Source organism: Symphalangus syndactylus, chromosome 2 (assembly GCF_028878055.3).
Source record: "Symphalangus syndactylus isolate Jambi chromosome 2, NHGRI_mSymSyn1-v2.1_pri, whole genome shotgun sequence".
In the NCBI taxonomy this organism is placed as follows: Eukaryota; Metazoa; Chordata; class Mammalia; order Primates; family Hylobatidae; genus Symphalangus; species Symphalangus syndactylus.
This window is the reverse complement of record NC_072424.2, coordinates 88,212,937-88,267,690: the sequence shown is the minus strand read 5'-3', so window position 1 is coordinate 88,267,690 and position 54,754 is coordinate 88,212,937. Positions and strand designations below refer to the sequence as shown.

Genomic DNA, 54,754 nt, shown 5'->3' with positions numbered 1-54,754 from the left:
CCAGCTACTCGAGAAGCTGAGGCAGGAGAATGGCGTGAAACCAGGAAGCAGAGCTTGCAGTTAGCTGAGATCGAGCCTCCAGCCTGGGCGACAGAGCCAGACTCCGTCTCAAAAATAAAATAAAATAAAATAAAAAGAGCCTGAGCCTTGACGTCAGATATCCAGACTGGATTTTACCATTTAAAAGACCCTGGGCCCTTCCTTACTGTCTTAGAGCCCCAATTTACTCATATACAGAATGGGGATAGTGATAATAGTACCTACTTCATAGGGTGGTTGTGATACATGATCTCATACATGTGTCTAGCACATGGTTAATGCTAAATATACATTATCGAAAATATTATTGTCACTAATTTGACACATCACACTGCCTCTCTGGAAACAAACTTGTTAACTGTGCCTCATGCCTAGAGCTCAGTAGACACTCATCAAATATTGAATCCCTTCTTTGAATATGTGGGCTAAAGCAGGGATCCCAAATCCTCAGGCCACAAACCACTACTAGTCCGTGGCCTGTTAGGAACTGGCCTCACAGCAGGAAGTGAGCCATGAGTAAGCAAGCGAAGCTTTGTCTTCATTTACAGCTACTCCCTATCATTTGCATTAATGCCTGAGCTCTGCCTCTTGTCAGATCAGCTGAGGCACTAGATTCTTATAGGAGCGCAAACCCTACTGTAAACTGCGCACACGAGGGATCTAGTTTGCGTGCTCTTTATGAGAATCTAATGCCTGATTATCTGTCACTGCCTCCCATTACTTTGGGAGAAAACCATCTAGTTGCAGGAAAACAAGCTCAGGGCTCCCACTAATTCTACATTATGTTGAGTTGTATAATTTTCATTATATATTACAACATAATAATAATAAAAATAAAGTGCACAATAAATGTAACGCACTTGAATCATCCTGAAACCATCTCCCCATCCACAGTCTGTGGGAAAATTGTCTTCCACGAAACCAGCCCCTGGTGCCTAAAAGGCTGGGGACTGCTGGGCTAAAGAATCATGTGGTTCTATCCTAGATTATCTTCTGAATAGTGTTTCCAGCTCCAATCAATCAACAACATTACTCAGCCCTCACCCCCTCCTTCCTGCTTCCCCCACCAGCTGACCCAGCAGAGCCAGGCACCCGACTAACTGTGGGCAGCCAAACGAGCTTGGAAATTGGACAGGCTCACCCATTATTCACCATACCTACAAATCAGCTGGAGAAAGCCCAGGCTGGCAGCCAGATGGAGGGCTCACGGGCCAGAAAGGGAAGGGCTTGGCAGAGACAGCACCATGGAGATGACAGGTTGAGGTCACTTGCTCCTTTCTCCAGGGCAATGGGTGACAGAGACAGCCATGCAGGCCAATGGAAAGGAAGACCAGGCGGAATGTCCTGAATCAACTCACCAATGGGAAGCAGTTTCGCTTTCCCTCTGTCTCTCAGGGCACAAGACCAGCCAGGCACTGGGAAACAAGTTTTGGTGCCGGAGACTTTGGTGGCTTCCAAGACTGCTTTTTCAGAGACAGGTACTTGAATTCTTGCTTTCAGCTGAGGGGTCGTTCCGTCCGTGCTCTGGGAGTTTGGGGGTGTATCTGAATAGGGTCGGGGGACAGTGATGGACAGGCCACACCACATTGCTCGCTCACTCCTCCTCCCTGGCAGCTGGTTATTCTTAGCCACAGATTACTTGCCCTTTCAACTTAGTTTATTAGAGCTGTTTTGAGAGAGTTGCTGGACATGGGAGGCTGATGTGAAACAGTGAAGTCAATAAGGTAATCGGTGGCTGCAGGGCAGCACTCCTCAAGCCAGCCACCACCAGGCTGCTCAGGCCTGGGCCGCTTGCCTTCTCTTCTCTCAGCCCTGGCAGGCCCGCTCTCTCTCAGCTGACCAGCCCGCTGTACAGCAATCAAATTAATGTACCAAATTAACACAGAAATGCATAGACTGCTCAAGGAATAGGAATAACACACTAAACTTCATTGGAGGGCTTTAAAGTCTCGTAGTGTGAGAATCTTCAGAACTGGAAGAGAAAGCAGAGGCCACTAACAACCAAGCCCACGTTTTTCCTGCCAACAGCCCTTGCTGAGGAAGCTGCCCACCCTTCCAGAGGAAAGGTGAACCTCTGTGTGTGGGTGGCCATGGTTTGTACCATGTGGCCCAGTGCCCTGATTACTGTGCTTTGGACAGAGAAGGGCAACTATGCCAAGGGCCGATTCAGAGGCTGGTTTAGCCCAGCAAGCTGGCCTGGTGCTAGAATTTTGTCCAACAGGGGATGCAATGACCAACTGGTACAACTGTACTTTCTCTCTCTGGACTTTAAACCTGAGCCATACAGAGAGAGTCAGAGCAAGAACAGATGGGGAAAGCCAAAAACAGGGAAACAAAAGCAGGCGGGGATGCTGACAGTGGAGCAAGTCTCTGTGGGTGAGGGGTGGGAGACCGGCTGCCAGCCCCAGGACACCCGGCCCGGGCTCCGGGATGTCTGTCCCCTGCATTTCCATTCGGCCGGGGCTCCGGGATGTCTGTCCCCTGCATTTCCATTCGGACTCTCCCAAGCAGCCCCCTTTATGAGACCACCTCACTGGGTCTCTCCTATTTACCACCCAAAGGAGCAAGTAATCCATCTGTTCTGTGTTACAGATGAGGGAGTGGAGGCTAGGAGACCACAGGCTGCTCCTCAGGTTACAGAACCAGTCCAGGACAGAGAGGGGGCTGGTGACAGTGGCAGATGACAGAGGAGACTGGGTTCAGCTGCTGAAACTTTCTGTAATGTCCTTATTATTAGAAACAAGTTTGTAGACAGAGTTGAGTTTTGAGTTGCTCATGGGTCATGCCCCTCACCACTGCTCCTCGGGTAGTTCTGGGAGCAGAGACTACAGCTCTGAGGTTTTCTGTCAACCTTCCCTAGGTTGTGCCCATAGGGAAAATGGTTTAGGAAAGGGGGATGAGGCCGGGCACGGTGGCTCATGCCCGTAATCCCAGCACTTTGGGAGGCTGGGGCCGGCAGATCACAAGTTCAGGAGTTTGAGACCACCCTAGCCAACATGCTGAAACCCTGTCTCTACTAAAAATACAAAAATTAACCTGGCGTGGTGGTGGGCACCTGTAATCACAGCTACTCGGGAGGCTGAGGCAAGAGAATTGCTTGAACCTGGGAGGTGGAGGTTGCAGTGAGCCGAGATCTCGTCACTGTACTCCAGGCTGGGCAACAGAGCAAGACCCCATTTCAGGGGGCAAAAAAAAGGAAAGGGTGAAGAATGAGTAGAAAACTCCTCCAGATGCAGACCTACTTACCGGCTGGGTGTCCTAAAGGCAAATCCAAGCCAGTTTTGTGCTACTCTTTAAAAGCCCATGGAGACCTTGTTGCTTATGCCCCAATATTTAATGGAAAGTGAGCTTATGGGGATATCCTCTTTATCCCACAAGAAACACCAATAGACTAAGTCTTATTCCGAGTGGCTGAAGACCTAAGGAAAAAACTGTCAAGACCAAACTTTGTCTGGAAGGGAAAATCCTTAAAACAAGGTGTATAGCCCCCATTTCCCTCCTCACAGGCCCATGGACACAGCACGGATAGCAGTTGTCGGGGCAGGTGTGGTGGGGCTCTCCACGGCTGTGTGCATCTCCAAACTGGTGCCCCGATGCTCCGTTACCGTCATTTCAGACAAGTTTACTCCAGATACCACCAGCGATGTGGCAGCCGGAATGCTTATTCCTCACACTTATTCAGGTGAGAGATTTCAGTTCCTCTATCAGATACAATAGATGTCAGATAGAATGATGTTAGTGGAATTCTATTGACAAAGACGGCTGGCTATAGGTGTAAGCATAATATGCAGTTTTTTTTCTTTTTCCTTTCTTTTTTTTTTTTTTTTTTTGAGACAGGGTCTCACTCTGTCACCCAGGCTAAAGTGGAGTGGTGCAATCTTGGCTCACTGCAGCCTCGACCTCCCAGGCTCAAGTGATCCTCCCATCTCAGCCTCTCGTGTACCTGGGACTACAGGTGCACACCATCATGCCTGGCTAGTTTTTGTATTTTTGTAGAGACAAGGTCTTGCCATGTTGCCCGGGCTGGTCCCCAACTCCTGACCTCAAGCGATTCATCCCCCTTGGCCTCCCAAAGTGCTAGGATTACAGCCGCCATGCTTGGCCATAATGTGCGGTTTTAATGTCCTCTTGGTTCATCTCTTAGGACAGCCTCAGTTATGCCGCAGGACAGAAACAACATCCAAATCTTAGCAGCTTAAAAGGCAAAAGTTTGTTCTTGCTCACACTACATGTGGATTGAGCATCGGCAAGGGGCCAGCTTGTCATCAAGGACCTAAGCCGGTGGAGCAGCTGTCATCCTGATTGTCATCAGAGCATGTGCCCAGGGGCGGGGGGGAGGGGACCTCTGAGGTTCTCGCCTCTGTGATTAAACACTCTGGACAGGAAGCAACTTTCAACGCTTCTGATGATGGCTCATTGGCAGAGCAGGCCACATGTCTCCACCCTCAGCAGGAGGCCAGCAAGTGTGATTCTACAGTTCCCAGAAGATGGATAGCAGAAGCATGCAATGAACAGCACTGACAACTACATGATTGGTGGCTCTGTCTTCCCACTGATAACAGTAATGACTATCAAGTCAGAAATTACTTGTAAGGGAGCTAAAATTATCCTAACTTCTAAGCCTGTATAAGAACAGTTATCAATATGTTTGTAATCAGTCAATCATAATTAGTTAATATGTATTAAGACCTGAAGATGCACGGATTTTTTTTTTTAAGACAAGAGTCTTGCCCTGTCACCCAGGCTGGAGTGCAGTGGCACGATCCTGGCTCACTGACTCACTGCAACCTCCACCTCTGGGGTTCAAGACATTCTCATGCCTCAGCCTCCAGAGTAGCTGGGACTACAGGCATGAGCCACCATGCCCAGCTAATTTTTGTATTTTTAGTAGAGACAAGGTTTTGCCATGTTGACCAGGCTGGTCTCGAACTCCCGGCCTCCCAGTCCTCTCTGTTACAGGCGTGAGCCACCATGCCCCACCAGTGCATTGATTTTTGAACATTTCCATGCATCCTTTCCTTTCTGTATTTTCCACTTGAAATGGGGGAGGAAGAAAACAGCATTAAATAGAAACCAAAATCATGCTGCAATAATGAAGTTTATACACACTGTCCCCATTTTCTCATTTCCACTCTATTTTTCCTCCTTAATTTTATTTTTTATTTTTTTTGTCAAAGTTATATATGCCCATAGTTTAAACCATCAAATAGGTTACAACGTTGATTACAAACCCCAACAATCTGGAATGTAAAAATTGCCCTGTCCTTTTGATCTGGAAACTCATGTTCTTCAATGTAAGAAGCAGTCTTGGAGTTATTCAGTTGTTAACTTCCTCCCTTCTGAAGTCCTTTTCCCTCTTTCTGGAAAAGTTAATATGCTGGACCTCCCAGACTGGTCCTCCAATTCTTTTAGCTTTGTCCCCCTCCTATTTATCTCTTTCTATTTTACTTTCTGGGAGACTTACTCAATTTTATCTTTTACCTTGCTATTGAATTTTTTATTTCTACTATAACATTTCTAATATTCCAAAGCTCTTTTTGGTTCTCTGAATTTTCCTTTGTTATAACACCTTATTTGTGTTAGAGGATTGCAATGTCCTCTCTTATCTTTATGAAGATACTAATAACAGTTTTTAAAAACTTTCTCCCTGAATAGTATCCGAGTATCTGTCATCTCCAAATTGTGGGAGGTTTTTGTTTTTGTTTTTCAATTTTCTCATTTTTCATGATAGAGGTTTTTCTTGGCCGTGTGGTATTCTTTCCCTGTCTGCTGATGTTTATGAGTGGACCCTGAACAGCAGATGGCAATTTCTGAGTGTTTGCATAGGGCTTGTTGCCATGAGCTCGCTGGAGTAAAAGGGCAGGGCCATTTATTTGGGGACATCTGTGATGTCATTCAGTTTAAGTTTTTCTTCTTGGGCGGGTCATGTTTCCCAGGGAAGAGGGTACCATGTCCTGCTTGGGGAAAGTGAAGGCCCAGATGCCAGCTGGCATTTAAGAAGGTGACAGGGGAAGAGGCTGGGGTCCTAGCATCCAGTTTGCATGTGTTTCCTTAACGCTCCTGTTTTCAGCACAGCATCCCTGCCTTTGCTGGTGCTTTGTGTTTTCCAGTCCAAAGGCCCCGAAGAAAGAATAGACATATCTTTTATTAGGGTGGTAATAGCAGTGGCCTTGGCATTGCAGGTCCAGGAGCTTGGCTGGTCAGCTCCTGGGAACTCCCTCCCAGGAAACAAACACAGGCACCTGGTGTATCCACCAGATGCCAGCTGATATAGTTTGGCTGTGTCCCCACCCAAATCACATCTTGAATTGTAGTTCCCATAATCCCTACAAGTCGTGGGAGGAACCCGGTGGGAGGTAGTTGAATCATGGAGACAGTTACCCCATGCTGCTGTTCTCGTGATAGTGAGTGATTTCTCAGGAGATCTGATGGTTTTATAAGGGGCTTTCCCCACTTTGCTCAGCTCAGCTCTCATTCTTCTCTTCCTGCCGCCATGTGAAGAAGGACTTGTTTGCTTCCCTTTCCACCATGATCGTAAGTTTCCTGAGGTCTCCCCAGCCATGCTGAACCATGAGTCAATTAAACTTCTTTCCTTTATAAATTACCCTGTCTCGGGTATGTCTTTATTAGCAGTGTGAGAACAGACTAATACACCAGCTTACACTAAGTGCTTTTCTTGTGACGAGAGTTCTTGGGACCATTTTCCAGGCTCTCCCTTGCCTGTACCAGGCCTGAGTGAGTGTTCAGAAGGCTGCCAGCTAGTCATGGAATCATCCCTCAAAGGCAGTCTCTCATCTGAGGGCTCATAGGGCCATCAAGGCCTGAAATCTCTCTTTGACCAGGTGGCTGGGCCTCCTGGATCAGGGTTTTTCTCTCTGTGGTGCTGCTAGATAAAGACTTTGGTCTTCTCTTTGGGTTTCTTTCCTAGACACTATTCAGATGAGCCACAGTTATAACTATCTCCTGTGCTCATAAATGTCGATACCATATGGAGACCATGCCTGTCCCATAGGGTTGTTGTGGGGATTAAATGAGTTGATATATGTAGAGCATTTAGAACAGTACCTGGCACATAGTAAGTGCCACATCAGCATTTGCTATTGTTTCCACCATTCCAGCTATAGTTCTGTTTTACCAGGACTTGAACATGAATTAGGTCACCAGGCTTCCTAGACCCACTGTTGGATGGGAATTGTCTGTTCTTTGGGATGACTTCTGCAGCATGTGAATCTCAGCCACGATTTTGTTTTTAAGGTTTGGGGTGAGAACAGGGAGTTGCATTTTAATACAACCTCACACAGTGGCATAGATTGTTGGGTAAAATCTATTTGAGGCCTAACTTAGTTCTCTCTGCAGCTTATTATTTATTTATTCCTTATTTCTAAAGCAGCATCCCCAGTGTGAAATTTTGGAATATAGTGTTAATTTCACATGGGTACATGTTTAAAGATGGCAGTACAGATTCGCTAGTAAAGAAATATTTATTGGCCCTATAACAAGCGAATTGTCTGAAAATCCCGCTACTGACATGCCTTCAGTGACCTGGGGGCTTTGCCTGGGAAGCAGGATGTCTCCAAAGGTCTTTCTATCTGTTCCTTGAATTTCAGGGACACCTCTCTAAGTGGAACCAACTTAGCATCCTCTCTGCCTCAGTTCCCTCGTCTCCTCTGTGGCTTCCCTCATAGCAGCCCCTGAGGCTTATTGTTCCCTGGTCCCTGGCCTAACCCTAGCCACTCTCTCATGATCCTTCCACAGGAATCAGACGGCCACATACTTCAGCCACAGCTGGATTTGTCTGTGATTTTGGGTCATTCCTGCTCTCTCTGTGCCTACACTGGACACTATTATTTTGAGGCTTAAATGCTACCTCTTGTTTCCTCCCCAACAGGTCTGGCACTCTTCCAAAAGTTGTGTTTGGGTCCAACCCCATGTGCTCTGGCAGAGGTGCCTGGGGGATGGTATAGTCCCTGCACGCCCCTGCTGGCCTCAGGACTGCTACTCAGGCTGGCACCTGATTCCATGGTGTGGAGGGTAATGGCAGCCCCTGCCGGGAAGTCTGGCCTGCAGGGGGCTCACCTCCAGCATGCAAGCCTTGTTTCCTTGTACCAGGAGGCAAGCCCTTGAGACCCCCATCGAGGTGCAGTCTGTTCTCTGTCCCAGTTGGCCTGGGCCCCACAGACCTGCCCATGTCATCCACTATGTTTTCAGCCCCCAAGAATGAGGCCCTCCGTCCTTGGTCCTATTGTCTCAACTGTGTGGCCAGCTAGATCCCGCAGCCATGAACTAAGCTCTGCTCAGGTTGGCTATAGACCCGCCAAGGACCTCTGGAATATACCTAGTACCAAAAACCACCTTCCAGCTGGCTCGCATGCCAGGTTTTGCCCTTATTGTCCTGTTTTCCCTCCATAGATTAATCATATGAGCAGATTTGGACAGCATGTGTCAACATGCAAATCTCTTGTTGCTGACAGATCCTCTGCCACAATGTGGCTCTTTATATTAATGTTCCTCCCTGCCTCCTTATTTTATTTTTGCCTCCTTATTTTTTTTTTTCCAAGTTTCTAGGAAGGAGCTTATTTGAAGCACTGTCATTATCATCATTTCCTTTCTGTTCCACTTCGCTTTTCTCCATGATTACAGATACACCCATTCACACGCAGAAGCAGTGGTTCAGAGAGACCTTTAATCACCTCTTTGCAATTGCCAATTCTGCAGAAGCTGGTGATGCTGGTGTTCATTTGGTATCAGGGTAAGTAAAGAAATTTGAAGTTATTTTAGAGTGTAGTATGATCTTAACAGGTATTAGAGTTCAACATAAAATATTTACTGAGTAGCTGCTGTGAGCGGAGTGCTGACTTAGATGTAGGAGGATTCAGAAAGAGCGTTATAGGCTTTACTCCAAAGAACTGAAGAAAGACAAGTTATGGTATTAGACTTTTTAACGATAAACAACAATCACAGTTTCTCATCACAAATACAATTGATTTTGGGTTTCCTCAGAGACCATGCAGTGATTTGCAAATTTGGTTAAAAAAACATGCAGGAGGTAAATGCTGGGTTTGGGTGATGTGGGGATGGTGAAGCTGATGGAAAGCAAACAGGTATGACGTTGGGATGGCTGCAGAGACCTAAGGGAGAGGGACTTCTTATTTATTCGGTGTCCTTGGAGAATGAGATATTCCAAAGAAGGAAATTTTGTAGGTCACTAAACTTGCCTTTTGAAGTGCCATTTGGAAAAAAATATTTCTGAAACTGTTAGCACACTTCTATTTCATTTTTAATGTATAATTTCAGTAGGCATGCATAATTAAATGAAAATTTGAGAATAAATGCTATTAAACATTTCCGTTAGTAAGACTAGCACTTAAAACATAACATCTTTTAATATCTTCTTAAACTGAGATCACTTAATATTCTGTCACTTTCAATTTACATCTCAGTGTCATCATATGATGTAACATACATGTCATTGGTGCATATTACACATGTAACATACATGTGTTATCCTGTGTGATAACACAGTTTTTCTGCGGCCTTCTGAAAAAATGTGTCTTACCTCCTCTTTTGATGTCAGGCTGCCCACTGATGTTTTCTGCTAGTCTAGTGTATGCATTTGCATTGAGTGAATTGCTACCCTTTTTCTCTTCTTGTTTTTCCTCAGCATCACAAACACCAAGACGATGCTGACGTCAGTAATTTCCCAAAAGCCCCTCCCCAAAGTAGCAGCTTTGCTTTTCTATCAATCTATGGATTGATTCTTCTGTGTAACTAAATCTAGAGCCAGTTGATGAGCCAAGTAGAAAAAAGTTCTCTTTGATTTATGGTCACACTGTCTTTGTCCAAAACCAACATGAGTCAGTCTAATTCACAAATTTTGGCTCTAAACAATTTTTGGAAACAGCCATGTCCAGAATTCAAATCCCCTGTGCATCTTTGGCATAAGTATATAGCCTTATTCTTCTATTTATTCCTTCAAAACAACATATTCAGCATTCTTCAGTAACAAGTTCTTTCTTAGGTATTAGGGATATAGCAGTGAGCAATTTAGTAATACCACTAAGCATATAGTACATGCTTAACAAATATGTGTTGAGTTAATTTTTAAGGAAGACACAGTCCTGCCCTTATGTCGCTTATGGTCTGTAGGGAATGCAGTAAATCAAATGAGTTACCAAACTCACTGGGACATGAGTTACCGAAAGGAAGAGGCTAGGGTGCTATGGAAGCATATGTCTGGAGAAGAAACTTGCTCTGGGAAGTGATGAGAAGCCATCCAGATCAAGGTGTTTCATCTGAGACCATCAGGAAGAGTGTAAGTTAGTCTGGTGAAGTTGTAGAGGTGAAGTGGGGGCGAGGCAGGGTGGGAGACAAAGGAGACAGCATTCCAGGTGGAGGAAACAGCATACACCTAGACCTGAGTCTGGGGCGACTGTGGTGTGTGGGAGGGACTGAACGAAGTCCAGAGAAATGGGAAGCCGTTGAGGGAGTTTACACAGTGAAGTGATTGGTCATAATTGCATTTCAAAAATACGTTTTCTATAGTGCGGAGAATAGATTTGTGGGAAGAGATGATGATGAGATAGATTGGATGTGGATAGTAGAAACAGAGAGTAGATGGACTTGAGAAATGCCTAAGAGGAGATTTGATAGGACTTCTCAGTTGATGGTGTGTGAGAGGTGAGTAGGGAGAGAGAATCAAGGATGATTCTTGGTTTCTGGCATTAGCACCTGCATGGATGGGTACCATTTTCTGAGTTAGGTAGGATTGCGAAAAGAGTGGATGTGTGTGTGTGCGTGCATGCATGCGTGTGTGTGTAAATGCATGAGACTTCTAAGTGGACTTATCCAGTGGGGAGTAGGTAACATGGGTCTAGATCTGTTTTTGGAGCTCAAGAGAGAGAATGGACTGGAGATATAACCTTCTAAGTGCTCAGGACTGGAAATGTAGCCTTCTAAGTGTCTGGCCTGTAGGTCTTGGTGAAGATATGGAAGAGGGCAAGCTAGCCCAGGGCAAGAGTGGGCCAGCACAGAGCCCTGCGTTAGAGGACATGTGTGCCTTCATGGGGACTGCTCTGAATCAATTACCTGGAGATACATATTCTGATGTGGGAATTATTAGCAACTATGCATAGCACTCAAATTATTTTCCTTGCTATTTTTGAGCAATGATGATTTATAACTTTTTTTTTTTTTTTTTGAGGCAGGGTCTCACTCATCTAGGCTGGAGCGCAATGGTCCAATTCAGTTCACTGCAGCCTCGACCTCCCTGGGCTCAGTTGATCCTCCCACTTTAGCCTCCCCAGTAGCTGGGACTACAGGCTTGCGCCTCCACACCCAGCTAATTTTTGTACTTTTTGTTGAGATAGGGTTTCACCATGTTGCCCAGGCTGGTCTTGAACTTCCCCTTTGCCTCCTAAAGTGCTGGGATCACAGGTGTGAGCCACCAAGCCTGGCATTATAACATTTATTCATTTACTGATGAAAACAACCCAATATTTACAAATCTAAACATTTGCATAGCAGCTATTAGTAGTACTATTATAGCCTTCTTGTTAACAACCAAATCTAGGCAGGAGCTTTTTAGAAAAGGAGTATTAAATTCCATCTTTAAAAAGCATGTTACTTTTAAGATGTTTTATTTGCCCGGTCACCAACATCTGCTATTTAGCTACTGAGTTATCTGAACCTAAGGGAATTGTAAAATAGATCATTTTCTCTTTGTGTTTATAGAAACTAAATTTTTAAAATGCTCTAGGCCAGGTGTAGTGGTTCATGCCTGTAATCCCAGCACTTTGAGAGGCCAAGGCAGGCGGATCACTTGAGCCCAGGAGTTTGAGACCAGCCTGGGCAACATAGTAAGACCCTGGCTCTACAAATAATTTTAAAAATTAGTCGGGTTTGGTAGTAAGCACCTGTGGTCCCAGCTATGCGGGAGGCTGAGGTGGGAGGATTGCCTGAGCCCCGGAAGTTGAGGCTGCAGTGAGCCATGATTGTGCCACTGCACTCCCGCCTGGGTGATGGAATGAGACTCTGTCTCAAAAATAAAATAAAATAAAATAAAATAAAATAAAATAAAATAAAATAAAATAAAATAAATGCTCTAGAGAATGTCATGTGAAGTTTACTACAAATATGTTACTTCACAAATTTCAGGAAAAAATTTTCACTTAATATGTTTGAGTTGGCAGATATTTCAGAGCACTCCGACCGAAGAAGTGCCATTCTGGGCTGATGTGGTTCTGGGATTTCGAAAGATGACTGCGGCTGAGCTGAAGAAATTCCCCCAGTATGTGTTTGGTCAGGCTTTTACAACCCTGAAATGCGAATGCCCTGCTTACCTCCCGTGGTTGGAGAAAAGGTCAGTTGAAATGCTCCCTGCTATTTCCTTATCTGTCATAGCCATAAATCACTTCGTAGCTATTCATAAAATACATACTGAAAAGTCTCTGGCGTCCCTCAGAGCTCTTTTGCATTGCCTTGCCACTCACAAATGGCTAGGGCTTTGTAAAACAATCTGAAGACAGTGTTTGTGTCACAAGGACTAAGTCACACCATGCTTCTAGTAATTTGTCTTCTATTTTTGGTGTGTACTTTGATGCCTGACTTATTCCCTACCCTTCTTGCCCCAGGTAAAAACCCTCTTATTGAAACAGTATCTTAGTTTTCCTCATCTGTAAAATGGAACAGTTTGGAGAATATATTTCCAGCTATAAAATGATATGATTTACTCTAATTCTTTGGATGAGAGAATCTTTGCTTATTATAAATTATTTTTGACTTTTTTCTCATTTGTGGTAAAGCAAAAAAGTTTCATTATTTCCTTTTGTCTTAAATAAGAACTCTGAAACTAAGGACCTATCCAAATTATGTCACTGCTTCCTCATTAAGTTCAGCCCGTGATAGCTTGAACTTGCATTTTGGCTTGCTTTTCAGGACTTTCAGGAAACTAGTACTTAGTTTCCAGTTAGGAAACACAGCAAGAGTATCTTCATTTGGGATACATCAGTAAATCTGTCTTTAGTTTAGTCTGGACTTCCAGGCATGTTGAGAGTTGTGAAATACTGATCCTTTCAATTCCCATATGTGTATAATTTGGTAAATAGGAACAATGTGAATTATTGTGTAAATGTTGGGAAAGTGACTTGAAGTAGGCCGGGGCAACAGTGATCTGGTACCAGATGTAGGTTATAGGGTAATTGATTCATATAATTCATTAATTACACAACTTTTTGTTGAACACTTATATATATCTGGCATTATGCTAGAAGCTAGTCAAAAAGAAGGATAAAATATGATTTCTTTTTAAACTAATTTCATGGTCTATTATGGATGACTGTGTGTATGTGTTTGTATATTAATTAACAATGACAGTAACACACATGGTAAAATAAAGTACAGACTTATGCAGGTTAGAATGGGAGCAGAAAGGAGGAAGCCTAGATCTGCTAGGCACATGTCAGTGGCATCACGATCTAGTTTTGTAGCTTTTCAAGTGCTCTTCTCACTTTTACCTCTTAGCAATTTATATGGGACATTTTGCTTCTGTAAGTTCTAGTTTCATAAAACCCATGCCCTTTTGTGCCTTGTTCACTGGCTCATAAACCACTGTTTATATGCCAAGTCTGGACTTGTCTACATCAGCTGATAAACGTATATTTTGAGCTATCACATGATGGAATTGCCCACCAGCCAACGAGCAAATTTTAGCAGTATCACCATCTTTCCTGAGCGGCAATAGTGTGTAGTTTTGAATTTTCCCCCTTCTAAAAATGACTAGAAATATAAAATTGGAAGCATTGATGCTAGTGATAAGGAATTGAGGCATCATATAACTTATCTTAATAAAATCCAGAATAAAATAAAATAAAATAAAACAAAAAAGTTAGAACATGTGGAAAAAGGCAATAAAATAAAATTTAGGTAAGTGGAAATTATTAGGCATGGCAAAAAATGGTAGAGTTTACTTTCAATACAATGTATAACTTTTTTAGATTATGACTCAAAAATAGCTCAGAATGGAAGAACATGTACAAAATATTGTGTATAAAAGGTGAGATGTCATTAAGGAGTTTAACTTTTTTTGGTATTATTAGTGGTTTGGGCTGAAGTTTCATTATTACCCCCAAGTCCATTGTGTGGCTTTCTCATCTTGGATTTTTGTCTTAATGATCAGTAAGGTTTCTAGAAAACTTGGCTGGAGCCCTGTGGTCTCCAGCAGATCAGAAAGAGGCAGATGAGTGAGAACCTAAGAGTATTGTTCTCCCTCAGAGACATGGTCAAGGGCTGATTAAGGGCTTTCCTGGGTGGGGATGGCCAGGGGTATGTGTCAGGGATGGTAATGGACACAGAGCTAAGGGAGGTAGAGAAACTAATAAACTCTTCCTACAGATTCCTAACATTTTGCTTCATTATTTTCGCTTTCTTTTTACTCCTTATACATATTTTCTTTCAGAACCATTTGAAAGTAAGTTGCAGTTTTTCTCTTGTGGCTCAGGCTGGAGTGCAGTGGCATGGTCTCAGCTCACTGCAACCTCCTGGGTTCAAGCGATTCTTCTGTTTCAGCCTCTCAAGTAGCTGGGATTACAGGTGCCTGCCAACACGCCCAGCTAATTTTTGTATTTTTAGTAGAGACGGGGTTTCACCATGTTGGCCAGTCTGGTCTCGAACTCCTGACCTCAGGTGATCCACCCGTCTCGGCCTCCCAAAGTGCTGGGATTACAGGCATGAGCCACCGTGCCTGGCCCCATGTTTAAATATTTAAATACTTGCTCTCAGAACAAGGGTATCCTCTTACATAAACACAGTAGTATAATAAAATCAGTCTCATTATGTTGATACAACACTATAATCTATGGACCTTATTCATATTCTGCCAATTGTCCAAATAATGTCCACATATAAGTATAAATACACACAACACATAATTTTTTTCCAGTCCATAACCCAATTATAGTCACACATTGTGTTCAGTTGTCATGTCTCTTTAGTTTCTAGTCTGTCTTTGTCTTTTATTACATTTACAAGTTTGAATAGTACAGACCAGTTGTTTCGTATAATAGAATGTCCCTCAATTGGGGTTTGTGTGATGTTTCCTCGGGATCGGATTGAGGTCCTGCATGTTGGGGTGGGAATGCATAGAAGTAATGTTGAATCCTTATTGCATCATAGCAGGAGGAAGATGATATCAGCTTTTCCCCTTATTGGGGCTGTCAACTTTCATCACCTAGAATGCCAGGTATCTCTAATGTGAGGTTACTACTTTTTCTCTTCGTAATTACTAAATATTTTGTTGTGACATACCTGAAACTATGTAAATATCCTATTCCCATGAAACAAGTTCCTATGAAAGTAGTACTTTCACCTGCGAGTTTTAGCATCCATTGATGATTCTTTTTTTTTTTTTTTTTGAGACGTAGTCTCGCTCTGCCGCCCAGGCTGGAGTGCAGTGGCGCGATCTCGGCTCACTGCAAGCTCCGCCTCCGGGGTTCACGCCATTCTCCTGCCTCAGTCTCCTGAGTAGCTGGGACTACAGGCGCCCGCCACTACGCCTGGCTAATTTTTTTGTATTTTTAGCAGAGACGGGGTTTCACCGTGTTAGCCAGGATGGTCTTGATCTCCTGACCTCGTGATCCGCCCGTCTCGGCCTCCCAAAGTGCTGGGATTAGAAGCGTGAGCCACCGCGCCCTGCCATTGATGATTCTTGCCTGAACTATTTATTACTGTGATGTTTTCCAAGTGATCATTTTATAACTCCATCTATATAGTTTGCTTTCTACTGTAAAGAAGTTTTCCTTTTCCTATATGTATTTATATCAGGATGAACTAATTGATACCTATTTTATTCAATGAATTATAATTTACCCCCTCCATCATTTTGATGTTCAAATTGTCCAAGATTAGCTGAGTAGGAGCCCCTTCAAACTGCTCTTGTGTCTTTTTGATATGTTCACTTGATTTGCTTTTTTTTTTTTTAAGGCACTTTTTTACTTTGGGGGACAACAAAATTCCACACACCCCAAATTTGGAGAAGAAAAACATTTTCTTTTCATGAATGTTTTCCACCATCTTTCCCTTAACACAAACCTGATGGAATGCCACAATTTAAATTTATGAATTCAGTGCAGAAAGAAATTGTCTTTTCTCTTTTTCCATTCTCTTTTCCTCTGTCCCCTGAAATTTTCACTCTGTTGCAATGTAAATCCTGATTTGAGGTGTAGTTAAAGAACACACCTCTACAACAACCACCTGGAAGTCCAAGTTGACATTTAGAATTTCTAGATTCCTAAGAGTCCTGCATCTTCACATGGCAACAAAGGGGCCCAGGAGCATGCCGGGAAGCACCGCGCTCTATCCATATCTTCCCTGAAGACAGGTGTCTTTGGCCACTCCTTGGGCTCCGGGGTGCACACAGTGGCACAGTCTGCCCCTGGGAGGAAGACAGTGCAGGTCCTGGAAGAGGACAGGGAATATGGGGATCCTGGGTCACCAGAAGAAGGGCTGGAAGTGAAGGGAGAGGGCTCTGGCTGGGCGCATGCCCGAACCCCACACACTCACTTCCTCAAGAAGAAAGCATGGCTGGAGAAGGGCCAGAGCGGGGTCTTCTGGGTGCCCAGCTGAAAGAAGGTGCGGCTCAGATAAGCCGGAGTAAGTTTTGAGTCCTAGTGACAACCTTGAGCTTATGGATAATCAGGGAAGGGGGTGTGAAGCGTTTCTTCACAAACTTTCTTCGGCCCAAACTTTCATTGAAGCATTGGCTCTAAAGTCTAGAAGTGAAATACAAAGGCTTAACTCTTCGTGGGAGAGAGGGCTCATTGCTTTCACCTTGCTTTAAGAGGCGAATTGTTGATAAGGCCCTGGGGAGATGAGGAGAGTTTTGATGGGGTAGGGAGGGGGCATGAAGGCCCAGGGCACCTGAAGAGGTGTCACTGTGGGAAGGGGCAGAGGCAGGGACGCCAGCCTCCCCCCCAGCACACAGTCACCTCCTCTGAGGAGTCCTCATAAGTCTCCCAGTTGGCCTGGTGCCGCCCTGCGTCGTGGGCAACGTCCTTCTCTGCGGGGGCTGGGGGTCCCCACGCGGGACCATGAGTGGGCGCCAGTCCCCGCCCCGGCCCGCTCCTGCGCACCCTCCCACCTCCCACTACTCCGAGAGAGAGTGTTTTAGCTCCGGGCAGCCCCCGTCATTTCCACACCGAATCAAATATTATCTGAACGATGTCTTCTTCCTGCTTCCAAAGCATCGCCTTCTAGAAGACGGGCCCCGTAGTTCCATCATCTCTGTGTTTTGAGGCCTGACCCCTGACTGCGGGAAGAAGGCCTGGGTCAACCCTGCCACCCCGTCCTGGGCTGCGGGCCTGCGGTCAGCATTTCCCGCTACTTAAAATGACCCCCGCCAGGGGGCTTGGGGCTGCGAGGACCGCAAAGCCATTGGCCCAAGACCGGAGGAGAGGGCGGTGTCTGGGAATACGCCGCCTCCCGGCTGTGGGTCGGTTATGGGCAGCGGGGAGGAGAGGACCGAGGGCTGCCCTTCTACCCGAGTCCTGGGGAGACCTTCTTCAGTTCGTTTGTTTGATACGCGTGCCCGCCAGGAAGGTGGTTGAGACGTGAGTGCCTCAGACAGAAGGCACAGGGTGTGCTGCCGGGGAAGATTCAGCGCCTCTGCTCCTCACCCCCTTGTGCCCCTGAGACCTGGCTCCCTCCTGACCCCCCCGGTGTGTGGCCTCCACAGACAGCGCCCGGTGGCCCCTGGCCATGCACATTAGCTCCCTGCAGCCCGGAGCCTGCGTCCGACCAGGCTGGTGGAGGAACAAGGCCACGTGTCCCCTTTCCTCCCGCAGGAGGCATTGCAGTACGGGACTTCTCTCAGCCCAAGTCGGGCCTTTCAGGGCGAGCATTTCAGGCGGGGCGGGCGGCAGGGCCGCGTCCCGATGAGGGGGCGACACCTGGGGCTCCCTCTGGGCTGCCACCCACTAACCTCCCTCCAGGCGACCCAGATGGGACGCCACACAATCTCTGTTTGCTCCTCACACTCAAGGTCTATTTTGTTGCCACCTACGCCTCTTCCACACAATGTGAGTGTTCAGCCTTCAGTGTTCTCACTCAAAAATAAGCATTTGCTCAGCAAGCCACACAGCAATGGCTTCAGCCTAAGCACGATTCTTTTGAAATAATACAAACTTCTACAAAAAAAAAATTTGTGCTACAAATTAGATCTTTATTATTTTTCAAAAGATGGAAGAGATCATCTCCTTCTCAAACAAAAAGTAAAACAATAATGCCCAATAATATACAGAAGAAACACAAACAAAAACCCCACAGAGTTTGAATCACCCATGCAGGTCATATTTCATATCATATTCTGCCAGTGGAGTTAAATTCTGCTGCTTTATTACTGGCTCATTCCAGGAAATGAGTCAGTGAGGCATTAAGTCTTCCTCCAGGCAGCCCACCTAAATCAATCCTCCCAGAGGGACCAGGATTGTCCTGCCTTTGACAACATTCAGAAAACTGAGAGGCCTATTTCTGTGCTGGGCCCTGTAACATGGACACATTGATCTCTTTCCAAGAGGCCATGCCTTATCCTGTGTCCCCAAGGAGGCCCAATGCTGACCACAGCACTGGCCACACTGAGCTACTTGCCCAGTACTTTCATTGCCCCTTCTCTGATTAGCTGATTAGGCCTCTCTGCAACTTTCTCTGGGAGAGTCCTCTAGTGCCCATCTTTTTCTTCTCCTGTATCTTGTGTTCTCCTGCTCGGCCTGACTCACAGGAATGCCTATGAAAGAAACTGGCTTCCTCGGCACCATCATTAGCCCCATTAGCCAGCCATGTCTGCCCTGGAGCTCACCAGGAGCCTGTCTTTTCCCCTGTCCCCGCTGCCAGCCACGGGCTTTCCGCATCACAGCCCCCACCTACCTGTTTAGTGCTGAGATTCCTTTCTTGCCATGGCTTCAGCTTCAGTGGAGTATAGGAATTGCCTCTGATTCCAAGAGCAGAGAGGGGATGAGGGGACTCTTTGCTCCTGGGAGGCCGGGTGTGTGTGTGTGTATGTGTGTACGCATCTAAGATTTGCTTAGTGGACTCTTATTTTCCTCAGGGGCACAGCCAACTCAATTTACCTCCTTGCTGAAACTCCCAGTGAGGTGAAGGAAAAGCACTGAGGATGACCATCCTCTATGTTTGTAGGTCAGGTTGATGCAGTCCAGCAGAGGGCTAACTTAAGCTTGGGGAAATGGACACTCTTATGTTTTAGGGTGATGACCAGAGGATGCTGGGGCTATTTCATGAGCCCTGCTTCTTGAGTGCCCCTAACCCCATTTCCTCATGGGAGGTTGGGACAATGGTATTCTTTCTGTCCAGGATGAGGTCTTGCTCAGTTGCAAGAAGCCCCAAGAGGAAAGTCATCATGCTTCTTGTACCTCCAACCATGTCACCCCAAACTTCCAGAATAACGACCTCATATGGTCATAAAAGCAGCCTGGTAGGCACTTGGTCACCTAATTTAACATCTGACTTCTGGGTACAGTTTCCTCCTATGCATTGGTGCCATCTTATGCATTGCCCATGGGATACATAATAATGATGGGCATCACTATGTGGTTGCATTACAACAGCATAAAGGTGATAAGTCTCCAGGTACATTTAGTGAGTTTTCCTCTGGGATCCAAGGCCTGGGAACAATCCAGCACAGGAAGCCTGACAAGGCCCAGCCATTAGGATAGCTTAAGAAGTCACCAGGCACAGGTTGGACTTTTATCAGTAGCTTGACCAGCAGGGAACCCTTGAAATGGAAAAGAAAAGACATTTGCACTTATTTAATTCTTGCATAATCATCATAAAAACCCTATAAGCTAGGCATTCTTATCCCTAGGAAACAATTTCAGTGAGTTTTAAAAATTTGCTGAAATCCCAAGGCTGGCAGATTCTCTTATTCCCCCAAATTATGAAAATAATTCTGAGTTTTAATTAATTAGGATATCTGGAGCACAGAACATAATGTTCAAATATTAACACATGGAATCTACAATGTAAGAATAAAAAAAACCCTACAAAATCAACATAATGTTCAAATAATGATCAGTTAAAACTTTCAAAATTGAAATATCATCCTTAATGAAACATAAGTGATATACAGGTATGGAGGGTAAGAATACTCATAGATAATGCACTGGGTCTTGTATTTTACAGCAGCATGAAAAACCCCTAAGCACTTCTTTTAAAATAAAAGGTCTTTATTGAGCAGCTATAGTGTGTTAGACACAGTGTTATGCTTTTTCCAGATGTTGTCTCATTTCATTTTCAAGACAAGCCTAGGGAGTCGGTATTATTACCCCCATATTACGGATACAGGATTAAAGCTTAGAGAAGTGGAATAACTTGGCCGAGGTCATATGAATGGTAAAGGGTAGAGGCCTCCTAAGCTCTTTTTAAAGGTCTTTTCTTCGTGTTCACTTTTTGAAAGATTATCAGCACACTGAAACCTCTGCTCAGTATTACTACAAAACTCCAATTTACTCTTCTTTCTGTGCCAATGTTAAGGGGAAAAACAACCTTTACAGAGTTATTTTACCTTTAAAAACATTTATCTATTATTACATGTTTAAGAACATAATTTAAGCTTCTAAATTGGTTATTCTTACTGAGAGAGCCAAAAAAACCTGTCCCCATAATACTTGCTATATTTAATACTTTTTATCTGTGAAAGGTTTTACTTATAAAACAAACAAACAAACAAAACAGTAGCTCCAGCTTCATTCTCTCTCTTTTAACTACTTTTAATTACACCAAAAAGTAATCCATTGGCTTTATTGGTTCTCTGTGGCCCCAAAGTGTAGATTCTTGCCAGATTCTTTTCTGTGGTTTCCTTGCCTCAGGTAAACAATATACTCCCTTCCTTGGATTTTTAGAATAAAAAGCAACCGAATTTAGATTCTGTTGTTTGAAGCATTGATGCTGGCAATGCAGCTTGCATTTAATAGGAAGTGCAGTGCAGGTTCATGTGATCTCAGAGCAAGCACAGCCTCTGAGTTCTTCTTGCCTCCTAAGGGTGCTGGGCACAGTACAAGCCCTCAACAAATACTTTTTGAATAATCAATGAGTCTAATCCAGAGGTTTCAAACTGTTCTTGAAACTGCTCAGTGGACAGACTTCAGAGGTCTCTGCAGAGGGAGGGAGTGTGAAGAGACTGAGCAGATGGAGCTCTGCCCAGCAGCTTGACCTTCAGTCAGATGCAGAGAACTGCAAAGATGCTGAGATGACAGCCTGTGACTTGCATTTGATGAAATAGGAAGCTGAGCTATTGGGGTCAGGGTCTAAGATGCCATTGAGTAGCAATGTTGGTCTCTTCCACGCTCATCAACGTGAGGCATTCTCTCTCTCTCTCTCTTTCTTTCTTTTTCTTTCTTTTCTGAGATGGTGTCTTGCTCTGTCTCCCAAGCTTGAGTGCAGTGGCGCGATCTCGGCTTGAACCTCCACCTCCTGGGTTCAAGGGATCTTCCCATCTCAGCCTCCTGAGTAGCTGGAATTATAGGCGTGCACCACCACGAACATGAGGCATTTTCTAGAAACGCAATCCAGCATCAGAAGTCCAGTTTCCTGCTGATCTTAATACAAGTTTCAGTTAAACTCTCCAACCAGGAAGTGGGGTGGAAAGTTAGAATCACTTCAAAGAGTCCCTCCTTGCTAAGTTAAAATTAGTTGTCAAACCCATGCCGTCATTGACCACCATTGCAGAAGTTTCTGTCTTTTCTTATTATTTTCCTTTACATTAAACCTGTTTATCTGGCCTTGAAAGTACATAGTGCTCAGAACTGCTGTGATGATCATTTCTGCTCTCTTAGGGGCAGGCAGGATACAAGCATTCTGCCTCCATTTTCAAGGTCAGCCCTTCCCAGTTTCTCCCTGAAACGGCTTGGATTGCAGCAGCCAGAGAGAGAAGATGCCAAAGTTCTGCCACCCTGTATTTCTCTCCAGAGAAAAAGAATGAATAGGATGTGTAAGATCAGCAGGGTGAGTTGACAGACAGGCAGGAGACCCAGGAGAGCCGATGGTGTAGCTCCAGTCCAAAGGCCAGCAGGCTTGAGACTCCGGAAAAAGCCAATGTCCCAGTTGGAAGGCAGTCCAGTAGAAGGAATTCTTTCTTCCTTGGAAAAGAGTCAACTATTTTGTTTTATTCAGGCTTTCAACTGATAGGATGAGCCCTACCCACATTAAAGAAGGCAATTAGCTTTACTCTGCCCACTGATTTAAATGTTTTTCTCATCCAAAAACACTTTCTGCAGAAACACACAGAGTATGTTTGGCCAAGTATCTGAGCACCCCACAGCCCAATCAAGTTGACACATAAATTAACCATCACAGGTCCAAATCAGGATTTCATATTGTCTTTAGTACTGGCTAACACTTACTTCCAGTCCACTTGGTGTGGGGCACTTAGCTGGGTCATAGGAATGGTAAGAAGCATAAGATACAATCTCTCCCCTTGAGGAATTTGTGATTTATTGATATCGGTCCTCTAAAATGTAGTGTGATTGATGACTGTTCAAAGTAGTGGCCATTATTTTATTGGAACCTCACAACCATCCTGTGAGACAGGCAAGGGAGGTATCCTCCCCATGATGCAGATGAGGAAACTGAGATTTGGAGAAGTGAGGTGAGTTGGCCAAGAGCTCAAAGCTAATGTGAGGCAGAGCTGGGACATAAAGCCAGGCTTTCGGATTTCACACCACTTCTCCTGTAGAACTTAGTCCATTCTGCCAAGCATTTACACTTCTGTCTGCCAGTTCCTCTGTCAGCCCTTGAGGAAGGGCACTGTCACTCACACCCTCCTGGTCCCTCTTAGCAGCGCCCTGCATGCAAGCATTCGGCCTGCGTCTATTGAACAGAGCTGCTGATAGTCTCTTTCTCTATTCTACAAGTAACCTGTGAATAAGATTACAGGTCCTGGGGGTTATTGTTTATTGAGTAGACTTTCCATTTTGCGATATTAAAAAAGTTCTGAAGGCCGGGCCCGGTGGCTCATGCCTATAATCCCAGCACTTTGGGAGGCGGAGGCAGGTGGATCGACTGAGCTCGTGAGTTGCAGACCAGCCTGGGCAACATGGCAAAACCCTGTCTCTATCAAAAATACCAAAAAAATTAGCCGGGCATGGTGGCATACACCTGTGGTCTCAGCTACTCAGGAGGCTGAGGTGGGAGGATCACTTAAGCCTAGGAATTCAAGGCTGCAGTGAGCCAAGATCACGCCACTGCACTCCAGCCTGGGTGACAGAGTGAGACCCCCATCTCAGAAAAAATAAAAATATTCTGGAGATGGATAGTGCATATGGATGGTGATGACGGTTGCACAACAAGGTAAATGTACTTAATACTACTGAACTTTACACTTAAAAATCGTCAAAATGGTAAATTTTATGTTATGTGTATTTTACCTCAATTTAAATAAAGACTACAGGTACTGGATAAACCATTTCTTTTCATTATTGATATAGTTGGTCCAAAAAATATAATAATTACCAATCACAGCTGCCATTTAGCTCATCAGCTACAAATATTTTGTGTTCTTCTCGTGCTAACATAGTTGTAGACATAAAGCTGGTGGGGATATGACCCCTGTACCTTTTAGTTAGGGAGACCAGGCTAATACAAAGGAGCATGCAAGAGTTAACAATATGAGATAAAATGTTTAAGGTAGTAAGTTTAGGTGTTAAATAAGTGGTATAAATAACAAATGCTTGGACATTTGAAATACCAAATCAACTTGGCATTTATTCAGCATCTAGAATAATACAGGAATTTTACAAAATTTTAAAAGGGCAAAGCATATCATTTCCTTTGTTTTGAATTTTCAAGTGGTTTCCACTTAGATTCAACTTTAGAAATCCCCACTTCCTAGGATGTGAAGCAGTTGATGGCTAGAATCTGGCCTGATTGGGCCCTGGAAGCTCTTGAGGTGTTTGTTCATCAGATCATCGCCTAATTTTTGTTTCTGGGTTCCTTTTCTTTACTTCCTGGAAGTAGTTGATCAGGACGCTAACAAAAGCTCACTTCATGGCCTCTGTTCCACAGGATAAAAGGAAATGGAGGCTGGACACTCACTCGGCGAATAGAAGACCTGTGGGAACTTCATCCGTCCTTTGACATCGTGGTCAACTGTTCAGGCCTTGGAAGCAGACAGCTTGCAGGAGACTCAAAGATTTTCCCCGTAAGGGGCCAAGTGCTCCAAGTTCAGGCTCCCTGGGTGGAGCATTTTATCCGAGATGGCAGTGGGCTGACATATATTTATCCTGGTACATCCCATGTAACCCTAGGTGGAACTAGGCAAAAAGGGGACTGGAATCTGTCCCCGGATGCAGAAAATAGCAGAGAGATTCTTTCCCGATGCTGTGCTCTGGAACCCTCCCTCCACGGAGCCTGCAACATCAGAGAGAAGGTGGGCTTGAGGCCCTACAGGCCAGCCGTGCGACTGCAGACCGAGCTCCTTGTGCGAGATGGACAGAGGCTGCCTGTAGTCCACCACTATGGCCATGGGAGTGGGGGCATCTCGGTGCACTGGGGCACTGCTCTGGAGGCCGCCAGGCTGGTGAGCGAGTGTGTCCATGCCCTCAGGACCCCCATTCCCAAGTCTAAGCTGTAGATGACATAAAATGACAGCAAATAGACTGAGAGACTGTTGATCAAAGCACAGAACAGGTTCAAATCACTTTTCCACTGCATGAAAGTTTAATTAGACATTTCTTTGTTTTCAACATTAGAAGTGGTGTAACATGTAAGCTGAGCACAGTGGCATGCCTGTAGTCCCAGCTACTTGAGAGGCTGAGGCAGGAGGATCGCTTGAGCCCAGGAGTTTGAGTGCAATCTGGGTAACATAGCCAGATCCCACCTCTAAAAAAACCAACAACAACAAAAGAAACGATGCAACATGTAAGCTTGCTTAGGAAGTCTAGCATTAATGGCATAGGGCATAAAGCTCTATTTTTTGTTAAAAATACTTCTTATAGAGTAAAATTTCTTTAGAACTGATGTCCAAGGACCTATGCAGATTTATATGAATGTTGGAAGCTGTAGAGATTTTGATATCATTTGGGTTATAAATCCACAGGAGGAGATAATGTATGGAAAACATTTAAATCACTGTCAGTTGCAGAGCTGCCCGTAATCTTCTTAGGTTATAGCCAAGTCAGCAACATAATTCCTCTAAATAAAATTACATTGTGTTCACACAATGCTGGATTATGACGTTTAATTGAAGACAAAGCATGCTTGCTCCTAGTACTAGCAGCAACCTTTTCCTCCCCTCAGCTGGTAATGATGGTAGGAGACAGAGATGAAGTTGCCTATGGATGTCATATCAATTCAATAGCTGCCTGGGGTCAAACACCTAGGGGTTGTACATTCCATTACTGTAAATGATTGAGAGCTGGTTTGCAGTATGGTTGGCTTTGACTAAGCATTTTTGAAGATGAACAGCATGTGCAGCCAAAGAACTAATTTGCTAATTAAGGTGGAACAATCATTCTGAATGAAATATAATCAGAGTATTCCGCAGTTTGTTAAGAAGTATTGGGGAGGAGGGGAATGTGTCTCACAAGAAAATGAGTTGGGATTGTTGAGTTAAATGAATTTAACCTGTTTTTTGACTCAGGCCTACTCAGAGCCTTTAATGTGTGCATGTGTATTGTGAATCCTCTAGAGAGCTTGGGTGGATGGAAAATGACATGCTGATACTGAGCTAAAGAGGCTTGAGGAGGCTGGGCACGGTGGCTCACGCCTGCAATCCCAGTACTTTGGTGCAATCCCAGTACTTTGGGAGGCTGAGGTGGGTGGATCACTTGAGTTCGGGAGTTCAAGACCAGCCTGGCCAACATGGTGAAAGCTCATCTCTATAAAAATACAAAAATTAGCTGGGCATGATGGTGGGTGCCTGCAATCCCAGCTACTTGGGAGGCTGAGGTAGGAGAATCCCTTGAATCCAGGAGATGGAGGTTGCAGTGAGCTGAGATCGCACCATTACACTCCAGCCTGGGTGACAGAGCAAGACTCCGTCTCAAAAAAAAAAAAAAAAAAGGCTTGAGGAGAAATGGATTTAATTTTAATTTTTTGGGAAGACTACTTCCGTTAAATGATACAGTAAGTTATGTTTTGGACATCCTGAATGAGATACGGGGTTGCCAATGAAAGTGTGGGAAAGAGAAAGCTCTCATCACAGTTACAGCTTTACTGTTGTGTTCATTCAGAACTTGCATATGATTTTGTTTGCAGAGAACATTCTGCTGGTAGACAGTGAGAGAAGCCCACCAGTGTTTTTTGCAGTCATAATCATTCCTTGCAATATTAACATTCTCAAGTAAAATCAAGTGTGGGCTCTTTCCTATAGATTTCCACCAGGGGGTGGTGTTGTATCAGATTCAGATACATTGGTGCATTCAAAAATTTAGAAATGACTAGAAATAAAAGACGGATACCAGGTATATAGAGTGTGTGTGTGCTTCTTTTGAGGTTTTGGAGTTTATATACCCCACGTGCAACTCTTCTGAATTCTGTTTTAAGTGTTTGAGAAATGTATAAGTTTAGACAGACTGGAAACACACATAGGCATCATACGTAATCTGTGAGAAATAAAAGGTTATGATAAAACGGCATTTTTTAAAGGAGGAAAAAACTTTTTAATAGTTAAAAATAAAAATGAAGGCCCCTGTTCAGAATAGGTAGAATTTCAGTCATTTCGAAGCAGATTTAAGTGTACTCCTTTGTTCACTATGCCTGTGGTTTAGATCCTGTGGCATTTTTATTGTGTGTGGTGGGCTCACCTTCTATGACCTTTGCCTATTTGTTACTCTAGTTCAGCTTCACTCTGCATTTTATATTTCTAAAGTGCAACGCTACAAGAGTGCAAGATTGGAGGCTTCTTGAGAAAGTGGTCGTGGCTGCATGCCCTGATTTCATTTTCACTAATTGCTAAATATTTGTTCCCAGTGTCTCTGAAACATTATTCATTTTGGTCAGTAGCTGCCAACCTGGGCTGCACCTTAGAATCACCTGGGAAGTTTTTAAACAATGTTGATGCCCAGCCCTGCTTTATGAAATTAGAATCTTTGGTGAGTGGGGCGGAGCTGCTGCATCAGTGTTTACTTAAAGCTGTCCACAAAGTTCTGAGAGCCAGGGCTGAGAACAACTGAGCACTCCTTCCCTCCCCTCCTTCTAGGTCCCTGCTGCTAGCGTCACCATTATCCTTCCCTTCCTTCTTCGCAATCTTGGGGCATCGAGCTCAGAGGGATGTGCTCACTTAGGCAAGTGTGTCCTTAGGCACTTCTGGGCAAGGTGGCCTAGAAGAATTAGCTGTCCCAAAATAGCTCTCTAGAAATACTGGAATCACCTTGCTGGCTATCGGTCAGCTGCTCCAAGACAGCTATCTGTCTTTATCTGAAAGACAACAGACTGAATGTACAAATGGACAATAGCTAGACCACATATAAAAATAGAACTCTGGGCTGGGCGCAGTGGCTCACGCTTGTAATCCCAGCACTTTGGGAGGCCGAGGGGGGTGGATCACGAGGTCAGGAGATCGAGACCATGGTGAAACCCCGTCTCTACTAAAAATACAAAAAATTAGCCGGGCGTGGTGGCGGGCGCCTGTAGTCCCAGCTACTCGGAGAGGCTGAGGCAGGAGAATGGCGCGAACCCGGGAGGCGGAGCTTGCAGTGAGCCGAGATTGGGCCACTGCACTCCAGCCTGGGCGACAGAGCGAGACTCCGCCTCAAAAAAAAAAAAAAAAAAATAGAACTCTGGCCCACAAGCTGCAGCAACCTGCTCAGGAAACCAATTCCCTTATCTACAATAAACAACACACGAAGCCAGCCTGCTATACGAGTATATCAGACTTGCAGGAAGCCATACTGCTATCTCTAGAAATAATCCAGAAAGATAAACAATAACTTCTGTAACAATTTGCACAAAATGGCCAGGACTTGATTAATAACTGACAGCATCCCTAATTTTTGCCCCCACCTCTAACTTAGAACAAATCAGAGAAAAAAAATATGCTGGGCCCCACTTGTAACTTAGGACCCACCATATAGGATGCTCTTCTTCTAGTTAACTTGCCTACAGTGTCCTCATGCCTATCAGGACATATGCGGAGTCTTCTCTTTTTTCTGTTGTGAAGCTTTCTCACCCCTCTGCCTACCTTTGAATCGCTGCCAAATGTAAGTGTGATGGGCTGACTCCCTTGCTATAGTAAAATCTAAAGAAATAGCCTTTGCATTTCTCATTTGACTGGTATATTAGTCAGGGTTCTCCAGAGAAACAGAACCAGTAGGACATATGTAGACATATAGAAAGAAATTTCTTATGAGGGTTGGCTCACACAATTATGGAGGCTGAGAAATCCCATGATCTGCTGTCTGCAAGCTGGAGGCCCAGGAGAGCTGACGTAGTTCTAGTCCAAGCCTGAATGCCCGAAACCCAGAGGAGCCAGTGGAGTAAGTCTGAAGGCCACAGTGCTGAAATCCAGGGACAGGAGAAGACAGATGTCCTAGCTCAAGCAGAGAGCAAATTTGTCCTTCCTCACCTTTTTCTTCTATTCAGGCCCTCAACACATTGGATGATGTCCACTCACATTGGTGAAGATAATCTTCTTTACTTAGCTTACTGATTCAAATGCTTATCTCTTCTAAAGATATCCTTATATATACACCCAGAAATAATGTGTTGCCAGCTAGCTGGGCACCCTTAGTTCAGGCCATTTGACACATAAAATTAACCATCACAGCTGATCTTCATTTACTTCAAAGATTTCAATGTTTATATAAGTTGAGGTCTTCCTGGGTAATCAGTGCTACTGCCTGAGAATAGATTGCTTTATTTTTTCTTCCTTGTTTTCTGTTTCAGAACACCTTTCATTTTTTTCTGAACATGAAGAACAACTGATTTCCTTCTTAAATCTCTGCTTTCAAGTGTCTGGCCTTTGTGGCTGAGTGTTTGCCTGCTGTGCCCGTGACCCAGAGGAACGAGGCTGCTTTGAGCCCTGTCATTGCCAACTTGTGCTTCTTCAGCAGGCAAAGGTTATACACGAACTTTTAGGATTTTTTTTTAACTTTTGGGATTTTATTTGCTTAGGAAGAAAAAAAAAAGTTAAACAGAAAGGCCATAGCCCAGTTGGACACAGTTGTATAGAAGAAAGGCTATTTTTTAAAATGACATATATTCTTCCTTTTATTGAATAATGCATTCAAATCAATTGATATTTGAACCAGTTTTTCTCAATCAATTAAAATCTTTTAGAGAAAAGGAAGAAAAGGATGGTGGAACATGTGTCCACTGGGAGTTGTAGTTCTTAGAAACCTGTTCCAGGACTTTCATAACTTGTCAAATATTTGAAATAAATGTAGCATTTTTTTATTTCTCTCGTTTTTCTTCTTAAGGGTGTGAATGATGGAGACACATTTGAAACCTGCTTCCTCAGGATATCATTCACTTGAGAAAAGCCAATTGAGATATTTAAGTGGTCCCTTTCTTCTTGAAAAATCTCAGTAGTTTGCCACCAGGCCTGGGGGTTTTATTATCCTAAGTGACTTTGCTGCCTATAAATCACAGCCTTAAGTAGCCAAAGGGAATGCGTTAGCCAGATCTTGTAAATATAACCAATGTTTCTTCAATTATTAGAGGTACAATTGACTTCCATCTACTCAAGGCTCCTGTCAACCTGGCCTGCAGCCATGATTCCCACAATTCCACCTCTCAGAGCCTGTTCCCCTTGAATTATAATTTTTTTAATACTGGTGTACGTTCTGTGGTATGAGCCCAGGACCCAATTTTTCATGTATCCCAGTATTTCTCTTCCTTGCAGATCCAAGTCGTCTGTCAATGGAACTCAACCATTGTGGTTGAAACTCCACATGGTCTTCTTGCTCTGCGCAGGACTCCTTTCCTGGGAAATCTGCTCAGACCTGGAAGATTCACTGTGTGGGCAGTATCCCTCAGGCCCTACCTCTCTGGTCACAGCTTATTGGAGCAGAGGAAACTGTCAGGTTTAGGCCCCATTGCAGGTAACAGAAACCCCCTAAATATTTGCTTAAACAAGGTGGGCATGTATTTCACTCACATAAAAGAAACCTAGATACAGGCCGTTTAGGGCTGTTGTGAGGTCTCCAATGGTCATCAGTGATCCAGGCTCCTTCCAGCTCATACTATGCTATTTCAAGGGTGTGGCCCTTGTGCTCACATCCAAGACGGCAGTCAGAGCTCCAGCCATCACATCATTATATCCACCCTCCAAGGACACTTCCCAGAAGGTTCACATAACACCTTTGCCTGTATTTCACTTCATAGGATTTAGCCTCAGGTTTATACTGAGATTCAAGGGAAGCTGGGAATGTAGTCTTTTGTCTTGGTGGCAATGTAAAAGTCAAGGTTTTAGTAGGCTTTGCAAAAGTACCAAACTATAAATTGAGTTAGGCCAGTGTCTGGGCTCAGAAACTGAAACCCCAGAATATGGCACATTGACATGCTGAACTGAAGAAGTCTCAAGGTCTGTCTGCCCTTCTCTACCCCAATCCTCTGTCTCTCCCAAAGTACAGTATGCAGCTGTTCTCTGAAGTTCCATTATCTGCCTGAAGTCCAAACCACCAACGAAAAAAATCAGTTACCTCTGGTACCTTCCCTGAGTTTTCATGAACTGAACTCATATGACAGGAAGAAAGACTGAAGTCTGTCAATACACCTGGACAGACTTCTGTCACAAACCATTGTCTGCTCCGCAGACCCAAATAACTTTGTCCCAGGCCATTATATGTTCTTTAAACCCATTGAATTCCCCTAAAGATCATTTACAACTCCCCTAAAATCATCCACACTTCCCCATCTTCCTTTCTTCTAAGAAAAAGTGTATAGAACCATCTGTACCCCATTGGATCATGGAGACTCACTCTAATTCACCCTTGTGCATGTTAAGAAGTTTGTATGCCTTTTCTCCTATTAATCTGCCTTTGATCAGTTGATTTTCAGTGAACCTTTAGAGGGTAAAGAGGAAAATTTCCCTTGGCCCCTACACTAGTCAGATTAAGACTTTGTACTAAGGATTTCCTGGTGACGGTAAGCTCTGGAGACATGTAGACTGGGGCTTGGCAATCCAGGTTGTTTAGGTTTACACAGTGGAAGCCAGGCAAGAGAGAGGAAGAAGAGAAAAGGCAGAGATGGAAGCACCAGGGCCCACGTACTGCTGGGGAAGCAACAAGAATGACGTAGGTTCTGATCCAGCTCTATTTCTTATCTTCTGTCTCACTGGACAGTCAATTCTATATTCCTCAGAAACCCCACATTTTAAAAAAATGCTTTTAAAACAATTATTGTTTTAAGAAAGTAAAAAAAAAGTGGGAGCTGAAGAATTTCAGGTTCCCAACAAAGTAGTTGCTTTTTCTGTTATAATTTCAACAATAAGAATGCTTTTTATAGCTGTAGAGTAAAATCTAAACATCACAGATCGAATCCAGCATTTAGCAACTTTTGCTTAAAAATCTTGTCCCTTCTTTTCCTATCACTAACGTGATGTTTTACAAGTCCTTTTTTCCTTTATGGTTATAATCCATTGTTAAGATAAATGAGATCAAAGCTACCCAAACAAAGCCTTTGCATTGCTCAGGCAACAGCTTTTTGTTTTCGTTTTGCTTTTTTTTTTTTCTGTTGGTGCTAGCTTCTAAATGTATTATTAGTTCCTAGTCAAGATCTTGTTATAACCAATGGTGACCTCAGTAATGCAGATTATTTTCTTTAATTAATAGAACTGAGTTATGGCCAATTTGTGTGGCAAAACTCATATTTTAGGAGTAATGCCTGTATTTAGTTTCTTGTTCATGGATTCTATTGGGGGAATATTTTATCATAATCCTCCTTTTTCCTTGAGCCCATTAAGTGGATTCTTTCCTTTCAACCAAAAACCCTGTATAAGTCAATTTATAAAAAACAAGTGGATCCCTGTGATGGGAAAGCAGAGTTCAACTATCCACTAGACCAAAGGTCAGCAAACTGCTTCTGTAAAGAGCCCAGTGGTAAATATTTAAGGCTTTGCAGGCTACATGGTCTCTGTTGCAACCACTCAATTTGTCAACTTTACCATTGTAGTCTGAGAGTGGTCATAGATAATGCATAAACAAATGATCATGGTGTGTTTCAATAAAACTTTATTTAAAAAAAACTGGCAGCATACCATATTTGGCCTGAGGACTATAGTTCACCTTATATTAGACAATAAGCTCTGTGTGGTCAGGGAGATGTCTGATTTAGCACTTTATAGCCAGCTCAGGCACCAAGCTTGGTACTTGACAAGCATTTGTTGAGTGACTAGGTAAGTGAACTATTAATGCAACATCAATGGATAGATTATCCCAATTTAAATTTGATTTTTTTAAAAAAGCAAGCCCCATTCAACAAGCTCTTGTTTTGGCCTGCTGATTGATTTTCCTTAAAATGTAACAATCTATCTACTACTAAAATTTCACAGCTTGAATATACCATTGAGAACACATTCATGGCCTAGATTCTCAGGCAGCTGAATTATCTAACCAGCTAGAAGGAACAGGCTGTAGAAAACTTTCTTGGGAGCAAAGCCAGCATGTGTATGCCTTCACCCAGGTCTGCATATCTTCCTGGCATTACTCTACTAAGCCATGAAGCAGGGGCCATGGAGCAAGGTAAGGGTGCCTCTGGTAAAGGAGCAGCTGAAAGCCATGCCTCTTCCCTGTTTTTATGCCTTCTGCAGCCTCCAGGCCTGTTGTACCTAGGATTTGGCTCCTGCCACAAGAGCAACAAGATAATATATTTTTTTTCTTTATTTCTTCTAAAAAAAATCGGGATACATGTGCAGAACTTGCAGGTTCATTACAGAGGTATACGTGTGCCATGGTGGTTTGCTGCACCTATCGACCTGTCCTCTAAGTTCTCTCCCTTCAACCCACACCCCACAACAGGCCCCTCTCTGTGTCCATGGTTCTCAATGTTCAACTCCCACTTATGAGTGAGAATACACAGTGTTTGGTTTTCTCTTCCTGTGTTAGTTTGCTGAGGATGAAGGCTTCTAGCTTTATCCATATCCCTGCAAAGAACATGATCTCATTCCTTTTTATGACTGCATAGTATTCCATGATGTATATGTACCACATTTTATTTATCCAGCCTATCATTGATGGGCATTTGAGTTGGTTCCATGTCTTTGCTATTGTAAATAGTGCTGCAATAAACATACATGTGCATGTGTCTTTATAGTAGAATGATTTATATTCCTTTGGGTATATACCCAATAATGGGGTTGCTGGGTCAAATGGTATTTCTGGTTCTAGATCCTTAAGGAATCACCATACTGTCTTCCATAATGGCTGAACTAATTTACATTCCCGCCAATAGTGTAAAAACGTTCCTATTTCTCCACAGCCTCACCAGCATCTATTGTTCCCTGACTTTTTAATAATTGCCATTCTAACTGGCGTGAGATGGTATCTTATTGTGGTTTTGATGTGCATTTCTCTAGTGACCAGTGATGACGAGTTTTTTTCATGTTTGGTGGCCACATAAATGTCTTCTTTGGAGAAGTGTCTGTTAACATCCTTTGTCCACTTTTTGATGGGGTTGTTTGGCTTTTTCTTGTAAATATGTTTAAGTTCCTCATAAATTCTGGATATTAGACCTTTGTCAGATGGGTAGATTGCAAAAATATTCTCCAATTCTGTAGGTTGCCTGTTCACTCTGATGATGTTTCTTTTGCTGTGCAGAAGCGCTTTAGTTTAATTAGATCCCATTTGTCAATTATGGCTTTTGTTGCAATTGCTTTTGGAGTTTTAGTCATGAAGTCTTTGCCCATGCCTATGTCCTGAATGGTATTGGCTAGGTTTTCTTCTAGGGTTTTTGTGGTTTTGGGTTTTATATTTAAGTCTTTAATCCATCTTGAGTTAATGTTTGTATAGGGTGTAAGGAAGGGGTCCAGTTTCAGTTTTCTCCATATGGCTAGCCAGTTTTCCCAGCACCATTTACTGAATAGGTGATCCTTTCCCATTGCTTGTTTTTGTCAGGTTTGTCAAAGATCAGATGGTGATGTGTGGTGTTATTTCTGAGGTCTCTGTTCTGCTCCCTTGGTCTATATGTCTGTTTTGGTTACTGTAGCCTTGTAGCATAGTTTGAAGTCAGGTAGCATGATGCCTCCAGCTTTGTTCTTTCTGTTTAGGATTGTCTTGGCTATACGGGGTCTTCTTTGATTCCACATAAAATTTAAAGTAGTTTTTTCAAATTCTGTGAAGAATGTCAATAGTAGTTTGGTGGGAATAGCATTGAATCTATAAATTACTTTGGGCAGTATGGCCATTTTCACAATATTGATTCTTCCTATCCATGAGCATGGAATGTTTTTCCATTTGTTTGTGTCCTCTCTTATTTCCTTGAGCAGAGGTTTGTAGTTCTCCTTGAAGAGGTCCTCACATCCCTTGTTAGCCATATTCCTAGATGCTTTATTATCTTTGTAGTGATTGTGAATGGGAGTTCATTCATGATTTGGCTCTTTGCTTGCCTATTGTTGGTGTAAAGGAATGCTTGTGACTTTTGCACATTGGTTTTGTATCCTGAGACTTTGCTGAAGTGGCTTATCAGTTCAAGAAGCTTTTGGGCTGAGATGATGGGGTTTTCTAATATATAAAATCATGCCATCTGCAAACAGAGACAACTTGACTTCCTCTCTTCCTATCTGAATACGCTTTATTTCTTTCTCTTGCCTGATTTTACTGGCCAGAACTTCCAATATTATATTGAATAGGAGTGGTGAGAGAGGACATCCTTGTCTTGTACCGGTTTTCAAAGGGAATGCTTCTAGCTTTTGCCCAGTCAATATTATATTGGCTGCGGGTTTGTCATAAATAGCCCTTATTATTTTGAGATATGTTCCACCAATACCTAGTTTATTGGGAGTTTTTAACATGAAGCGATGTTGAATCTTATCAAAGGTCTTTTCTGCATCTATTGATGCAGGGGTTTCGTCTTTAGTTCTGTTTATGTGATGGATTACATTTATTGATTTGCACATGTTGAACCAACCTTGCGTCCCAGGGATGAAGCCAACTTGATTGGGGTGGATAAGTTTTTTGATGTGCTACTGGATTTGGTTTGCCAATATTTTATTGAGGATTTTCGCATCGATGTTTATCAGGGATATTGGCCTGAAGTTTTCTTTTTTGTTGTGTCTTTTCCTGGTTTGGTATCAGGATGATGCTTGCTTCATAAAATGAGTTAGGGAGGAGTCCCTCCTTTTCAATTGTTTGGAATAGTTTCAGGACGAATGGTATCAGCTCCTGTTTGTATTTCTAGTGAAATTCAGCTGTGAATCCATCTGATCCTGGGCTTTTTTGGGTTGGTAGGCTATTAATTACTGCCTCAATTTCAGAGCTTGTTATTGGTCTATTCAGGGATTTGACATTTTCCTGGTTTAGTCTTGGTAGGGTGTATGCGTGCAGAAATTTATCTATTTTGTCTAGATTTTCTAGTTTATTTGCATAGAGGTGTTTATAGTATTCTCTGATTTTATTTCTGTGGGGTTAGTGGTGATATCCCCTTTATCATTTTTTATTGTGTCTATTTGATTCTTCTCTCTCTCTTCTTCTTTTTTTTTTTTTTTTTTGAGACGGAGTCTTGCTCTGTCGCCCAGGCTGGAGTGCAGTGGCGCGATCTCGGCTCACTGCAAGCTCCACCTCCCAGGTTCACGCCATTCTCCTGCCTCAGCCTCTCCGAGGAGCTGGGACTACAGGCGCCCGCCACCACGCCCGGCTAATTTTTTGTATTTTTAGTAGAGACAGGGTTTCACCGTGGTCTCGATCTCCTGACCTCGTGATCCGCCCGCCTCGGCCTCCCAAAGTGCTGGGATTACAAGCGTGAGCCACCACGCCCGGCCTCTTCTTCTTTATTAGTCTAGCTAGTGGCCTATATATTTTGTTAATTTTTTCAAAAAACCAGCTCCCGGATTTGTTGACTTTTTTTTTTTAGGGTTTTTTTAATGTCTCTATCTCCTTCAATTATTCTCTGATCTTAGTTATTTCTTGCCTTCTGCTAGATTTTCATTTAGTTTGCTCTTGCCTCTCTAGCTCTCTTAATTGTGATGTTAGTGTATTGATTTCAGATCTTTCTAGCTTTCTGATGTGGGCATTTAGTGCTATAAATTTCCCTCTTAACACTACTTTAGCGGTGTCCCAGAGAGTCTGGTATGTTGTCTCTTTGTTCTCATTGGTTTCAGAGAACTTCTTGATTTCTTCCTTAATTTCATTATTCACCCATGAGTCATTCAGGAGCAGGTGGTTTAATTTCCATGAAATTGTGTGGTTTTGAGTGAGTTTCTGAATCCTGAGTTCTAATTTGATTGCACCATGGTCTGAGAGACTGTTTGTTATGATTTCTGTTCTTTTGCATTTGCTGAGGAGTGTTTTACTTCCAATTATGTGGTCAATTTTAGAATAGGTGCCATGTGGCACTGAGAAGAATGTATATTCTGTTGATTTGTGGTAGAGAGTTCTGTAGACATCTACTAGGTCTACTTGACCCAGAGCTGAGTTCAAGTCCTAAATATCCTTGTTAATTTTCTGTCCAGTTGATCTGCCTAATATTGACAGTGAGGTGTCAAAGTCTCCCACTATTATTGTGTGGAAGTCTAAGTCTCTTTGTAGGTTTCTAAGAACTTGTTTTATGAAACTGGGTGCTCCTGTAATGGGTGCATATATATTCGGAATAGTTAGCTCTTCTTGTTGAATTGTTCTCTTTGCCATTTTGTAGTGCCCTTCTTTGTCTCTTTTGATCTTTGTTGGTTTAAAGTCTGTTTTGTCAGAAGCTAGGATTGCAACCCCTGCTTTTTTTTTTTTGTTTTCCATCTGCTTGGTAAATTTTCCTCCATCCCCTTATTTTGAGACTGTGTGTGTCTTTGCATGTAAGATAGGTGTCCTGAATACAGCACACTGATGAGTCTTGACTCCTTATTCAATTTGCCAGTCTGTGTCTTTTAATTGGGGCACTTAGCCCATTTATACTTAAGGTTAGTATTGTTATGTGTGAATTTGATCCTGTCATCATGATGCTATTTGGTTATTTTGCACACTAGTTGATGTAGTTTCTTTGTAGTGTCATTGGTCTTTATATTTTGGTGTGGTTTTTGCAGTGGCTGGTAATGGTTTTTCCTTCCCATATTTAGTGCTTCTTTCAGGAGCTCTTGCAGGGCAGGCCTGGTGGTAACAAAATCCCTCAGCATTTGCTTGTCTGTAAAGAATTGTATTTCTCCTTCGCTTATGAAGCTTAGTTTGGCTGGATATGAAATTCTCAGTGGAAAATTATTTTCTTTAAGAATGTTGAATATTGGCCCCCAATCTCTTCTGGCTCGTAGAGTTTCTGCTGAGAGGTCAGCTGTTAGTCTGATGGGCTTCCCTTTGTATGTGACCTGGCCTTTCTCTCTGGCTGCCCTTAATAGTTTTTCCTTCATTTTGACCCTGAAGAATCTCATGATTATGTGTCTCAGGATTGATCTTCTCATAGAGCATCTTAATGGTGTTCTCTGTATTTCCTGAATTTGCATGTTGGCCTCTCTTGTTAGGTTGGGGAAGTTCTCCTGGATAATATCCTGAAGTGTGTTTTCCAGCTTGTTTCCATTCTCCCCATCTCCTTCTGGTACTCCAGTCAAGTGTAGGTTCAGTCTTTTTACGAAGTCCCATATTTCTTGGAGGCTTTGTTCATTCCTTTTCATTCTTTTTTCTCTATTCTTGTCTACATGTCTTATTTCAGTAAGGTGGTCTTCAAACTTTGATATCCTTTCTTCCACTTGGTCAATTCAGCTGTTGATACTTGCGTATGCTTAACGAGGTTCTCGTGCTGTGTTTTGCAGCTCCATCAGGTCATTTATGTTCCTCTCTAAACTGGTTATTCTAGTTAACAATTCCTCTAATCTTTTATCAAGGTTCTTAGCTTCTTTGCATTGGGTTAGAACATGCTCCTTTAGCTCAGCGTAGTTTTTTATTACTCATCTTCTGAAGCCTGCTCCTGTCAATTCGTCCATCTGATCCTCCGTCTAGTTCTGCACCCTTGATGGAGAGACATTGCAATCATTTGAAGAAGAAGGGGCACTCTGGCCTTTTGGGTTTTCAGCATTTTCTCACTGATTCTTTCTCATCGTTCTGAGTTTGTCTAGTTTCAGTCTTTGAGGCTACTGACCCTTGGATGGGGTTTTTGTGGGGGCCTTTTGTTGTTGTTGTGGCTTTCTGCTTGCTTGTTTTTCTTTCAATAGCCAGGCCCCTCTTCTGTAGGGCTGCTGCAGTTTGCTGGGGGTTCACTTCAGGCCCTATTCATCTGATTCACTCCCGTGCCTGGAGATGTCACTCAAGGAGGCTGGAGAATAGCAAAGATGGGTGCCTGCTCCTTCTTCTGGGATGTCTGACCTCTAGGGGCACCAACCTGATGCCAGTAGTATCACTTCTGTATAGGGTATCTGACAACCCCTGTTGGAGGGTCTCACCCAGTTGGGTAGCACAGGCAGCAGGACCCATTTAATGAGGCACTTTGTCCCTTGGTGGAGAAGGTGGGCTTCACTTTAGGGAAGCCCACTCATCTGGGCTTCCCGGATTCCTCAGAACTACCAGGACTCCCGAGAGGCTAAGTCTGCTGGTCTGCAGAGACTGGGGCCACTTCTCCCTCTAGGGGCTCAGACCCAGGGACATCCAAATTCTGTCCCTGAGCCTCTGGCTGGCATTACTGGAGATCCTGCAGGGTAGCCCCGCCCAATAGGGAAGGATGGGTTAGACCTGAAGAGGCACTCTGGCCGCAGACTGCCACAGGCGGTGTGTTGGGCTGTGGGGATAAGTCTTGGGACCAAACCATTCAGCATCCCTGGCTCCAGCAGGCGAAAAGTGCAGCCTGGAGGTATAGAGATGGGTGCCGCCATTCCCCTGCCCAGGAGCTTAGCGTGTTAGGCAGTTGTGAGTCCCACTGCTGGCTGCTTCCCCGCCCCCAAAGAGCTCAAAGGGCTTAGAGAGCAGGCAGCCGCAGCCCCTGCTGGTCACTCCTCCCTCAGGGAGTTTGGTAGGCTTAAGCAGATTCCAGCTGAGAGGCTGTAAGAATCTGCGTGTTCCAGGGTTAGGATGTTAGGCCCGGTAGCGTGGGTTCATGAGTGAGAACTTCCGATCCGTGAGTTGCACAGTTCTGTGGAAAAAGCACAGTTTCCCCTGCTGGGTAGAGTGCTCACTCACTGCTTCCCTTGGCTGGAGGAGGGAGGCGGTGAGTGAGGGGGCCCAAGGGTTCCCTGTGTGGCTCTTAGGTGGGCTGCCCCACCACACTGCTCTTCTTTCTCTCTGTGGGTCACGCCAGCCTTCTAGTCAAATTTGATGACAGAACCTGGATACCTTGGTTGCTGGTGAAGAATTCATACACTTATTATGGCTTATTTTGGATGGGAGCCTCTGAGTGCTGCTGCTTCTAGTTGGCCATCTTGGCCCCCAAGATAATAGATTTTAAAAAGTCAGACCTGTGTCAACAAACTGCTTTGGCCGGAAAGCCTTCTGTTGAGGCTGTTGGCTTGTCTCTGCCTGGCCCTTCCCACACTGCCCCAGTGCACTGCTGTCTACCTGGCCCACCAATAGCCCTTCAGTATGTTGGATCTTCCCCAGGGCTTCCCTTGTCCTGGCACTCACTCAAATATGAGTTGACTTCCCTGAACAAAATCCTCTGGACCAGGGGTCTTCAACCCTGACTGTGCATTAGAATCACCTGGGCAGCTAAAACCAACCCAAAACCAACCAACTGAACAAACTAAAAAACATACCTGGGCCCACTGCCAGACCAAGAGAATTAGAATCTTTATGATGCAGATGGCGTGTATTAGTATTTTTAAAAAATCTGCTCCCACCCCCACCTTGGTGATTTTAATGTGCATCCAGAATTGAGAACCACAGATTTAGATTTCCAGTCCTGGTTATACATTAGAATCACCTGGGGGGTTAAACATATACAGGTGCTTAAGCTGTATTCCAGACCTCTCAGATCAAAATCTCACAGGGTGGGAACTAGGAATGTCGATGTTTGACAGCTTCTCTGGGAGCTCCCTGATGAACAGCTAGGGCTGAGAACCAGGCCTTAGGCCATGCCAAGAGCATACTGTTATAACGTGGGCCTGGGCCTGGGCATGCTAGAACCTCAGCCACCTGAGCCTGTGGGAAGGAGAGAAAACCTGGACTAGGCCAAAAGATGGATGGCGTTGCAGCCCTCCAGCCCAGGTCCCAAAGACCTCTGACCCGGATGCCCACCTCAGTCCCTTGGCCAGTGCTGTCCAAGCCTGGCAGTGCAGGGGATGCCCATCATCAACATTGCCCAGGACATTGAATCAGTTATGGCACTGTATTAGTCTGTTTTCATGCTGCTCATAAAGACATAACTCGAGACTGGGCAATTTACAAAAGAAAGAGGCTTAATGAACTCACAGCTCCACGTGGCTGGGGAGACCTCACAATCATGGTGGAAGGTGAAAGGCACATTCTCACATGGTGGCAGACAAGAGAAGATAACTTGTGCAGCGAAACTCCCCTTTATAAAACCATCAAATCTCATGAGACTCATTCACTATCACAAGAATAGCCTGGGAAAGCCCTGCACCCATGATTCGGTTATCTCCCACCGGGTCCCTCCCACAACACATGGGGATTATGGGAGCTACAATTCAAGGTAAGATTTGGGTGGGGACACAATGCCTAACCATATCAGACACCAAGGCTGGCATCTGGGAGGCCTGAGCACTTGCCAGCCAGCAGATCTGGCTTATCTGCTGCCTGGGGGGTTCTGGTATATCGCTGGTTTCTGTGCCAGAAGTAGGATCCTGTGTTGAACCCCATCTTGTTTCTTTGAGAATTTGAGCCTCTGCTTAGATCTTGCCAACTCCTTTCCTCTTCCTCCCCAGGAGCAGACTTGCTTCTAGTTTCCGTTGATTATTGCTATAATCCTGGTGCCTAGAACAGTATCTGGCATGTAGTATATGCTCAATAATAGTTGTTGAATTAAAGAGTGAGGAATGAATCAAGTCTGCCTGCATTCATAGTTATTTTGTCACATTAAATTCTTAAGAGTAGAATGCTACATGAAGGCAAAATCATAAGTCTTTCAGTGTGAAGTGCTATCATTAATTTTTAAGTCCACCAGAAAAGGGTGTTTTAATCCCACTTAAAGCCATCAAATATTCCTTTGTTATTGCTGGGAAATCTCAAAGGACAGCCTTAAGCCAGCCCCTAACAGAAGGATGAACTAAGCAAAGTTTATTTTTAGTTTCCTCCTATTCTCCTGTTGCTACACTTGAACCCATTCTTCAACTCCCCTCAAATGCCAATCCCAAGCCACATCCCAGAGAGGATTTATGTTCACTGGACTGTCAATTAGTTTTCTCCTCTCCACCCTAAAGGTGTAGCTAAATATTAAGATACTAGCTCAGGCCGAGCAAGGTGGCTCAGGTCTGTAATCCCAGTACTTTGGGAGGCTGAGGTGAGTGGACTGCCTGAGCTCAGGAGTTCGAGACCACCCTGGGCAACATGGTGAAACCCCATCTCTGCCAAAAATATCAAAAAATTACCCAGGCATGGTGGTGTGTTCCCATGGTCCCAGCTACTCGAAAGGCTGACTAAGGTAGGAGGATTGCTTGAGCCTGGGAGGTTGAGGCTGCAGTGAGTCGAGATCATGCCACTGCACTCCAGCCTGGGTAATGATGGAGTCAGACCCTGTTTCAAATAAATAAATAAATAAATAAGAAAGATACTAGCTCACCATGACTTAGGACCCTAACAGACACATCTGTGTTCAAGGAAGAACCCACCAAGATGAAAGCTTTCAAGATCTAGAAGAACAAAGTTATAGTAGAATGACAGACATTGGAACTGCTATTTGAGGCTGGGAGCCCTGCCTAAAATCACACCACTGCCTATTCCACAACCAAATAAGGCTGGCTCTGGGCTGGTCTTATGGAAAATGCCTGGGGAATGTCTTAATGCCCAGGCCTGGCAGGGAAAGAGAGCGCAAGGCTTCCCTGACTCTTTTTAGTTCCCCCTCACACCCATGTTCTCCTATTCTTACTCTAACATTTGTGAACTTGTTTTATCCTTCCTCTACCTGGGATGTTTCTCAGGCATTGGGATGGGGGTCTTAATCACTTCTGCACCACCAGCAATGCCTTGCATGGGGTAGGCCTTAATCATGTCTTTGGAATTGTTAACAGACAACAGACATTGCACCCCAATTCTGCTGGAGTCAGACTCAACATACCACAGTTCTTGTTGCTAATCCATCCTAACCTAAAAAGAATCATAGTCAAACCCATATTGGCTGGCTCACAAATAATAATACCTTCAACCTGGTACCTTTTTGTTTCCCTGAAGGAACTTGGAAAGAATCAGGGAATGCATCACATAAGCCACTGGGGGACAAAGAACTAAGGTCAAAGATGTGGATGTGGGGAGAACAGTGCATGGACAAGGTGAACACTGCAATGGTGGCTCTGAGGGAACCCTAGGCTTTCGAGCCCTTGGGCAGGAAGTTCTGATGAAAGACGCAACATACACACATGGACACACCCACTTTCTTGGATGTGTTCGGAAAACACATCTGAGGCATTGCTAGAGAGGCTTGTTTACAAACATTAGCTCCCACAACGAGGCATTCCTGGATTCTATGACAATGAAAGGGCATAGGTTAAGAATGATCAAAATATCTTTTTCATAGGACCACCTATACAGTGTGGACCCTCCTGCACCTTCCAGTCATCTCAGCATTATGACACATGCCAGAAATAATCTCCCAGCTACAGATCACTTTGAAGTCAAAAACATTCCTGGTTAAAACTTTCCCAAAGTCAAGGGCTTTTAAAAAAACCTTTTAAGGTCAGAAACGATTACCGGGCAACTGACAAGATAAAGTGAGGCACAGCATGCTTAAAGGCAAAAATCTCAGGGCTGTGTCATTTCAACTTAGCTTGTGAATATATTAAAAATCCTGAGGTCAAAAGCCATTTTTCTTTCTCATCACATTACTGCTTTTGCCCTGGGGAAAGGCTAAGAACTACATTATTTTCAGATATAATACAGAGGCTCTCACACTTAAGTGTACATGAGAATCCCCCAGGGAGTTTTTCAAAGGCAGGTTCAAAAGCCCCACCTCCAGAGAGTTTTAAGTCAGTGGTGACTCCCCCAAAGCTAAGCTACGGGTGGTCCGTGATCAAACTTTTAGAAACCCTGGCATGCTGGCTCCCACCAAGGTGACGGTTGAGGGTCAGGGGGCAATATGTAGGGAGCAGTTTATTACAAGGTGTCCTTGTACCCATGGGTGTAAATGTTCTCCCTCAAACCTCTAAGCACAGTTACTAGTAAAGTTTTAGGCATTAACAAGGGGCCTTCATATTCAAAAGAGCAGGAGCCCCCTTGGCAGCCATTCCGTTCTCCTCTTAGAACCTCACGGGGAAGTGAAGGGAGTGCAAAAGGAACTTTCCTTCCTTCCTTCTTTTCCTCCCTCCCTCTCCCCCTCCTTCCTTTCTTCCTTTCTTGCCCTATTTGCTCTGGGAATTTCCCAAAGCTGTAGAGTGAAAGGAAGGAGTTGTGATTACCCATAGGTACCTTGTACAGTGAGAGCCTGTCCCTTGATTATTCTGATGAGGCAGTAGCACCCAGAAATCTTCAGTGCCCTAGCTGGGATGCAATGCCCATCAGCTCACGAGTTACCCTTACCCTCTGTGCTTTGTTCCCTCATCTTTAAAATGAGAATAATAATAACAGTAATAATAGTAACTTCCTCATTGGGTACTGAGGTATTGTCATGAGATGGTTATCATATGATGCTATCATATATAATTTGTTATTGTTGCCAGTCACTATAAATCATAAAGGACATTTATTTTAGTCTTGCACCCATTTATGTTCCTTTTTCTCTTGGCTTCAGGTTGAATAGTTTGGGGCTTGGGCTTAATGGATCTCAACTCAACTGAAATAAGAGGAGAAATGAAGCTGGGCACCGTGGTGTGTGCCTGTGGTCCTAGCTATTCAGGAGGCTGAGGTGGGAGGTGGGAGGATTGCTTGAGTCCAGAAGTTGGAGGCCAACCTGGACAACATAGCGAGACCCCTCTCTCAATTACAAAAAAGAGAGAGCAAGGGGGGAGAGAAATGGAAACCAGAGCTATGCTGCTGTTGCTACTAGCAAATCCCTAGTCTTTTTCCCTGGAGTCATCACACGCCAGGGAGTATCTCATTAAGGTTTCTGTTATTTCTGGGAAAGCACATTTATCCAATTTAACTAGTGGATCTTTCCCTTCCCTTTCGACCTGTGCTATTCTAAGACAGCTCCTTTCTTCCTTTCATCTCTGCTTTCTGTGGGGTTTGTGTGCCATGTAACCACACCATTTTTCTCTCCTTCACCTTCCTCTTCCTGTTTTCTGTGCTCACTTCACACTTTATTTCTGTTCAAAGCATGCTCTTGGTACTGTTCCAGCTCTATCACCTGATTCCTTATCACCGGCCCCTTGGAATAGCCTCAGCCCTGATCATTTGTGAGTTAGCACCATCAGTATTCAATACAAATCCAATTACAGAGCACACTTCACCCCATCCCTCCCTCAAAAATGTTTCTAGTGTTAAAGACAAGAGTAGCTTCCTCCCCAGAGAACAGAAAGCCAGGGGCTACTCCGCCTCTCCCACCCCAGTGGCTCAGGTGGTTGCTCAGAGAGGGAGGCAAATGCTGTCTGCAAGAATGTTGCTGTCGCTAAGAGAGAAGGAAGAAGAAATAGTTCCCTATCAGAAAGGGCGGCCAGGAGAAAAGCCCCTGTAGGATGGATGACAAAGAAGAGTGGGGAAGAGTCTGTGTCTTGCTATTTTCCTGCCAGCGTGTGCACATTAGCTGCTTCAACCACCGACTATGAGATCACTGGCAAGGTTTTTAATAGCAGCGGTCCTTATTTTAATGTCTTTGTGGTTTTTAAATCCTGCCTTAATGTGGGGAAAGAGTATGTAAAATTCAGGAAACAAATTCCCATTATTGCTATAACTTTGGCCCCACCAGGTATGAAAGCACGTAGCTGCCTCTGCAGTGACTGTTTACCAGCCTCAGTCCCACAGCAGATGCAGGGTGGGATGTGGATGGTGAATTATTCATTTTTGCCTCCCTGCTAGTAACCAGTCTCTGGCACTGAGAGGAGCTCAGTGAACAGAGGATGCAACAGAGGATGTCAGGAAACCCACAGTGCTGAACTTGGTGTATGTGGACCTGACCTTCAGGTGCCCCCATTCACTGTACCCCAGCACCCGCTGTGCTTTCCTGCCTCTGAAACTTGTCACTCCCCCTGCCTGAAAAGAACACTATGAGCCCCGCCATGGAAATGGGACGGTTCTAGATAGGCCTGGAAAAGAGCAGGCTGAGAAGTTTGAATTGCATTAAATGGGCCATGAGGAGTCACTGATGGCTTTTGAGCAGAAGACATTGGCATGATTTGAAGTAGGACCTCATTAAGATCTGCATGGACTCCAAGAATGAAGGTTGTGGTACTCCCCAAGCCCCCACCTTATATTCTTCAAAATAAAACAGTACCACACTGTAACACACAAAACATCAGATACGCTGACATTGAAAAAGCTTGATTCTAGACCTTCTGAAGCCTAAAAGAACCTTTTTCCAGGCCTTTTTCTGTTTCTTACCATCAAAGACTGAAATGAGTCTCTTTCTTCACCATAGAACATTCTCCCAGAAACTTACAGAATTTTATAAGTTTTGAACACAGAGATTTAACAAAATAAAGTGGCCATTGCCCAACTGTGCATTTTCTTTACACAAAATTAGATAATTATGTAACATAATTATTTCAGAATAAATCATCTCACTTTTTGCTGCAGACTCATGGAATGCACCAAGAATAGCTTCATAGCAATGTTATAATGTACATCTAGTGTCTTTCTTGAAGCACTTAAAAGCTACACTGATGAAATTTCTAGGGAATCTTGATTTTGTACATTTGATACATTAGATTAGAGCCTTCCTAAGTTTGGTGGATGATAATGAAAATTGTTTGCAAGCCACATCATCATATTCCAGCACTCAATTTCAGCGTAACGGGGGATGTGGTGAGCATTAAGCACTACAATATGACCAGTTAAATCCTTCATATTGCCTAATTCTGGATTAACAGCAAAATGGTGTTGACTTCACAGGGGTCCTCCAGTCCTGAGCTTTTTTAACAAATTAAATGTGAAAAGGAGGTACCTAAACTTTCATTGACAAGAAATGAAAATGAAAGCTAAATCCATAACCCGTCACAATCAAATCTCTTTAAAACATAGAAACCCTCTTTAACACAAAGGTCTTCATCTTTTTGACCGTAATGCTTTAATGAAGTACAACTATTTCTATGTAGTCTGCCTCAAATCCCACATTAAACAAAGGAGAGAGGTTTCATTATGTTTCAGGCTTCAACAACCCAGGATAAATTGGCTGTGTTTGTCTATTATTCATCACCATTGTTAGAACTTAAGTCTTTGTTACCGACAGGGATAAAACTTAGCTGGGCAGATCAATAGAATTAGTTCTCCCTTCAGACAATAGGAAGTATGAAGATAATGACTAGCAATGACTTAAAAAAATTTCTGCCTTTCATTAGCAGTTCATGTTCCAGGAAAGGCTTTTTGAGCTGCTGAACAAAAGATTGCTCCTAAGGTTCAACAGCTTCATGTATCACAGAAATTTTCTGCAACTCTGAAACCTATAAATGCCTGGCCAAAAAAATGTACATATATATATGCACACACTATGCACATTCCACTCTCAAAACCATAAGGAAGTCTTTATAACTAAGGTGATCAATGCTAAACTCTGCATTACTATATTGAAAGCCATCAACAGCCATAAGGTCACAATAGAAAGTAGAAAGTATACACTAAACAAAATGCTTCAGCAAGAAAAACAGCTTTGCTCTTAGAAGACAGACTTCTCTGACTGGCTTTGCACTTTGGCCCCACATGGTTTCTTTGGAAAATACTTGTCATGAAATTTTATGATCTGCTAAAAAAAAAAGTGTAAAAATATTCCTTCTTACCTACCTCACAAGGATGTTGGGAAGATTAAAATTAGATAGTTGTGAAAGTTTCTAATTCTCCTAGGAAAGCCTGCAGAAATGCTTTGTGGATAAGCCCCTTTGTTGCAAGCTTAAAATAGTCGTAATGAACCCATCTCAGCCTTCTCCCATTAAAAGCCCAGGATTAGGCTGATCAGGCAGTCATTTCCCTTGTTTCTGAATAGCTCTTTTAAATCATTCCACTCATAGCCCAAAAGTATTTAATACATGACTGACAAAAAGGGAAAAAAAAAACCACATGGTTTCTACAAACCCTTCTTGGGTTATCCGACAGAGAAATCTCAGCAGCCCTGCCTTGTCTAGGATTGAAAGTATTCCCCTGTGACCCCTTCACATCCTTTCTTCTAAATACATTTTCCTTTGTCTTCTTCCAAATATAAGAACTAGCAAATGCATTGCCTACTGTTCATATGCCCACTTTACATTTGTACATGTCAGTATTTTCTACTCTTTCACATAAGCCTTAATGGGTACAGGCATGGCCCACCCTCAACAAAACATATCTTCCTATACCTCTGTGCTCAGCACACCACCACCCCTTGGAAACAAACTCATCTGACCTGAGCAGAGACCCAATATATGTGGATTTCCCAAACATTTCCACCTTTTACTGCAACAACCCTCCTCATCTCCAACTCTACATTATCAAAGCCAACTCTCAGCTGAGACCTGCAACACATTCACATTAAGTTGTAAACCCACTAGCGTCTGCTTGAAGAGCTGTGCCTTCTCAGGCATTGTTCCTTTTATGCATCTCCTTCAGACACTGACACACCATTCCTCTCCACACTTCATGTACGACGGGTCTTCAAAAAGTTCATAGAAAGTGCCTATTATGAAACAATTATGCCTGAATTTCAAAAGTTTCTTGTACCAAAATCAACTCCTACTAACTTGTTATAACATGACTGAATAGGATCTAGTTATGGGGCACTAAGAAGGATAAGACATCAGTCTAAAAGAGGCCTGATCAGAGCAACATGAATTCTGCTAAAGCTGGAGCAAGAACAAAAATAAAATTTACAGTGAAGCTTCGGTAAAAGAATAGTGAAATCACTGATGCTTTTTGAAAAGTTGATGGGCACAATGCCCCAGAGAAATCAGCAGTTTATAAATAGATAACTCTTTTGAAGAAGGGATGAGATGATGTTGAAGATGAAGCCCAGAGCGGCAGACCATCCATGTCAATTTATGAGGAAAAAATTAATCTTGTTCATGCCCTAATTGAGGAAGACAGATGATTAATAGCACAAACAATAGCCAACACCACAGACATCTCAACTGATCTGGCCTACAGAATTCTGAGTGAAAAATTAAAGTTGAGCAAACTTTCCGCTTGACAGGTGTCAAAACAGTTGTGCCCAGATCAGCTGCAGAGAAGGGCAGAACTTTCAATGGAAATTTTAAACAAGTGGGATCAAGATCCTGAAGCATTTCTTAGGAGAATTGTAACGGGAGATGAAACACGGTTTTACCAGTGTGATCCTGAAGACAAAGCACAACCAAAGCAATGGCTACCAAGGGGGGCCATGGTCCAGTCAAAGCAAAAGTGGACCAGTCAAGAGCAAAGGTCATGGCAATGGTTTTTTGGGATGCTCAAGGCATTTTTCTAGTGGGCCAAAGAATGATAATACCTGTTTATGATGACAGTGTTTTGAAAAAGTTAGCCAAAGGTTTAGGAGAAAAATGCCTGGGAAAACATCACTAGAGTGTCCTGCTCCTCCATGACCATGCTCCTGCTCATTCCTCTCATCAAACAAGGGTTATTTTGTGGAGTTTTGATGGGAATAGGCATCCCCCTTAGACTTAGGAGTACAATGCAGCTCCTTCCGACTTCTTTCTGTTTCCTAATCTTCAAAAAAATGTGTAAAAGTCACCCATTTTTTCTCAGTTAATAATGTAAAATAGACTGCCTTGACATGGGTAAATTCCCAGGGCCCCCAGTTCTCTACGGGTGAACTAAATGGCTGGTAACATGACTTACAAAGGTGTCTTGAACTTGATGAAACTTCTAATAACAAATAAAGTTTATATTTTCTATATTTTAATTTCGTTTTTCCATGAACTTTTTGAAGTCTCCTTGTATATTCTCTCCCACAACCTACCCCCAGTGAGAATGGAGAGGAAATTCTCTTCCTATTAAAAGTTACTACATATAACAAATAAAATTTCAGGTGAAATTTTAGGGCAGTAAAGTCAAGAAAGAGAGGATATTCTGAGTACCCTGATGTCACTGGGCTTGGGTGCTTTTTAGTCTGCCTGCAGGCTAATCTGGCCCTGATTACAGGGCTGCATGATTCCAAGGCACTGAGAACTGAATCGTGGTGATGGCTCCTCTGGCACCTGATTATTTGTACCTCCCACCCCCTTCACTAAACCTTCTCCTCCCTCAATGTTTTCCACCTCAGAACCCAGCAGCTTCATTCATCCAGATGCTCAGACCAAAAGCCTGGGAGTCAGCTTTACCTCCTTTTTTATTTTCACATCCAACATCTATCCATTAGCAAATCTTGTAATTCCAACCTTCAAAATACATACTGAATGCAGCCACTTCTTGTCCCCTCTGCCACTCTAGGCCAACCCACTCTCCTCTTTCTGCTGGACTGTTGCAATGGCCTCCTCACTGCTTTCTCTCTTTTCATTTTCTTGCCCCATCTTCAGTTAATTATCTACATAGCTGCCAGAATAATGAGATCATGTCATTTCTTTATCCTCAACTCTCCAACAGCCTCGCATTGTGCTTAGTACACAATCCAAAAGCCTTACCATGGCCCCAGATCCTGCAGGATCTGACCTGGGTCTACAACTCTGACCCAATCTTCTCCCACTTCCTTCTTGATCATTGCACCCAGACGTATTGGCCTCCTTGCTGTTGCTTGTACATGCCAAATACACTCATTCTCTTAGAGCATTTGCACCTGCTGTTCCTTCTGCCTGGAATGTCCTTCCCCAGATATTCACATGGATCATAATTCCTTCACTTCACTCAGGCTTCTGTTCAAGTGCCACCTGCTCAGAGAGGCCCAACCAAAGCACTCTACATAAAATAGCAGACACTGATTCTTCCTATTAAAAATACATTTTTTTTCTTCTCAGCACTTACCACTACCTCAAATTAGGGTATGTACTTACGTATGGTGTCTCCCCCAATTGAATATAAGCTCCATGAAGACTAGACTTTTGTCTCATTCACCACTCTTTCCCCCTGTTTGAAAACATTGGTGACCACACCATTGGCACTTAATAAATATTCCTTTGTTTAATTAATTAATTAGTTTTGCAAATTTGGGACACCACCAATCTAGGATCTCCAACCTCCAAGCATTACTTGGTGATCAATTTCATGTGCCCCTGGTCAGATATCTTTCATATGGCTCTTCTAAAACTTCACTCCTCTCTTCAAACTCCTTCTCCATCCTGCAGTATCCCACCCATTATCGGCAAATGATTTTGCTTTCCACTTCACAGGGAATAACCAAGGTCATTAGATGAGAACTCCAGCAGAGTGTTTATACATGTCTACAAACGTGCCTACATCCACTTCCCCTTGCTAGCCTTCCTCCGCCTCAGTGGAGGAGTTCTCTCTACCATCTTCTCCCCTGCCTTCCTCCAGGGACTCTGTACATCAAGGTCCCTTGGCCTTTGCCCACATTAACCCTCTGTGGCCTGGATCTTCCTTTTCTCCCATCCTAGGGCCTGTTTCCCTCAGCATCTGAGCATTTTCAAGTCTCTCCCATCTGAAATGGCTCTCCCTGTACCTTGCTTCCTATAGAAAACAACAGATGGGCTGGGTGCAGTGGCTCACGCCTGTAATCCCAGCACTTTGGGAGGCCGAGGCAGGCAGATCACGAGGTCAAGAGATCGAGACCATCCTGTCTAACACAGTGAAACCCCGTCTCTACTAAAAATATTTTTTAAAAATTAGCCAGGTGTGGTGGTGGGCGCCTGTAGTCCCAGCTACTTGGGAGGCTGAGGGAGGAGAATGGCGTGAACCGGGAGGCGGAGGTTGCAGTGAGCCGAGATCGCACCACTGAACTCCAGCCTGGGTGACAGAGCGAGACTCCGTCTCAAAAAAAAAAAAAAAAGAAACCAACTGATGAGCTTCTTGAAAGAGCTATGTTTGCTGTTTTCATTTCCTCACAACATATTCACTCCTCAATCCCCTGCATTTTGGTTCTCACTTGCAACCTCCCAGAGAAACTATTGGGCAAAGTCCCCAGTATCCTCCTAAATACCAAAAACAGTAGGTCTTTTTCTTTTTTTTATATTATTCTTTTTTAAAATTATATAATTAACATCCCTTTATAACACAAAATGTAACACGGTAAATCTATGTGTAGATGAAAACAAACATCTCCCACAGTTCTTCTCCAAAACAATCAAGGTTAACATTTTGAGGATATATCTCCAATTTTTCTTTGGTATACAATGAAATGTAAATATTTATACTTTGTTGTTAATATTTTTTCAGAAAAGATATTAGAGTACATCATTATTTGCAACTTGCTGTATTTAGCATATCCTGGTCACATTTTCATATTTGTACATATAGATTTACAATGTTTTGAATGATTGCATAGTACTCCATCATGTAGATGTACCAAAATTTATTTAGGATAAATTACTAGGAGAGAAATATAGGGTCAAAGGGCACAAATATTTTTTAATTTTTAAAACAACTGAGACTATTTCCTTCTAAAAAGTAATTTATACATTCACCTATAGTTTATTAATGTCTATTTCTCCACATCCTTGGAAATCAACTTTCCCTATAATCTTTGTTGGTTTGGTAAGTGGAAAACTAAATCTCATTGTTGAGCTATAATTATTTAACTAAAAGTAACATTGGACATATTTTCACAGATGTATCAGTCAATTGACTAGTCTTCTGTGACCTTCTTGTTCATATCATTTGTGTATTTTTCTATTGGGTTGCCCTTTTTTAAATCTTACTGACTCATAAGGACTCTCTCAGTCTTATAGATATTAACCTGTTGGTCATTATTCATTACACAATAATGGTTGAGAACCTACTGTGTATCAAGCACTGACTGGATGTTGGAGTTGCACCAGCGAGCATCACAAAGAAGCCCTTTTCCCTGCTGGAAGGAATGGAATAGATTCTAGAGACTGAAGAAGGCTTCCTAGCATGATGGAAGTGTCTTGTTTCACAGATTAAAGGTATATATTTGTAGAACTATGTCCCTGAAGAATTAGAGAAATCATTTTCTTTCTAATTCTGGGTGTAGACTGTCCTACTCTCAAAATGATTGTTTATACTAGACAAACATGTGCAGAGAACAACCCTATGGCTACACGGCTGGGGGTTTGGCTTCCAATATCCAGGAAAGGTTCAAGGGAAGAGGGTTTGAAGCTGTACAAAGAAAGGATTAGAAATGACATCCCTGCATGAGGCATGGGAAACCCGTGAAGTGTGGGCCTGTGTGTGAGGAGAATTATAAAAACTCTATCTATCTGCTGAGGAAAACTTCAAAGAAGTTTACCTCAATACAGGATTCTGGGCATCTCCTGTGATGCAGAAATTCCCAAAGAGAAATTAATATAAAAACTGGTTTTAGATTGGTGATTGTGTTGACAGAAGTCAATTCAAAACTTTTCTGGAAAGATAGTTCCCCAACCCAGGCTACAGGATTTCCACAGTGGAAAATATCAACTAAACATAGTCCCACAACTCCCAAATTACAAAATACATGAAGACGTAATCCACAATATGTATTAATTTCCACATAAATCAAATAGGAAGATTAGCATCCTCCCCCAAAGGCTTCAGATAATAGAATAAATTTTAAACCAGAATTTTTTTGAATACTGGATTATACAATATGTATATTCAAAGTGATTAAGGAGATAAAAGAAATAATTGATACCACAGGAAAAGAATAAGATCTAATGAAATAAGAAAGAATTTAAATACAATTAAATATAATTTCTAAAATTAAAATACAATTACTGAAATGTAAAACTAATTGGGTAGGTTAAAAAGCAGATTGGACCTAGGCGAGAACAGACTAAAAACTGGAAAATTAATCTAAAGCAATTACTCAGATGGAACACAAAGAGGTAGAGATTTTTAAAACATGAAATTAATAGGCATGCAGCCTGGAGAATGTCTAATAGGAGATCCAGAAGGAGAGAATAGACAGAAAGGAAGAGATGACATTTTTGAACAAATAGCAGATGAAAAGTTTCTAGAATAATAAAGGCCTAAATCCCCAGGTTGAAGAAGCAGTCTAGAAAAATAGAATCCACACCTAGACATATTATTTAAAAATAAACTGCAGAACAAACATCAAAGACGAAGATAAAATATTTTTCAAAACAATCAGAGAGGAAAAACCAATTACCTACAAAACGACAACGGTTAGACTGACAGCACACCTCTCCATAGCAACAATGGGAGCCACAGAAACAGAATAATATCTTCAAGAAGCAGAGGGAATGACATAATAAACAAGGCATTATGTTACCAAATCTCACAGTCAGTTTCCAGTCCACATCTTATTAGACCTCTCAGTCTGTTCCTTCTAGAAATACTCTCTTCATTTGGTTTCTGGAACACCACATTCTCTTACCTTGCTGCTTATCTATCTCAGTACCCTTTGTTGGATGCTCATCTTCCTGACTTTAAACTGGTGAACCCCAGAACTAAGCCTTCAGATATTTCACACCTGTATGCTGACGATCCAGTTTTCTATTTCCAGCCCTCACCACTCCCCTGAATTTCAGTCTTTTAGGTCCAACCGCCTATGCCACATCTCCATTTGTATGTCCAATAGGTTTCCCAAACTTAACGGGACTACCAAAATCTTACTGGATTTTCTACTCTAATTGCTCTTAGTTGAGTCTTTCCCTTCTCAGTGAATGGCAACTTAATTCTTCCAGTTACTCAGGAAAAAACCTTGGAATCATTCTTGACTTCTTTCTTTCTTTCACACTGCATATCTGCTCCATCAGATTTAGCTACAAAGATGTCCATCACAGCATTGCTTATAAAAATGAAAAACTGGTAATTATCCAATTGTTCAACAATGGAAGAATGGTTAATATGGTAGATGTTGTAGTTAACAGGTTACTGTTTAAGGACATTTTCCTTGTGGAAAATTTCATACATGCTCAAAAATAAAGAGCTGTGAACCCATCATCTAGCTACAACAATGATCAACTCACAGCCATTCTTGCTTCATTTATACTCCCACTTCTCTCCCATCTCCCCACCAGATTGTTGCTAAGCAAATTCCAAACAACATATTATTTAATACATAAACTATATAACATATTATGTTACAAAAGCACATTATAAAGAAACATATATAATACGATTTCATTTTTGAAAACCATCTACATGTGTAGGATAGCTATATCTGAATCGTGTTATGAATGTGGGTATCTTCTTTTGCTTGTGTATATTTTCCACAGTGAGCATGTACATAGAGAAAAGGTGATGAGGGGATGGGGGATGTTGATGCCAGACATTATAACTTCATTCTTTTGTAAATTTGATTACTTTAATTCAGACTGGGTGATATAGTTTGGATGTTTGTCTCCTCCAAATCTCATGTTGAAATG

General features: G+C 43.1%; 1 protein-coding gene across 6 annotated transcripts; it reads left to right on the top strand.

Moving 5' to 3' along the window:
* The first annotated feature begins 1,408 nt into the window (after positions 1-1,408).
* DDO (D-aspartate oxidase) lies at positions 1,409-29,432 on the top strand. Of its 6 annotated transcripts, XM_055243547.1 has the most exons (6): positions 1,409-1,517; positions 3,546-3,721; positions 8,680-8,788; positions 12,221-12,397; positions 24,103-24,238; positions 28,924-29,432. In XM_055243547.1, exons 2-6 carry the CDS (start codon positions 3,550-3,552, stop codon positions 28,960-28,962), a joined length of 633 nt encoding a protein of 210 aa, XP_055099522.1. In that variant the 5' UTR covers positions 1,409-1,517; positions 3,546-3,549; the 3' UTR covers positions 28,963-29,432. The 6 variants fall into 6 exon arrangements, with proteins under 6 accessions (XP_055099522.1, XP_055099534.1, XP_055099500.2 ...); XM_055243559.1 differs by lacking the exon at positions 12,221-12,397; XM_055243525.2 differs by lacking the exon at positions 28,924-29,432 and having other exon boundaries at positions 24,103-25,673.
* Positions 29,433-54,754: the final 25,322 nt, after the last annotated feature.

Excerpts from the sequence above, each read along its gene's own strand:
- DDO (XM_055243525.2), top strand. The coding sequence starts at position 3,550 with ATGGACACAGCACGGATAGCAGTTGTCGGGGCAGGTGTGGTGGGGCTC. Across the intron at positions 8,789-12,220 it reads GGTGTTCATTTGGTATCAGG|TTGGCAGATATTTCAGAGCA; the intron begins GTAAGTAAAGAA and ends AATATGTTTGAG. Across the intron at positions 12,398-24,102 it reads CTCCCGTGGTTGGAGAAAAG|GATAAAAGGAAATGGAGGCT; the intron begins GTCAGTTGAAAT and ends TCTGTTCCACAG.